General features: G+C 39.7%; 1 protein-coding gene across 1 annotated transcript; it reads right to left on the reverse strand.

Moving 5' to 3' along the window:
- Positions 1-40,432: 40,432 nt before the first annotated feature.
- LOC128608525 (ribosomal RNA processing protein 1 homolog B) lies at positions 40,433-59,961 on the reverse strand. The gene is made up of 16 exons (XM_053626297.1): positions 59,799-59,961; positions 59,497-59,579; positions 54,444-54,501; positions 53,952-54,037; positions 51,994-52,055; positions 51,713-51,842; positions 51,188-51,252; positions 50,678-50,892; positions 49,889-49,989; positions 49,674-49,771; positions 49,532-49,551; positions 49,051-49,197; positions 43,817-45,567; positions 43,544-43,702; positions 41,780-41,846; positions 40,433-40,978 (listed from the first exon to the last, which is right to left on the reverse strand). The coding sequence occupies exons 1-16, from the start codon at positions 59,926-59,928 to the stop codon at positions 40,803-40,805; spliced, it is 3,348 nt and encodes a 1,115-aa protein (XP_053482272.1). The 5' UTR covers positions 59,929-59,961; the 3' UTR covers positions 40,433-40,802.
- Between the last annotated feature and the right edge of the window lie 987 nt (positions 59,962-60,948).

The raw sequence follows: 60,948 nt of genomic DNA on the forward strand, positions 1-60,948 counted from the left end.
TGGGTCTTATGAATGTTTTCATTTTCATGAGCCGGGTCACATCATTGCAAATTGCCCAGTACTAAAGCGAAAGCAAGCGAGGCAACAAACTGAGGTTAAAAAGGTTAATGCAGCCATAGCTTCACAGAACGTTTCTGAAGGTCCTTGTGAAATTGAGCCATAATTTCAACCTTTCGTATCTTCAGGATATGTGTCCTTGGGTCCTAACGAGGTGAAGAAGCTTGTACGTGTGCTGAGAGACACTGGGGCTGCTCACTCGTTTGTGCTAGAAAAGGTGTTACCCTTCTCTGACGCTTCGTATGCAGGCAGTGACGTGTTAATCCAAGGCATTGATCTGGCTGTGATTCGTGCACCCCTGCACATGGTATGTTTGGAAACCGAGGGTTTCTCAGGTATGGTGAAAGTGGCTGTTCGTCCAGCTTTGCCCGTTAGTGGTGTTTCGTTCATTCTAGGAAATGATACAGCTGGAAATAAAATCTTTCCCTTACCTGAAGTAGTTTCAGAACCTGAGTATGTTAGTATTCAGCCTGGTGACCAACAATCTTCTGTGTTCCCTGTTTGTGTGTTACCACGGGTCCAACAAAAGAACTTGGATGAATGTGAATTTGGAAAAGGAGTTGTCTCCTATCTGGGTAAACGGGTAGTTCAAGGGGTGGCTACACCATGAACTGCCAAAATTGAGGCGATCTGCATGTTCCCTGATCGCTGATACTGTCACAAGCTTGATGTCATTGAGGGGTTGTTTTGTTGTTTTTTTTTGGTTGTTTTTGTTGTTGTGAATCCTTTCAGGTTCACACTTAGGTGTTACAACCCACTATCTTGGGGGGGTGGGGGGGGGGGTTTGTGCTGTGACATTCTGTGTGCAGGTCTGAACTCCCTTCCAGACTTTCCAGCCTGCCTTGCTCCTGCCCCTTAATGACCTCACTGATTGGCAGCCATTAAGGAGGAAGATGGAGTGAGAGTGTGTGGGATGTTGGAGGTGTTTGGTGTGTTAGGAGATTGCTTTATTTGTGTGCTTGCCCTTGTGGCTAATTCTGTATTTTGACTGCTGTTCTGGTTTTGACTTTTGCTTGGTTTTGACTCTGAGTTTGGTTATCCCTAAATCTGTCTTTTATTGTCTTCGTGTGTGTGTATGTTCAATTGGTTCACTGGCTGTAGGGGTGTGGCTGCCATTTATTTTGGGAGAGGGTTCCTTTTGTCTCTGTTTCTTTGCTTAGGTAGTTAGCTGAGAATATTTGTATTTTCTTTTCTTTCCTTTTAGGTAAGCTAGCTACCTAATCATAGTTCTTTTGTTTATTATTTTGGCCTTGGCCCACCCTGAAGATACACCTGTTCTGGTTAGTTGGTATAGTTATATGTATATATTGTGTGATATAATACACCACAACCTTTTTGAACCACCTTGTTTTGTTGTTATTCCTGGTTCCCTCACTTACAATTTAAAGATCAATCAACTTAAATCCTGAGCTGGTTACTCTGTGCGGCCCAACCTAGACTGGGCTGTAACACTACATTTTCAACAATTCATCATACAGCGGTTGCCAACAATCATAAATATACACAATATTTTTGATTTTTTTTAGAAATCAACTGTACAGCATTTTGCAACAACATTTTTACAAAATATGACACTCCCAAGTTTGAAGGGCCGCTTATCACACCTGAAAATGGGTGTTGTAATCTGAAATCAAAACCATCTGTGTCTTGCACACCCCTATGTCCAAAAAGATTGTCAGAAGCCATATGGGAGTGTTGTAAAATGAGGGAGCAGCACGCGTTTGTTGTACGACACCTTAAACTTTTTAACGACTGACCTATTGTGTAGTGTGAAATGTTTATGTACAATGGTGTCTGTGTATGCCAGTATATGATGACTATTATCTGCCCCACGACGTAGTGGTCAACAAGTCTAATCTAATGGCTTTTGAATTTACAGCGTTGAGTGTGATGCCTTTGGCTTTCATGCAAACCTTACCCTTCGCAGTGCGGTAACCGTATGTTTTTGGCCCGCCTGAACAAAATTCGATAATATGATCACCTTCTCCAACCTCATCAGTTAAATTACCGAGATAGGGCCCCAGCGGAGGTTCCCAGTCTCCCTCTCTAGATGTAAAGATCACACTCTGTCACTGTACAATAACCGGTCAGTCAATTTTGTCCATCAACTCCTACAGCTCTACACGTGCATGAGCTGTTGTAAAATCCCCAGAAAGATGTTGATGTCGTGAGTCTGACCCCCTTTCCCATCCGCATAACACCACTGAATTAGCGCCACGCTGTCTGACATGAAGGAAAAGTGTTTAACGTCGTAACCGTTGCCGAATATATGTTGTGTAAACTGTTCCGGGTCCGAAGTTAATTCTGTACATGGCAAGTTTTCACGCATCGAGAAACGACCCCAAAGTGAGTTCAACAGAAGTTTGTTAATAGAAAGCCATGCTGACTTATTTTATCAACATCCATCTTAATCCCCTTTTTCTCAAAATAATCTGAGATGTAGGATTCCTTGTCTGTGTCTGTCAAAACATGTGTGGGGAACCCCCTGGCCTCTTGTTTGTATTGTAAAAATGTTTTAACATAGTCCCAAAACAAAGTTTCTGACCATTGTGGAAAATGCCAGACCTCGTCCGCTTTCATTACAACATAACCCTCTTCCACACCTTTCAACAGCTCGATGCTGACCCAACAAACTGAAATAGCTTTCCTCATCAGTATGGCCATACGGGTCTGTCTGATTTTGCTGTTCGGTGCATGTACGACAGAGTGGAAATATAAGCTTACCACCTATACTACTATAGGGAAGGATGGGGTGACGCAGTTTACGTGGTGGCAGTACTGTTGCCTTGACAAACCCATAATAATTTTCAAGAGGTTCAAAATCCTTAAATTATTTGTGGATGTCCTATGGGGTAGCATTTTTTGGCCTGGCAAAAGGGGTACAACCTTGTAAAGTCGACATATCGTATTTTTTCACTATTGTCAGCATTATGATACAATTTGTACGCATTAGTACAACCACCAAATAGTGCGTTGTGCGGTTTCAATCTTTCAGGATGTGTGTAAGTGGACATAAATGCCATTACAGCGACATCGGTCTGTTTAGCATTATTCCAATCACACTCCCACATCACCTCAACATTGAGACAATATGCTTTTTCCAATATTTTGACCTTGTCAAATTGTCTTCTGAGCAAACCGTAGGGCACTTTTGATAACGGATGTAAATGGCTGGGGTTATAACGACACTCATGTCCGTGAAACATGCATCCGTTGAATTCGAAAGCATATTTGACACCATCCTTTTTCATAATAACCATCGAGATGGTATTTTCCAATCACCATCTCGCCGTGGTTTGAGTGCTGAATGTTTATTACTCGTGGTGTTTTTGACATATTCAAGCCATTCAATGGAAACGGTTGAGTATGTCTTGTTCTGATTTGTGTATGCGTTGTTATGGGTCAGAGCTAGGGTGTCTTTTGGTAGGTAGTTGGTTTTATACACGGCCATGCAGCACGTGGTTAAAGTGGTGTATCTGAATGGGTCGAGTTTGCTACACTGTATGAATTTGTGACTGTACTTCATGCATGCCTCACGGAGCAAAACGACATAGTTCTTGCCATACAGGGCGAGCTCTCTTTTTTTTTTTTTTTTTTTTTTTTTTTTTTTTTAAAAATCAAACACCTTACCCGATACCATAACATACCACTCATCAAACAGAGCCCTCTCTTTGTCAGACATTGTCTCATAACCGTAGAAATGCTTGTCCGGGTATGGGCCTAGGTAGCCTTCGTTTTCTATTCTATTGAACAGGTGTGGAAAATGACCTTTCTCAGCACAGGTTAGATGAATGAGTAGCTATCCATGAAACGTTGCTTGAATGTCTTGTCATACATTAAAATGATCCGACAGCCTTACATAGTAATTTGGAGTGTTAGCCCTGCTTTTGCAATATATTCCAAAAGTATAAAGTTGTCAAACCCAGAAGAATTGTGTGCAACCCATGTGAAATTCTGATAATGAGGCTGTCTAAACTTTTTAACAAGTCGATCTATACAGTCTGTACCAGCGGCTGTGAACTCTTCCCCGTTAAACGTAATCGCGCATATGAAATTTGCAACATGTTTACTGTCTGTGTGTTGTGTCTCAATCATAATATATGTATTTGTCGCTAGGTGGTTCCAATTTTATCAGTTGTATAAAACATTGGTGTACGCTGTCATTAACCAATTCAGCGTTACAATAGATACAGTGCTCTCCAGGGCACATGTGTGTTTTTTTTTTTTTTTGGGAGTGGTTCAATTGACGTGATATCGCCTATTACATTTCTGACAGTATTTAGTGACATCACGCTGAGCGTACTGTTGTCCTGTTTGCATTTGTTTATGCGCTTTATAACAGTAGGCTGATCTGCAGTACCGCAAACAATCGTGACATTGCCTCGTTTTGCCAGCGTATTTATGACAATCAGGCACATTACAAACATCGCAACTGTATTTGCACCTATGGTCTCTACGGCTTGTAAAACCATGGTAACAGTAGTTGCACACGTATGGTGTACCAATGAATGCTTTTAGGTTCTTAATCAGGAAATAATGTTCGTTGTGTAGATACAAGAACACGGTCTTATTATGAGGCTCGTCATTGGCTGTAAAGTGTTCCAACAGACCAGAGCATGTTCTGTGGAACACAACTATTTTAATGTGTAATATTCGTTCAAACCGTGTGATGTCATTAAACCCTATCTTTTGCTGTACCGAATACCCTATAGTTTTCTGTAGAGACTCGGCTATCGGCTCTAGATCAGTACATTTCGTTTGTGGATGTAGAAAATGGTCCAGACAGATCGCAAAACACAGATTGTTAGATATGTTGGGGCAAAACAGATTGATTCTGTTTCTGGCGATTACTTCGTTATGAGCTAAATCGCGTATCTTTCGATAAGCACCACAGTGTTTATCACGAGCTATGGACACATTTCGATCCAGACAGTCATCAGCCCGCACGTCAGAATTGCTCTGCATAATGTTCTCAAACTGATTTGCGAATATGTGCAAATTTGTAATTATCAGGTGACAAGACAGCGTTAACATCAGAGGGTAGACTAGGGCCTTTCAAGGTAATGTTGATTAAACCCCCATCACCGGCCAGTAGTCTGGAAAAGGACACTACTTCAGACATATCATGCAGAAATAGTGTATGCAGCCAAGTCTGGACACCATATCTCCAAACCATTAAATCTGAGTCTCAGTACCACCGTATAACCACCAACATCCCCACCCTCTCTTACAATAGACTCGATAACGGATTCAGATAACCCAAAATTTGGCCTCGAAGGACTAAACGATCGACGATTGTCTGTCTGAACCCTTCCCCACCTGCTGTGAATTTGAATTGAGGACTGACGAATTTGGCATTGATTCTGTTTGAACCTCAGCCATCGATCTAACAGTGTTTTAATAATCCGACCAACGTATCAGTGGTAGACTCAGATCTATCCAGATCCTCCATTGTTGGAATTAAATACTGTAATGTCTGTGTTACCATGCTGTTCAAAGGAACACAAACCGTCGTCGTCGCATTTTCTAAATTTAATTACTGCTCCCTGATTACAAGGGTTTTCACCACACCGCTTTGACATTTTTACAGATTTTTAAATTGAACCAAAACTAGTAAAAAAAACAAAAAAAAACCCACACAGTAAAACAGATATGAACCAGCAAATAAACACACACACAGATGTATTAAAAATGTATTGTACAACTCACCCGAGCTTCTTGTTTTTAACTAATTACACAAGCTGTTTTAACAACTCCATTGTCAAATAATGGTCGTGGCCAACACGGCGAATCTCCCCAGCAAGGAGCCTCTGGGTTGCTATAATGTGTTTATGCGTGATGGTGTGCCTTTGTAATGTATCTGCCACAGATTGATTATAAAAATGTTGTTTCTTTTCAATGTTGTTCTGCAACGCCAGCAAAACTCTTTTCACCCGAGCAATAGGATCCTCGATGGCCTTGAAGCGGTTCGTATCAGTTCAAACAAGTCTCTGTTGTCTATAATAGCCAGCGACTCGCAACCATAAGCTTCTTGATTTGAAGGTAGATCCTTAGAATCGTCCTCTCCTGCAGTCAGACAATTGCTGGCACGCGTTTCTCCAGGAGCCGGGGAAAATGCACAAGCTTTCCATGATTCTAACAACTCGTGATTCTAGCTCAAACCAGAGTCTATAGCGTGCGGTTCAGCGACAGGCCGTTCAGTCACAACTGACGCTGGGGGGGGAGTCAACATGACTTAGGATATCAGTATGAATTAGGATGAAACACTTTTTTATATATATATAATATATATATAATATAAAAAATATATATAAAAATATATATAAAAAATATATATATATAAAAATATATATATAAAATATATATATATATATATATATATATATATATATATATATATATATATATAAATATATATAAATACATATATAAAAATAAATATATATATATAAATACATATATATAAATACATATATATAAATACATATATATATAAAAATAAATATATATATATAAATACAAATACATATATATAAAAATATATATATAAAAATATATATATAAAAATATATATATAAAAATATATATATAAAAATATATATATATAAAATTATATATAATATATAAAAATATATATATAAAAATATATATTTATATATATTATATATAAATATATATATATATTATATATAAATATATATATATAAAAATATAAATATATATAAATATATATATAAATATATATATAAATATATATATAAATATATATATAAAAAATATATATATACATATATAAAAATTTATATATATAAAATTTATATATAAAATATATATATATATATATATATATAAAAATATATATATATATATATATATATATATATATATATATATATATATATATATATATATATATATATATATATATATATATAATGTATGATATTTTTATATTTTTAATATAAGTACATACCGTCTATCGATCCTGGGGGGGATCTTGATCGTTTGCGTTTAGGAGTTGTAGACGTCACGATGCCTGCACTATGGACCTGAGCGACTGTTTCCCGCTTGGCCTTTCCAGAGTTTGTTGGCATATGACGTTCAGTGGAACCCGCAACACTATTTTTGAAATCTGGAGCGCCAATCTTGTTTACAAGATTTGACGATCCATGTATAGTAAACAAACGAACACAAAAACATAAGAAAACAGCATAAAACACATTTAAACATAACCAGCCAAATATCTAATTATTACATCGCTTACCCAACACAGGGTTATCCAACCTGACTCGCGGGGCCATACCGTGTATGTTCGGACCTTTGTGTAAAATAAAAAGTATCATTCTACACGTACACAGGAACGAATACTTATAAATAATGACAAATGTACCTACCACTTGCCTTGTTCGGAAATTTGATTACGTCTACGATGTCCGGAATAGACACAATGTCAGCATCACCTGTAGCATTAGATACCTGTTTATCCATTACAGTAAATCCCATAAATTCATTTATAAATAAAACATTCATCATAATAATAATAATAATAATAATAACAACACACTGTTACGATAGACAGCCATCTCCTCTTTAAAGTATTAATAATAAATAAATATAAAACTTTAGCGGTGAGGTAAAATGAAGCCGCCGGTTCGTCTAAAATTACACAGCGCAGTTACACAGCCGATACTTAGAGACTTCTGCGTAACTGAACCTTATAAATACCTTTAAACATAAAGCACACGTATTGTAGGATGTCATAAAGCCATTAACACCCCCCCAGACACTAACTCATTATCATAAACAAGTTGATAGGATTACACCATGACCCCCCTGGTCTCCCCCACAAAACTCTTGGTCGGGAAAAACACAATGGGCCACACATTATTTTATGCCTACAAACCGTCATTCAGGAAAAACACAAAGATCATAAATTAGCACACTACTTCGATTGACATTTTGGCAGAAAGCACTGTCTGCCTATGAAACGTGTATGGGTGTGTGGAGGGGGGAGAGAGAGAGAGAGAGAGAGAGAGAGGTGTGTCTGAAACACATATGTATGGGTGGGGTTTAGAGAGAGAGAGAGTGAGTTGTGATTCGGTTTTCATATCATTACTGCTTTAACCCAGCGAACGGAAGACATCTCGGGAAAAACTTGTCTCCTAGTTTAAAACATTACGGCAATTCTTTTAGCCAGCACTTTAACATTTTTACCTCATAAGGATCTTTGTTTAGAAGTCATGTAATACGCGCGATTCTTTTTAAACAGCTCTTTTAACCATTTTTACATCCTAAAGGTTTGATGTGGGGTTTTTTTTTTGGGGGGGGGGGGGGGGGGAAGTCAAGTAATACGGATTTCTTTTTAAACAACTCTTTTAATCTTCTTAGTTCCTAAAGGTTTGTTTTAAAAGGTATATAATACACATGATTCTTTTAAACAGATTCTTTTTTAAAAAAACGCTTTACCTGTAACAGATCGGGACTGGAGGCGGATGCAGGTGCAGATCAAAGTCTTTATTAGACACGTAACTCACAATCAAAGAAAACGCGGTCTTCACCGGAAAACGAGAAACTGGAATCATGGCATAAAATAAGATCATTCAAGGCATGGAAACAAACGATACAAACAATACTACCTATACAAACTATAATACTGAGTGAAGGGCTCAGTAACCAAGGCATTTAAATAGAAAACCTAATCACCCCAAAACATGGACACCTGGGGCAAATTAAAGTCACTTCACAAAATGCTGAGCAGGAAGCGAGCAAACCAAAATAATGTCACGTGACTCGTCAGGAGCCGAGCCACTGTGCCCTCTATTGGTCGTAGCGTAACAGAACCCCCCTCCAACGGGGGACCTGGGTCCCTGTGCGAGCTGTCTCTCGCTGCCACGGAAAACGAGGCAGCCTCCCTCGGGCAGCAGGTGGCCGGAGCAACACCCCCACCGGGGTTGAAAGTTGGGGCACTGCCCCCTGCGGCACTGGAACTAGAACGTCCCCAGCGGGACTGGAGGGCTGGGCGGCGTCCCTGGAGGGCTGGGCGGCGTCGCCGGCGGGGCTGGAGGGCTGGGCGGCCTCCCCGGCGGGGCTGGAGGGCTGGGCGGCTTCCTCGGGCTGTGCAGGGCACCGGCCGGCCTCCTCGGCTGTGCAGGGCAGCGGGACGGCCTCCTCGGGTGGGCTGGACAGCGGGACGGCCTCCTCGGCTGTGCAGGGCAACGGGACGGCCTCCTCGGCTGGGCTGGACAGCGGGACGGCTTCCTCGGCTCTGCAGGGCAGCGGGACGACCTCCTCGGCTGGGCTGGACAGCAGGATAACTTTCTCGGCTGTCGGGAGCTCCACAGCTGAGACCTCCCCGTAGGCCTCAGGCTGGAGCTCTGCTGTCTTCGTTGCCCCCCCCCCAAAAAATTTCTGGGACAGCCTTCACCTCTGGACTGCGCGGCGTGGTGAAATTCCCCTGCAGTGGGAAGCCCCAGATGTTCCGGCCGCTTTGCTGGCTGCGTTGCACTGCGTGGTTCTCCGGTGGTGGGGATGGGGTCAAGGGCGCGGGGGGCGACGTGGCGCATAGCTCAGCTTGCAGCCGTCTCTGCTCTGCTACCATGCGCTTGAGCCGAGCAAGTTCCTCGCTGAGCTGTTGGTTGAGCTCCCGGAACGATGCGGATGGTGGCATGGCGCATGGACCGGCTCGCTGCAGCAGCTTTTGTTGCGTGATCTGGTGAGTAATCCGCACCAGTGCCTCGTCCATTAGTCTGTTCCTCACCCAGAACACTCGGTTCAACTCCGTGCTCATTTTGTTGATCTGCTGCTTCCGTTTGGTGGGCTCGGTATTCTGTAACGGATCGGGACTGGAGGCGGATGCAGGTGCAGATCAAAGTCTTTATTAGACACGTAACTCACAATCAAAGAAAACTCGGTCTTCACCGGAAAACGAGAAACTGGAATCGTGGCATATAACAATATCATTCAAGGCATGGAAACAAACGATACTAACTATACAAACTATAATACTCAGCGACGTGCTCACTAACCAAGGCATTTAAATAGAAAACCTAATCACCCCAAAACATGGACACCTGGGGCAAATTAAAGCTGAGCAGGAAGCGAGCGAACCAAAATGTCACGTGACTTGTCAGGAGCCGAGCCACTGTGCCCTCTGCTGGCCGTAGCGTAACATTACCTCTTAAACTTTTTATTCAAAGGCAAACGGGGCTCCCTAAAAACGTAATCAACATTTTGTTTTCACTTATTTCACAAAACAAATATTCTACTCATATGTACACATTCAAACATCATGCTTTTCTAACAATTTGTTTACACAAAATGAAATAACCCCACACAGTACCACAAACACATCCCCAATATTAAACATTGATATGTTTTTCAGACGTATTTCACCATCCCCCCCCCCCCCCAAAAAAAAAAAACAGACCATTAACATAAACACCTTTGTTGGGAGGGGGGCTATTCCCCCACACACCCCTCTACACCACAGCCTCAGACACACAGGAGCCGCTTGACCCCCCTGATACACTCGATAGGGTTACCCCCACCCTTGGTCATAAATTATGTGTACCTAGAGAAACTACGGCCTGAGAAGGACAGGGGCCATAAATCAGGACACACTACTTTGACAGTTTGACAGAAAGTGTATGATATAACTACTGATATGGGCTATAAACTGTATTAAAACCTGTTATGCCCCTACTTTTTCACGAAGTAGAACTGAAAACTTTGCATCTCCTCCATTTGACTATTTATTGTTGTTATAATGGTAATTGACTTTTTTTCTTTCTCTCTTTTTTTTAAAAAAAAATTTAAGTGCCACTTTGCTCTTTTATACTGCATGGGCAAAAACAAAACAATCAACCAACAAATAAAGCAATAAATGAAAACATCTGGTGGAGAAAGGAGATGGGCTCAAGCCACCATTCCCTGAGCCAGATTACTACAGTAGTTTCACAATCACTTCGAGATGTAGACAAATTTTCTGCCATTCACTCAATATGGAAGCGGTCTTTGAATTGTCTCTAGGGCTGAGCTTACATCATTGAGTTCCATTCCGCCCTGTCACGTGGCTCTGGTTCTTGTGATGTCATTATGCTTCTACTAGAATCTGCTGGCCTACATAAATGAGTCGTAGTAGCTAGAATCAGAAAGCAATGCTAGTTTTCTGGCTAGGATTAAGTGTTGTATGTGCTGTTTTTTAACCTGGTGATGTCGTGATGAAATGCATTATTTTTCTCTGATTTGATAAACAGTCTCATGACTTAAGAAGTTAGTATTTTGAATGTTTGGTAGATGTAGGCTTTGATTAGAGAGAGATATGGGCTATAATCTGTATTAAAACCTGATATGCCCCTATTTTTTCACAAAGTAGAACTGAAAACTTTACAATATACATCTCCTCCATTTTACTGTTGTTGTTGTTGTTGTTGTTATAATGGTAATTGACTGGCTTTTTCTTTCTCTCTCTTTTTTTTTTAAGTGCCATATGCCACTTTGCTCTTTTATACTGCATGGGCAAAAACAAAACAATCAACAAACAAAGAAATAAATGGAAACATCTGGTGGAGAAAGGAGATGGGCTCAAGCTACCATTCCCTGAGCCAGATTACTACTGTAGTTTCACAATCGCTTCTAGATGTAGACAAATTTTCTGCCATTCACTCAATATGGAAGCTGCCTTTGAAATGCCTCTAGGTCTGGGCTTACATCATTGAGTTCTATTCCTAGGGTTACTATAATGGGAGTGTTAGGGTTTGGCTAGGGTTACTATGATGCCAGTGTTCAGGTTAGGCTAGGGTTACTTTTATGCTTGTGTTAGGGTTGGGCTAGGTTTACTATTATGCAAACATTAGGGATGGGCTAGGGTTACTATAATGCCAGTGTTAGCATTTGCCTATGGTTACTATTATGCAAGTGTTAAGGTTAGGCTAGGGTTACTATTATTCTCGGTTTAGGGTTGGGCTAGGGTTACTATTATGCTAGAGTTAGTGTTTGGCTAGGGTTACTATAATGCAAGTGATATGGTTGGGCTAGGGTTACTCTTGTGCTACTGTTAGGGTTGGGCTAGAGTTACTATGCGGTTTGGTTCCCGCCTACCCGAGATACTAGGTACTATTTTTAGGTATGTCTATCCAGTAAATATACTTAAAAGTACTTTTCTGTCGTTAGTAGGCTGGTCCCAAACTAACACAGTAGAGCATTCAAGTAGAGTAGAGCTGATCAAAGAGATTCCTTCTTACCTTATCAGGGGTTTTGTCGAAGTGCCGCTGGACTCAGATGGGCCCACAGGTGGACGTTGATCTGAGTTGATGCTTTGAATTGTAGTTCTTAAAATAAATACTGATATAAAGAATATGAATTTTCAGAAGTCTTTGAGTTTTCACGAATCGCCTGTTTCCAGGCTTCGGTTTATTAACTCGGAATAAGGAATAACAAATGAATGACCGCTTCTGGACACGAGGATCACCAGTTGTATTCCAATAGTTCTTACAATTAATCGCACTCAAACGATTACAGTAGTAGTATAATGATGATTTATGTGTCGGTGATTTGTTTGATGCTGTGGGAAACGTGGGAACCAGGGTTGGATTAATGCACACACTCGCATACCGTTAATAAAAATTCCTTTAATTTTCTTGACAAACAAATGATGAATGAAAACTTGTTGATATTAAACCTTACTATTGAATTTAACATAAAATTACTTGTTATGAATTGGCATGCAGGAGCGTGGTCAAAAAAGGTGTGCTTCCCAGCTCTCCATTTCCGTCCGCCCATGTCAGAAGGTTAACCCACGTCATATACACCTCCCATACCAAGTGACCCACGACCCAGGAGCAAACACACCACCAAACCTCACAAAACTCAACACAATCCCAAACAAACAGATCAAAACAACCCCAAATTCCAACTCCACAATAAAATGGCAAAATGGCTGTAACACTATACATTAACTATAATACCACAAAAGACTGTTATACATCTCTAGAAAAAGAATGCATGTCTTCACGTCGAGATTCAGCAATTGAATGCTCTTTCTCTGATGCTTTTATACTCTGTGCTCTAAGTTTTGTGGACATGCTGCATTCAGCTAAGACCACAGTATTTGTCCTTGCAGTTTAACTGCTCATGTTAGACTGCTCGCACTGAGAACCACTAACTAGCTTCCTCCTCATTAACAGAAGCGAATGCCCTTTTTTTGGACATGTTCAGTTAACTTTACTTTCCCCATGAGGCTTTCTTTTCTCCTAAGTTCTTACCCTGGTTCTATACACATTCTTCCATGGCCCCAGCTAGATCACACAGATGTCTAGTGACTTTTGTTTGTGTTTCTTGTTCAATCGGCTCATTCTTCTTAGGTCCTCTGCAAGCTTTCTCTACCTCTAGCTTGCAAACCACTACTTCATAATCCGATCTCAATCTTACAACATCTTTTCTCATTCTAAACAGTTGAAATTTAATGTCTTTACACTCTTGCAGGCACATTCTTGCTTCAGTCAATTCTCTGTAGAAGCAAGATCCTGCCAGATCCTGCTGAGCTTTCTTACTCATCCACATTCTGAGAAATTGGAGTGGGTCTGGTTTCTGCTGGGTTCGTTACCCATATGGCTGTGCACATGTTAGTGAAGTCAGCCATTATCTTTGGCTCTGAGTCTTGGCTCATAGTCAGAGTTTCTTCTTCTCTGTCCCTGTTGCTTTGGTTTGTGGTTCGGGTTCTGGCTTAAACAGTTTTGCACATACTTACAGATTTATTCAATGGTCTTAATACTCTCTTCCTGACCTGGTTAGCTTTGGAGGTGTGTATGATTGTTCAGGTATAGATTCCATATCATATTCTGAGTAGTTTACTACAACTATTATGCAAGTGTTAGGGTTTAGCTAGGGTTACTATTATGTTACTGTCAGAGTTGGGTAGGGTTACTACCTCTATGCTAGAGTTAGGGTTGGGCTAGGGCTACTATTATGTTAGTGTAAGGGTTGGGCTACGGCTACTGATATGCTAGGGTTAGGGTTGGGCTAGGGTTACTACTGTGCTAGAGTTAGGCTTTGCTAGGGTTACTATGATACGAGAGTTAGGGGTTGGCTAGGGTTACTATAATGCGAGTGGTAGGGTTTGGCTAGGGTTACTATTATGCAAGTGTTGGGGTTGGTCAAGGGTTACTATTGTGCTAGAGTTAGGGTTTGGCTAGTTACTATAATGTGAGTGTTAGGATTTAGCTAGTGTTACAATTATGGGAATGTTAGGGATTGGGCTAGGGTTACTATTATTCTAGTGTTAGGGTTGGGCTAGGGCTACTATAATACGAGTGTTAGGGTTGGGCTAGGTTTACTATTGTGCTTAAATTAGGGTTGGGCTAGGGTTACTATTGGGTTAGAGTTAAGGTTTGGCTAGGGTTACTACAATGTGACTGTTAGGATATGGCTAGGGTTACAATTATGCAACTGTTAGGGTTGGGCTAGCGTTACTATTATGCTAGTATTAGGGTTGGGCTAGGGCTACTATAATGTGAGTGTTATGATTTGGCTAGGGTTACTATAATGGTAGGGTTACCATTGAGCTAGGGTTACTATAATGCGATTGTAAGGATTTGGCTAGAGTTACTGTTATGTGAGTGTTAGGGTTGGGCTAGGGTTACTATAATGCAAGTGGTAGGGTTTGGCAAGGATTACTATAATGTGAATGTTACGGTTTGGCTAGGGCTATTATTATGCTAGTGTTATGCTAGTGTCTGGACAGTGGGCAAGCCATAAGGAAGATAGACGTTCCCGTCCTCCACGAGCCTCCCAGCTATGGGTAAATAGTAAAGACTGGACTCAGCAATCTGCGCAGAAGAACCACTTAACCGGCCACGGGGCAGAAAGGCGATTCCCAGAAAAGCATCGTGGAGCTTGGCAAGTCACAAAGGTCGTCAAGGTCATCCACTGCACTGAACTCCGACTCCAGCCGTCTTGACCTTGTCTTGCTGTTGGACCCAGTTGGTTTTGGGCGAGAGAGTGAGGTTGACGAAATGCGCAACTCTTCCTCACTTTAAACCAAGTCACCGCGCAAGTCATTTTGTCATCTACCATCCATCCCAACCCCCAAGTGCTGTGGCGACAGACAAGTGATGAAGTGATGTGGGTACACTGGCAGCCGTAGCCGCAACCCTGCACACAGGCGGCCCAGGCCATATGGTCGTTCGTCACGAAAGGGAGCAGCAGTGAAGTCCGGCAGCCCCCTGAGCGACTGAGCAGCCCTATTTAGGATGGCACTGCTCACCTCCAGGCATGAGGAAGGGACTAGAAAAAGTGCCCTAAACATTGCCTGCTCCAAAACTTCCCTAACCAGTTTAACGCGGCTGGTGGGGGCCCTAATCAAGCGGTCGAAACACAAAGAAGAATATGAGGATTGTTCCTCTCACCTTTGGTGTATGGAATGTACAGGCATGACACGGACAGACCCCGGAGGAGAACCACTCTGGTAGCAAATGAACTATTCAGATATAACATCGACGTTGCGGTCCTGAGCGAGACCAAGCTCGCAGGCGAAGGTGAACTTTGTGAAAGGGGCTCTGGATACACCTTTTTCTGGAGTGGTCGAGGCAACGACGAGTGCAGTGAAGCTGGTGTTGGTTTTGCAGTAAAATCAGCACTGATTGGCAAGTTGGCAGGTCTTCCTAAGGGAGTCAACGACAGGCTCATGACCATGAAACTCCCCCTTCTGTCTGGAAGAAAGCACCTTACAATCATCAGCTGCTATGCTCCAACCATGACCAACCCAGATGAAGTGAAGGCCAAGTTCTACGAGGACCTCCACTCTGTCATCGCTGATGTTCCTAGAACAGACAAGCTTGCCATTCTAGGCGACTTTAATGCGAGAGTCAGCAATGCCTGGGATGGAGTGCTAGGAAAGCACGGAGTGGGTCACTGCAACAGCAATGGTCTCCTTTTGCTTCAGACTTGCGCCGAACGTGAACTGCTGATTACCAACACAGTATTCCGCCTCCCAACCCATAATCGGACGTCATGGATGCACCCTCGCTCAAAGCGTTGGCACCTCATCGGCTATGTCATCGTCAGGAAGAGGGATAGGCAGGATGTACACGTGACCAAGTCCCTGTGTGGAGCCGAATGCTGGACAGACCACCGTCTCATCACCAAGCTCAACATCCACATCCAGCCAAAGGGACGCCCGCATGGGGAAAAGGCCCCTAAACGTTTAAACATTACAAAGCTGAAGTGCGTTAGAACCAAGCAGTCTTTTTTGGATGCTCTGGACGATCGTCTGGAATCCACCTTTCTGGACAGCCAGAACGTGGAAGCTGACTGGGCGGCACTCAGAGCTACGACACCAATACTGAAATTCTGGGTCTTTCAACCAGAAAGCACAAAGATTGGTTTGATGAGAACAGTGAAGACATTAAACAGTTGCTGAACGAGAAACTCCGTCTCCATCAAACCTACCTCAACAACCCTACGACCACCTCCAAGAAAGGGTTAGAGTTACAGCAGAGACTCTACCAGATACAACACACATGGCTGAGCAACAAAGCTGATGAGATCCAAGGCTATGCAGACAGACATGACATGAGTTTCTATGACGCTTTGAAAGAAGTGTACAGACCCACGTCATTAGGCTCATGTCCTCTCTTCAGTGCAGATGGGAATACATTGATCACTGACGAGAAGAAGATTCTTAAACGTTGGGCCGAACACTTTGATAATGTCCTGAACTGACCTTCAGCCATCAATGATGAAGCCATCAGATGTCTCCCCCAAATACTCATCAATGAAGCACTGGATGATTTTCCAACCTTGCTTGAGAGCCAGAAAGCGATACGTCTCCTCTCCAGTGGCCAAGCTTCTGGCTCAGACTCCATCCCAGCAGAGGTCTACAAGGAAGGAGGCACAGCTTTAACACAGAGGCTTCATCAGCTTTTCCTACTGATGTGGCAACAAGAGACAATCCTCCTGGACTTCAAAGATGCCTCCATCATTCATTTCTACAAGAGCAAAGGAAACCACCAGTCTTGCGACAAGCACCGTGGCATATCCTTACTATCCATTGCAGTCAAGATTCTTGCCCGGGTTCTGCTGAACCGCCTGAACGCTCACCTCGACCAAGGGCTTCTACCAGAGAGCCAGTGTGGATTCTGGAAAGAGCGTGGTACCATCGACATGGTGTTTGCAGCACGGCAGCTACAAAAGAAATGTATGGAACAGAATGCCGACCTCTTCTCTCCCTACGTCGACCTGACCAAGGCTTTTGACACTGTCAGCAGAGAAGGTTTTTGGAAAATCATGGCCAAGTACGGATGCCCAAGAAGTTCATAGCCATGGTGCAGCAGTTCCATGACGGCATGCAGGCAAGAGTCCAAGACAACGGAGAAGCGTCTCAGCCATTCCCAGTTTCCAACAGCGTCAATCAGGGTTGTGTCCTGGTGCCGACCCTGTTCAGCCTCATGTTCTCCGCAATGCTGACTGACTCCTTTAGGGACGGTGACGTTGGGATAGGCATCAAGTACCGCACAGATGGTAATCTGTTCAACCTTAGGATGCTCCAAGCGAAAACCAAGGTTTTGAGAGACATCATCAGGGACTTCCTCTTTGCTGATGACTGTGTCCTTAACACTAGCACAGAAATGGACATGCAACGCAGCGTTAACAGGTTCTCCAGTGCCTGCACAAACTTCGGTCTCACCATCAGCACCAAGAAGACTGAGGTCATGTATCAGCCAGCCCCAGGGAAGCCCTATACAGAGCCCAACATCACTGTCAATGATCAGAGACTGAAAACAGTGACCAAGTTCACTTCCCTCGGCAGCACATTGTCAGAAAATGCCACAGTAGGTGACGAAGTTAACGTCCGCATTGTGAAAGCCAGCTCAGCTTTCGGGAGACTGTATGCCAAGGTTTGGAACCGAAGAGGCATCACCATCCAGACAAAGCTGAAAGTGTACAGGGCAGTTGTGCTCCCCACACTGCTGTATGCGTGACAATCGTGGACAGTGTACCAACGTCATGCCAGGAAACTGAACCATTTTCACACCACCAGTCTCAGGAAAATCCTTGGCATCAAGTGGCAGAACAAAGTCCCAGACACTCTGGTTCTCAACCAAGCAGGCCTCCCTAGCATCTTCACCATCTTGATGATGACCCAGCTACGCTGGCAGGACATGTGATACGCATGACAGACCAGCGTCTACCAAAGAGACTCTTCTATGGCGAGCTCCAGAAAGGTCAGCGTTGCCAAGGAGGCCAAAAGAAACGCTTCGAAGATACCCTCAAAGCCTCACTGAAAGCGTTTAACATCAATCCTGCCTCCTGGGAACAGACTGCATTGGATTGTGACGCCTGGCACTCCTCCACCCACAAGGGCTTTTTGCTGTGTGAGACAAATCGGACAGCTGCAGCCGAACGAAAGAGGCAAGCCGGAAAAACCCGTGTCAGCAACCCTCCCGGAGACGTCCACCCTGTCCCACCTGCCATAGGACTTTCTGTGCAAAGATTGGCCTGATCAGCCATCTACGCACGCATCATCTCTGATGACAAAATGGTCTTCTTTGCTACGACGGACAACCGAGAGAGAGTGTTAGGGTTTGGCTAGGCTTACTATTATGCTAGTGTTAGGGTTGGTCTAGGGTTACTATTGTGCTAGAGTTAGGGTTTGGCTAGGGTTACTATAATGGAAGTGGTAGGGTTTGGCTAGGGTTACTCTTATGCAAGGGTTATGCTAGGGTTACTGTTATGCTAATGTTAGGGTTGGTCTATGTTTACTATTATGCTAGGGTTAGGGGTGGGCTAGGGTTACAATTGTGCTAGAGTTAGGGTTTGGCTAGGGTTGTTATTATTATGCGAGTATTAGGTTTGGTCTAGGGTTACTATTCTGCTAGTGTTAGGGTTGGGCTAGGGCTACGATAATGCGAGTGTTAGGGTTGAGCTAGGGTTACTATTGTGCAGGACAAACGGGGACTGAAGCGTATTTGAAATGTCCCAAACCAAGACATGTCACATTAAAGTGTAAAAAAGCTGAAAAACGAACAAGACTACCTAAAGGGTTAATAGGTACAAAATGTACTGCACAAGTCAGTATAGCAGGTAAACCATGTAGTTGCTTATTAGACACTGGTTCACAGGTCACTACATTTTCCCCGTCTTTTTATGAGCAACACTTATCAGAACAGCCTATTCATTCCCTTGACGATTTACTAGAAGTCGAAGGTGCAAACGGTCAATCTGTGCCTTACGAGGGCTACGTTGAAATCAATGTTACCTTCCCAGAAGAGTTTTTTGAGAACGATATTGAAGTGACAACTTTGGCACTGGTTGTGCCAGATGTTAAGGTACACACAGAATCCCTAGTTTTAATAGGAACAAATACTCGTGATGTGCTCTATGAGCAGTACTCAAAGTCAGTCCTTTAACCTTCAGCCTTCTCCCTTTGGTTACAGGGCAGTTTTAAAAACCTTAGAACTAAGACAAAAACAAACCACTGATGGTCATCTTGGGTTGGTGAGATCTCAAAGCAAAGAACATGTGGTTATTCCTGCAGGGCAATCAGTAGTGTTAGAACGGTCAGTTACCTCACATGGGCTTCATTCAGATAAATGGGTTGTAGTGTAGCATCCAGCTATGTCATACTTACCTGGGGTGATAGTAGTTAAAAGCTGTCTGTTTACCTTACCAACACATCAGCCCTGCCATCTACCAGTTGTGCTTACAAATGAGATTGAGGATAATGTGACAATACCACTCAAATGTGTAATTGCTGAATTACATGCTGTACAGAGCGTACATTCAAAAGAACAAAGTGTATCAAGTTCTGGTTCAACAATAAGTGAACACTTACCTGATCGAGAGTCAAAACCTGTTTTCAACTGTAGTGATTCTCCACTACCCAAAGTGTGGAAAGAACGCATCACAGAAAAGCTTGAGAGCATGCCAGAGGTCTTTGCTCAACATGAATTAGATTTGGACACTCTCAAAAAGTGAAACATCACATCAACCTGAGCGATGAAACCCCGTTTAAACACCGAGCTTGACCGATACATCCCAAAGACCTAGATGCTGTTCGAAAACATCTCCAATAGCTCCTGGGAAGTGGAGTAATCAGAGAGTCAAAATCTTCTTTTTCTTCACCCATAGTGGTTGTAAGAAAGAAAAATGGCGATGTCCGGCTATGCATCGACTACCGGAAATTGAATCTCCAGACAGTGAAAGATGCATATGCCTTACCAAATCTTGAGGAGACATTTTCAGCTTTAAGTGGCTCAAAATGGTATTCTGTGCTAGATCTTAAATCTGGTTATTATCAGATTGAAGTCGAAGACAAGCCTAAAACTGCGTTCACATGTTCCTTGGGGTTTTGGGAATTTAACCGTATGCCACAAGGAGCGACAATTTCCCCAAGCACATTCCAGAGATTAATGGAGAAGTGTATGGGGGATGTTAATCTCAAGGAAGTACTCGTCTTCCTGGATGACTTGATAATATTTTCTGACACATTAGAACACGAGAGCCGCTTGCTACATGTTCTCGATTGTCTCAAGCAGTACGGATTGAAACTTTTGCCTGAAAAGTGCAAGTTCTTCCAGAAATCTGTCCGCTACTTGGGACATATAGTGTCAGAGGATGGTGTAGCAACAGATCCCGAAAAGATTTAAAAACCTGGCCAAGTCCAAATAATCTCAGAGTTAAGATCATTCCTAGGACTTTCCGGCTATTACCTGAGATTCGTTAAAGGTTATTCCCAGATTGTTAAACCACTCAACGATCTGACTGCAGGATACCCACCACTTCGCAAAGGTGCCAAAGTGAAAGAGAAAAGCAAGTGCTACTTCCACCCAAAAGAGCCCTTTAACAACCGCTGGACACTCACCTGCCAACAAGCATTTAACTCAATCATTGACAAGCTAACCACTGCTCCTGTCCTGGGCTTTGCTAATCCTAAACTACCATATATTCTGCATACAGACGCTAGTACCACAGGGTTAGGTGCTGCTGTATACCAAGAGCAGGGGGGACAGATGCGTGTCATTGCATTTGCTAGCAGGGGGTTGTCACACAGTGAGTCCAGATGTCCGGCCCATAAGCTTGAATTTTTAGCACTTAAATGGAGTGTGACAGAAAAGTTTAACAATTACCTGTATGGCAGTCAGTCTGTTGTAACAGATAGAAATCCTTTGACCTACCTCCTCACAACAGCTAAACTTGATGCCACTAGTTATAGGTGGTTGGCTGCTCTTTCTACTTTCTCATTTAAGTTACAGTACAGAGCAGGAAGACAAAATCTAGATGCGGATGGTCTCTCAAGACTCAAGGTGTGTCCACTCCTGCAAGAGGAAAGGAGGATCAGGAAGCTCACATCTCACTGTGGGAGGAGGCTTTTCATCATCTGCTAAATGACGTTTCTCAAATCGGTCAATGCGCTCATGCACTTTCTTGGATATGTGGTCGTTTATCAGCTCTGAAACAGCTCTGAAACAGAGCTGATAAACGACCACATATCCAAGAAAGCGCATGAGCGCATTGACCGATTTGAGCAACGTCATTTAGTAGATGATGAAAAGCCTCCTCCCACAGTGAGATGTGAGCTTCCCGATCCTCCTTTCCTCTTGCAGGAGTGGACACACCTAGAGTTGAAGAATGGAGTCCTCTACAGGAGGCGACAGGACAAAGAAAACTTCACTTATCAATTAGTCCTGCCAGAAGAGCTTCGAGCTGTTGTTTTAAAAAGTTTACATGACGATCTAGGTCACATGGGTAAAGAAAGAACCCTTGATCTAGTAAGGTCCAGATTTTACTGGCCAAAGATGGCAGCTGAAGTTGAACGAAAAGTAAAGACATGCAACCGTTGTGTTCGTCAAAAAGCTTTACCTGAAAAAGCCGCACCATTCGTAAATATCCAAGTCACCAGACCCTTGCAGCTGGTCTGCATGGACTTCCTCTCTATAGAGCCTTATAGAAGCAACACCAAAGACATTTTAGTGATAACTGATCATTTCACAAAATATGCTGTTGCTGTCGCCACACCGAACCCGAAAGCAAGAACTGTCGCAAAGTGTTTGTGGGAGAATTTCTTTGTACATTATGGTATTCCTGAAAGGCTTCATAGTGACCAAGGGCCAGATTTTGAATCTCGCACAATAAAAGAACTCTGACGTCTCAGGCATTCAGAAGATATGAACTACACCATACCACCCAAGGGGAAACCCTGTAGAACGTTTCAATAGAACCTTGCTTAATATGCTCGGTATTTTGGAGGAACAAGACAAAACGCACTCGAAAGACTTTAAGCCCATTGTGCATGCTTACAAGGACATGAGGTCACAGGATTCACACCATATGAGCTAATGTTCGGGCATCAACCTAGGTTGCCTGTCGACTTAGCATTCGGCTTACCCGTGAGGGACAATCCATCCAAGCCACATTCCCAGTATGTACATGACTTAAAATCTCACCTGGAGGTATTACATAGCTTCACGCAATGCACTTAAGATTGCACAAAAGAACAAGACAAGTTTCGACAAACGTTACCAATTCCATGCTGGACACTGGCGATCGTGTACTGGTAAGGAATGTTCGCCTGCGTGGGAAGCATAAGTTAGCAGACAAGTGGGACAAATGGGAGCCTATGACCTATGTAGTTGTGAAGAAAGCAGGTGATCTGCAAGTGTACACTGTTAGACCAGAAACGAAAGACAGTCCTCTGCGTACGTTACATAGAGAATCTCTTACTACCTTGTGGATTCCTACCTGTTCCAGAAGTCAAAAAACCAGTCTAGACGAAGACGATTCCAAAACGTAGGACACGAGTCCACATGATTTTGATGAAAATCCTGAAGAAATAGACTATCTAGATGTTGATATCCAAGATCACTGGTTTGAAAAGCCACCACTTCGGGAAACAAAAGTTTCTACAGTTTATGACACGATTAATCCAAAGGAAATGCTGGATACTATACCTTTTGGTTGCGCCTGTCAAAGGTCCAGATGACAGTTTGTGTGTGGATGCTCCAGACAATTTAACTGCACCAGTGCATCTCAAGGAAATTCAAGTGGAGGCTGTGGAAATTGAAAATGTCCCAGTAGATGAAAATTCTGATGTTTGAGTACCAGCAACTGAAAGGAGGACCACAATGATGACAATCCTGTCAGACAGTCTACTTGACGGAGAGATAAGCCTGATAGACTTGCCCACTCTCAGTTTGGAAACCCTCTGGTATCAGTTGTTCAAGCCCTATTCCAAGGCCTAAACACAGCCATTGTCAATTCATTGGTTGGGGTTGAAAATTTAGACAGTTTACCAACGTTATCATATAGTGAACCAAAGGTTGTTACCTGTCAACCATAAACAACATGTAATGGGATGTATACAAATAAATATTTTAAAACCGAATTTAAAACAATATAGATTCTGTTCTGGATAAAAATGACATGAAATAAACACGAGGGAGACCTAGTATGAGTAATATGTAATTTTATTGAAAATTCACAGGACTGGTTGGATTCACACTTTAAGATCTTTAAGAGTAACACACTATGGTTTATTAGTCATAGAGAAATATAAGAGCTGAGGAGGGCAGGCTGAGAAACACACACACTCTCGTACAGTCAAGGGCAGGCGTGCAGACATAACACACACACAGGCCCCAACGCGCACACAACATTATGAGATAACAACATGAGACTAAGGTCTCTCTAAAATTGTTTTCTCTCTCTCCCACTTTCAATCCTAATGGCAGTCAGAAAGTCCTCTTTCAAAACATCATGGTAAATTTGATAAGCCTTTTTTTTAAACATCATGGTAATGTAGATGAGCTCTTTTTAACCCTATTGGTATTGAAATCATAGTCTTTCTAAAATATATTGGTTATCTACTGTGTAAATACAGTATAAATACTGGAGCTTGAGCTCCAGGTGTCAGATCACTTCTGAGAATTCTCATTGGTGTGGATGTCGTGAGGTGGAAATAAAATCTGGACCCTTGCTTCTTCTCACTCACGGCTGGTGTCTTTTTTTCTATCTCCAACTGGGTTCACAGATGTGAGTATTTGCTTCTATGTTGAATTTTAAGTGTCTTTGGGTAATAGGCTAAATTTGGGCCAGCATTTGGAACCCCAGATGGGACTGGGTTAAGATCTATATTATGTCTGTAGTCTCTCCCGTGGGACTTCACTCTCTAAGCAACAGGTAGGCCGTGTAGGGGAAAAGGGGTATTGCAGACACCTGTTATTTCAAAGTTCTGTTTTAGTGATCTGTTGTTACGAGTGGGGAGCCCCGGGGTGGGAAGAAAGACTAAAGTTGGTCTCCAAAAGAACCTTGAGTGAGTGAGAAGAGGTAAGAGAAGTGTGAACTGATTGTAATTGTATAAGGGCTATGTATAAGTTTCATAAGACTGCTTAATGAAATTGTATGTGTTGTGTGAGTGAAAGTCCTGCAATACCGCTGGTATTCCAGGGCTGGATAGGAAGCAGGTGGAGTTGAGGCCTCAAACCACAGATACCGGCCACTAGAGGTGGCGGCTGAATTGGTGGGGGACCCCTAATACTGCTGGATTGAGTCCAGGTCTGGATAGAGAGGGGTATAAATCCTGGGCCCAGGTCCTGGTCACACAACTTAGGGAACGGACCCAGCGTGCTCGGTGTATGAATGTGTAATAACAAATGTGTGTGCTTATAATATGAGTGTGGTGTGAGAGCGTGCATGCATGTGCGATAAGCTCTGAAACTTAGTTTTGGAGACAGGGAAAAATGTATTCATTAGTGCACTGAACATGAGCTCCATACATAAGGAGATATGTGTGTTTGATAAGCTTTGAAAATTAGTTTCGGAGAAAGTTGCATTTAATTTATATGACTGTAAGCTTCATACATACGGAGCCGGTGTGAAGGTGCTTTATACTCCGAAACCTCAATTGTGTGTATGTAATAAAATAAATATGTGTAATAGTGAGTGAATATAATATGTGTATGTGAGCTTGCAGGCGTTGTTGATAAAAAGGAGTGTGTGTGTGTTCCTGTTTGTTCTTATCTGTGCAGGCAGGCCTGCTGTCTGTGTGGAAGAAAGGGGGAAAAAAAAGGAAAAAAACAACACTCTGTGTGTGCTCTTCAGATTGAGCTTCAGATTCATTTTTGCTTTTTTTGAATGTTTTGAATCTGGTACAGACTTTCTGTGAGTCGGGTGTGACTGTGTGTATTATAATTAATTTGGTATCAATAACTGCTGTATGAGTGTTTTAAAAATTGGGGAGCATTCAAGAACATTGTAAATATCTTAGACATCTGCCAGACTGCCCATTCTGTAAATAAGAACTTCTAGACCTGTAATATATAACATATTCCCCGATTGTGTGATCCAGGGAAGAAGGAAGACTGAAGGTGGGGGGGGGGAGTGTGCATTTTCAGGCCATTGTTGAGAAATGAGTGAGTCAGTCCATTTGGACCTTTCATTTATATTCCATAAATTATGAATGTGTTTAGTTAAAGGCCCCAAAATGATGATAATATAACTATTTGCGAAAGCTGCCGCAAGGCCTACGCAGATGATAGCCCCAACTCAGTCCGGGGAGAGCCAGAGATTTTTATATATATATATATATATATATATATATATATATATATATATAATATGCTTAAACATATTTCTGTAAAAATTAAAATCAATCAGTATTTTTTGATGTTATCAGTCCGGAGAGAACTTTACTGGCAGTTTATGTGTTGTGCCACGTTGTTTCTTCTGCACAGGCATATCGACATCTTTGCCTGACTAATGATAAAATTGATCAGCTGACATTTGAACCTGTCCCTTGTGAGTGATGTACTTAACAAATTAATAAAAACCTGAAAAATAAAACAGACCCGAGGTTACAGTCTCTGCCTAACTCTGAGGCCAAATCACAAGGACCGAAGTGAGACATGTGCAATGTGGTCCGTATCAGGCTAAGTCACACCTCCCCCCGTTGAGATAATGTTGAGCCTAAACATTTGGTTTTAGGGAGCACTGTACATTCACAGCAATATTAAATGTAAGTAAGTCAAATGAACTGACTCCCTAACAAGAGCTGGAATAACCATAACTAATTTGTGTATCTGTGATTCCTATACGGGTATGTGTCTATACATTGTTAAGCAGTGTAAGTGTGAGTTCTTCTGGCGTGTGGTATTCATGTTGCATAATCCTCAATAATTTCTGCATATTTTCTCTTTAAATGCTGGTTATGTCCAGTGATGAATAATTAGTAAGATCAGATGGCAGTAGTAGTCCGCACATTTTAAACTCTCTGTAAGGTGTTGTACGCCTGTTACAGATGTGATATCTGAGTCCGTAACATTAGAATAAGGTGGTGATTACTTAATGTGGAATTCAGGTTTTGCAGGGAGTACGAGTATCTGGATTAGGCAGCCTTGCATAATGGTTCCTTTTGCTGACACGTTGTGCTGATGTGAGTTTGTGAGTTAGTTTAATTACAGTCTCTTTGCAACAGTGTAGTTTGAAGTGATTTGTTTCTTTTCTGAACTGTAGATTGGTGAATAGAATAAAGTAGTTGTGTAAATTAATATTTTTATATATATATATATATATATATATATATATATATATATATATATATATATATATATATATATATAATATATAATTATATATTAAAAAAATATAATATAATCTTAATTATACGGTGTGCTATGGATATGTCATACAAAGTATACGAGTTGCAATATTTAAATAATGCAGAGCAGTGGTCACAAACTCGAGGAATGGAGCATATACTGCACAATCTGTGAAGTGAATTGATAAATCTTTATATGGTAGCTGTGACTGAGCTGTGAACTGGATGCAGGTGTGTGTGATCTGGGAATTGCAGTCCATGGCAGCCATGTTTGTGGACCGCAGTGCAGGATGGGAAATGTGGTTTGTGACATGAGTAGATTTAACACTACCTTAATATGGTCAAATACAGTTTAAATGAAATGGATACATTTATAGAAGGAATCTTATGCCTTTTCACAAATGGGCGCTCAGCCAAGGAAACAAATTGGTGGTAAATTGAAACAAAGCTCATGGATGATAAATTTTATTTTAGACTAAGTTAAATACATATTCACATTACTCCTAATTAGATATATTTAAATAAAGTGAACAAAATTTAAATATCATGTATGAGGGTCTGAGTGATATTTTGAGTGTGGTACAGTTATAAGTTAATAAGGGACAAAGGGGTGCATGCATGTCTACCATTTAAACTAAACACTATTGTTGTACACATAAAACCAAATTCACTAGGTTGTTTTGAATAAAAATTAGTGGGATAAAAGTGACTAGAGAACTGTAAATACATGTCTAGATCTCAACCTCATTTACTCTATTTTAGTTCTGTATTATTGGGATTATCACTCGTTAGCACAGATGGGATATTAACATGTTAGGTTAGTGTACATCACAAATAGTCCTAGACTAAAGGATTTTGTTTTTCATGCACCAGAAGAATATTAAGAAAGGAAATCAGGAAGGGATAAGAATGAATGAATGCCAATTGGGTTTGTATTTTTTAAAGTCAACAGACTAGAACTCTTTTACAGATTAACTAAACATGAAAGTGGAAGACCCCTTTATGAGAGGTGTTATTCCTTTGATTAGAGAAGTTGAGATTACTTTAATAATTTTTAAATGATTTGATAGACCAACATTAATCTCTGCAGCAATATTTCATGATCCATTGTGTCGAAAGCCTTTGATAAATCGACAAACAGGGAAGTGCAGAAGGTACCGTGACATTGTTTTAGGACTTTCAAAACAGCTGTTGTGATATGTTTATATGACCTTAGACTTTTTTGCAAACTGATAACATGTCAACGGTTCACTGAAAAGGCTTTCTAAAAGGGACATGGGACAGGAGGCTTTGGGATTGGACTGTAATGATCTTATATAGTGGGATTTCCCTGGTTTAATGAAAAAACAAAAAAGCGGATTTCCAAACTTCTGGTATAACCCCGTTGTCTAATGAAAGATTAAAAAGATAAGTTAAAAGAGATGAAATAATATCAGCTGCTAAGTTTAGAAATACAGACTCCACACAATCAGGGCCTTGTGATTGATTTATATCGAACAATATGTGTGTGCTCTGTAAACATCAGAAGTCTCCTCATTTTGAATGTTTAATGGCTTTCTGCATTATTAAAATCAGTATACAGTGAATCACTTGAAAAGTATTCACCATTTGTAATAGGCCTAGATCAGGGGCATAAATTGAACATTTAATGATGGGTTTTGCAGTTGTGTTCCCAGTTGTCTGTCTCCAGTTTCCAAAGTGGACAGTGATGATGGCACCCCTCATCCTGAACTTGCTAACAAACCTAGCACATTATGGGCTGCATAAGGCTGAAGCACGGCAAGTAACATGTACACTGTAATAAGCTAAAGTGAAGTATAGTCATCCTGTGTCCTGTAAACAATACCTTCAATACTCAGAAAAGGATGAAGGAACATGCCCACTTAGTCTAGCATTATTACAGCAAACTGTGATAACAACTGCAATAATTTCTGCAATACAACCCACCCAGTAACCAATGTAACCAAGGCTGGAAGAGGATGGCATTTTACACAAAAGTTGCACAGTCAACTAACTAGTCATCCCAGTAGCTCCATTATTTATAGTATGGTGTGTGTGTGTATGTATGTGTATATATATATATATATATATATATATATATATATATATATATATATATATATATATATATATATATATATATATATATATATATATACACACACACACACACACACACACACACACACACACACACACACACAAAAGATGTCCCTAATGTAACCCATCCCATTCCACATGATATTATTATTGATCAGCACTTTTTCCAAGTGACTGCATGTGAGAGCTCAAGGCCATTACTTCCCTTAACATTCCTAGATCAGTAGTACACCTGGGAGCGTCTCCTTCGGGGGCTGTGGGCTCCCCTGCGGTGTACTCCTCTGTGGCCATAGACTCCCTTGCACGCTCCCAAGGCCGACAGGACATGATTGGGGTCATCCTCCGCCCCATAAAGCACAACAACTGTTCCTGGACGTTATCAAGTATGGTCTGCAGTGGATCACTGATTGCTCTCTACATGACAAAATCCTGAGATCTGGGTGTTCTTTGGACAAGCCTGACATTGAATGGACTTATGCTCTGCACCTGTACTATGGCTGGCAAACTTCAACAATGTGTCTTACATGTGACTGAAAGGGGGGACGCCACTGGGGGGGTCCCGGCTCAGGAGCATTGCAGGGCTGTAGTTTATGTATCGAAAACATTGGATTTGGTGGCACAAGGATTGCCAGCACGGTGCGTGCTGCGGCTGGAGATGCTCTCTTAGTGCAGATCACTGGGAAAACTGCTCTCTCACACATCGATCTTACACTCATCACACCAGGTCATTTCTATTTTGAAAGAATAGGATATGGGGATATGGGGTTAGTCTATGTGCCACCCAAAATTGAAACTCTTAAACCCATTAGTGTGCCTAACACACCAACTGTAGTGTTGTATTGCCTAATTAATTCTGTGGAGCCAGTCACTGAGAACACTCACGATTGCCTAGCCGAGATTCATATTTCCTCGAGCTTAAAAGTTTCGAGTCTGAAATTTCACAAACATTATGAGCACCCTGATCTGCCCAATTGGCTGAATTAAAAGCTATCACTGCAGAGTGCAACCTGGTTAAGGGTAGAATTGCTAATATATAAATATATAGATAAATACTGACATTTATGCCCATGGATTGTGTCATCGTTTTGGAGTTGTGCGAATGCAGTGAGGTTTTAGAATAAGTTGGAACGCCACTTTAATATACCGAGCAAATAGTTAATTGAATTCTAATTGTACCTTCTGCACTTTGCACTGTATGTATTACAGATGCCCATAGTTTTAACCAGTGTGCGAGGGGGAAGGTAGAGGAATGATCTTACTTACTTAGGAATGATCTACTTACAGGCAACGGTGGAGGATAATCTGAGTGTGATATTTGTGCTCAAAAAATTTTTTTTTCCTTGACCAGGGATAGGTCCTAGATCTGGCATACCATCTCAAGTTTAACGTAATTTGTGCTGATACTAAACATATTTCAGTAGATGCTCTACCTCTTGCACTAATGACCTATCGCATGCAGACTAACAGCAATATGTATCTAACACCGCATGAAATGCTTACGGTTCGACCCATGTCTGTGTCTGTTCCTTATGAAGGACTGCCACTGGAGTAATTGCAGATGGATCAAAAACATATGACACAACTAACCATTATGTATGAAGCTATCTATTCACAGGAAAAGAGCTGGGTGCATTGTTAAGGGTGAGGCGTTACCGCCTCAATGGGGGGAGGTGTTCACCCGGAGGTGGGAAACCAAGAGCAGCGAGAGAATGGCTGAAGCTGACTACAAGGCAGCAGCTGACTACAAGAACATGCGACCCCCGATCCCCCGGAGGATGCTCGATCCTCCAATGACGGTGGTGGGGAACACGTGAAGGTCCGGTACGAAGCTGCTGTCAACGGGGGGTCTGCCCTCAAGAGACATTATCGTAGAACTCTCAAGTCAATGGCAGACCAGGATGAGAAGATGTGATGATCCATACCCTGGGTGTAAGTGCTAGCCTAACCTCTCCCCAAAGGGTGGCTCTCTACAGTACGTAAAGTGCTTGAGCTGAAGACAACCAGCATACAGGGAGCTACTGCCAACAGAGACCGTCAAGTTGTATTGTTATAAAATGTTTGTGATATGACCCGTGACATGTGATGTGCAACAAAGTGTGACGCACTCAGGCACGAGAAAAGTATAATGGTGCTGTCAAAGCACATAGTGCTGGCAGGGTGGGAATTTTTCCTCATAGGAGGTTTTTTCACCCACTCCTGAATTCGAAGGTTTGGGGTTTTATTTATTTTAATTTTTTTTGGGGGGGGAGCAAGACTCTGCAGGTCCCGACAAATACAAAACTGTGGGCTGACAGGCCCAGTTGAGAAAGATAGGGACGTGTAGATCCAATCCTGATCAGTGTAGTGTAGAAGTGGTTACTGTAAGGGACCCATTTGATTACGAGGATGAGCGCAGGAATTATGGCTTCGTTAGAGTAATCCTCCGACAGCTAGCGGGGGACGGCCATGGGGTGCGGCAGAACCAGTTTCTCCACAGATACCCGCTCAATTAAGGTAGTTTATGAGGCTTTATAGCCTCATATGGGGGAATGTTGTGGATAAAAATGACATGAAATAAACACGAGGGAGACCTAGTATGAGTAATGTGAATTTTCAATAAAATTACATAGGACTGCTTGGATTCACACTTTAAGATCTTTAAGAGTAACACACTATGGTTTATTAGTCACAGAGAAATATAAGAGCTGAGGAGGGCAGGCGGAGAAACACACACACACTCTCGTACAGTCAAGGGCAGGCGTGCAGACATAACACACACGAAGGCCCCAACGCACACACATAACATTATGAGATAACAACATGAGACTAAGGTCTCTCTAAAAAATTTTTCTCTCTCCCACTTTCAATCCTAATGGTAGTCAGAAAGTCCTCTTTCAAAACATCATGGTAAATTTGATAAGCCTTTTTTTTAAAAAATCATGGTAATGTAGATGAGCTCTTTTGAACCCTATTGGTATTGAAATCATAGTCTTTCTAAAATATATTGGTTATCTACTGTATAAATACTGGAGCTTGAGCTCCAGGTGTCAGATCACTTCTGAGAATTCTCATTGGTGTGGATCTCGTGAGGTGGAAATAAAATCTGGACCCTTGCTTCTTCTCACTCGTGGCTGGTGTCTTTTTTTTCTATCTCCAACTGGGTTCACAGATGTGAGTATTTGCTTCTGTGTTGAATTTTAAGTGTCTTTGGGTAATAGGCTAAATTTGGGCCAGCATTTATTAAAAAATAAATCAGAATGTAAACCACTATACTTTCAAATACGTTATTTGAACCAGTTGAAATGTTTCATGTAGATAATTTCGACCAATTAACACCATTCTACAGGTCCCGCCTTGATTGACAGGTGACAGCGGGAGGGTTTTTTTTTACTGCGCAGACGGCGTACACAGCCAAAGTGAGGAGAGAAAAGGAGACAGAAAAAAATAGAAAAAGCCTCAATTATAATTATATATTATAATGAACTGTTTGAAAGAGTGAAACCAAAAGTCGAAACAATACTACTGCCAGTTGGAGTGCTGAGGAACTTCAGTTTGTAGTTTTATCCAACGTGAAACCTGGTGAGTGAAGCTTAGAGTTAATTAGGTGCCGAGTGCTATGCTAAGCTAATACAGCTATGACGCAGCATGTTGCATTTCTTGGTTATTTTCTTCTCTTTCATTTAGCCATGTAAATGTCAATTCGAATTTTAAAAAAAATTTCCAAAAGTGTTTTGAGTCACATTACTTCTGAGTTATTAAATTGTTAAATTGCATTGTATAAATGTGAGTTATATTCAGTTATGTCAAGTGTTAGTTGTTAACGTGTTTCACTGCACGTAGCTTTTGCTCCATTTTGTTTGAGTTGTATAAAAAGGATACTGGCTGTAATTTATAATTTAAAAACACTGTGGTGTGTAATATGTATATGTTTTGAACATAGATTTCATTTTGTTTTACTCTGACACTGTTTATACAGGTCAGGTTTTTTTGATTCCATGGGAAGAAGTTTACAACAATTTTTCAACAGTCTGATGGCGAGCCACCCAACCAGAACCACTGTGTCTTGGAGGACGGTATTTTTATTTTAAATTATTTTGGTTTTTCTGCAAAGGACTACAAATGAAAATACTCTAGAGGAGTGCCTTCATTCAGAGTAAAAGAAATTGCGGAGACATTGAAAGACATTTTAAGTCTGGATGTGATTTTATTTTATTTAAGTTTTGTTATATTCTCTGTATATATATATAATATATTTTATCTTAGGCTTAATTTAGAGGGTGCACACTAGGGTATTATATATGTATTGTACATGTTTAATTTCTCTCACTCTAAATTGTATATAAATCATTCTATATTTACCTTATCAGTTGTGCTGTCACTGTTATTGTTTCAATCCACTACCTCCTACATACCCTTTAGTCTTCTGAAATCTGGTCTACACATTATATACATAGTACATATTTAATATATGCTACATTAGGGTTATTATTATTGGTCTAGGGTTACTGTTGTGCTAGAGTTAGGGTTTGGTTAGGGTTACTATAATGGAAGTGTTAGGGATTGGCTAGGGTTACGATAATGCGATTGTTAGGATATAGCTAGGGTTACAATTATGCAAGTGTTAGGGTTGGGCTAGCATTAGGTAAAACGTATTTGTTTACTCAAGCCTACCCTGACTAGATTCTGTTCTACTGCTTCGCAGTCATAATAATCTTTTTTCTCCCTCTCTCCTTTCGCCGAGCCCCACACGAATTTATGGAGATACTAGAGATCCAGATACTTTCTGCCTCTGGATGGAGCTCAAATCTTCTCTAATTCCAGACTGCTGGGACTACGGCTGCTCCTAAGGCCATACAGACTTCATATAAATCCATAATGAACTTTTTCACACTATCTATTGTTACCCAGATGAGGATGGGTTCCCTTCTGAGTCGGGTTCCTCTCAAGGTTTCTTCCTCTTAAAACATCTTAGGGAGTTTTTCCTTGCCACCATCGCCACTTGCTCAGTTGGGATAAATTCACACCTTTAATATCTGTATACCATGTTGATATTTCTGTAAAGCTGCTTTGAGACAATGTCTATTGTAAAAAGTGCTATACAAATAAAATTGAATTGAAAAATTGAATTGAATTGAATTAGGGTTGGTCTAGGGCTACTATAATGTGAGTTTTATGATTTGGCTAGGGTTACTATAATGGTAGGGTTAGGGTTGGTCTAGGGTTACTATTGTACTAGAGTTAGGGTTTGGTTAGGGTTACTATTATGCTAGTGTTAGGTTTGGTCTAGGGTTACTCTTATGCTAGAGTTATGTTAGGGTTACTGTTAGGGTTGGTCTATGTTTACTATTATGGTAGGGTTAGGGGTGGGCTAGGGTTACTATTGTGCTAGAGATAGGGTTTGGCAAGGATTACTATAATGCGAGTGTTAGGGTTTGGCTAGGGTTACTATAATGCGATGGTTAGGGTTTGGCTAGGGTTACTATTTTGCTAGTGATAGGGTTGGTCCAGGCTTATGCTATCCTAACTCTAGCATAGCGTTAGGATTGGGCTAGGGGTTTTCTCGTGCTAAAGTTAGGATTTGTCTAAGGGTACAGTAATGAGAATTTTAGGGTTTGGCTACGTTACTATAATGCGAGTGTTATTGTTGGGCTAGGGTTACTATTATGCTAATGTTAGGGTTTAGCTAGTGTTACTATTATGCTCGTGTTAGGGTTAAACAAGGGGTACTATTATACTAGTGTAAGGGTTGGACTAGGGGTATTATTGTGCTAGAGTTAGGGTTTGTCTTGGGTTACTATAATGCTAGTTTTAGGGTTTGGCTAGGGTAACTGTAATGCGAGTGTTAGGGTTTTGCTAGGGTTACCATTATGCTAGGGTTGGGGTTGGGCTAGGATTACTATTATGCTAGTATAAGGTTTGGATAGGGTTACTGTAATGCTAGTGTTATAGTTGGGCTATGATTACTATTATGCTATTGTTGTGGTTGGGCTAGGTTTACTATTATGCTAGAGTTAGGGTTTGTTTTGGGTTACTATAATGCTAGTGTTAGGGTTGGACCAGGGTTACTATTAGGCTAGAGTTAGGGTTTGGCTAGGGTTACTATTATGCTAGGGTTAGGGTTGGGCTAGGATTACTATTATGCTAATGTTAGGGATGGGCTAAGGTCTCAATTATGCTAGTGTTAGGGTTTGGCTAGGGTTACTTTTATGCGAGTGTTAGGCTTGGGTTAGGTTTACTATAATGCGAGTGTTAGGGTTTGGCTAGGGTTATGGTTAGGCGTGGGCTAGGGTTACTATTATGCTAGTGTTATGGTTGGGCTAGGTTTATTATTATGTTGGGATTAGGGGTAGGCTAGGGTTATTATTGTGCTAGAGTTAGTGTTTGGCCAGGATTACTATAATGAGTGTTAGGGTTTGGCAAGGGTTACTGTAGTGTGAGTGTTAGGGTTTAGCTAGGGTTACTATTATGCTCGTGTTTGGGTTGGTCTAGGGCTACGATAATGCGAGAGTTAGGGTTTGGCTAGGGTTACTATTATGCTAGGGTTAGGGTTGGGCTAGGATTACTATTATGCTAATGTTAGGGATGGGCTAGGGTTTCAATTATGCTAGTGTTTGGGTTTGGCTAGGGTTACTATAATGCGATGGTTGGGTTTTGGCTAGGGTTACTATTATGTGAGTGTTAGGTTTGGGCTAGGGCTACTATAATACGTGTGTTAGGGTTTGGCTAGGGTTAGTATTATTCTAGGGTTAGGATTGTGCTAGTATTACTATTATGCTAGTGTTAGGGTTTGGCTAGGGTTACTATTATGTGAGTCTTAGGGTTTGGGCTAGGGTTACTATTATGTGAGTGTTAGGGTTGGTCCATTCTGAGGTCCATCCTGTTCCTGAGATAGATCTACTGGTGTCTCGTGACCAGTTAGGGGCTACTCAGAAATTAGACACTAGTGTTAGGGTTGGAATAGGGTTACTGTTAAGCTAGTGTTAGGGTTGGGCTAGGGTTACTATTATGCTAGTGTTAGGCTTGGGATAGGGTTACTTTTGCCAGTGTTAGGGTTGGTCTAGGGTTACTATTATGCTAGACTTTGCCAGACTAGCCAGGTTGGGCTAGTGTTAGAGATAAGGAATCTCAGATTATGTCCTTCAGTGCTCCGTCAGCCTTACAGCCTTTTTATTTCTCTTAACTCTTAGTTCTGTGCTGCTATGAACTAGAAAGTGTGTTTGACCGTAGAGTGTTCAGGTGCCTGGAGAGTCTAAATGAACACACACATTGACACATGCTGTTCACAGAGACTTCCAGTTTATTTCGTCTAGAACAGGAGTATTTATACACATAGCTAAGCATAAGCAGCAGTGCGTGGGCGGGTTTCTACTTGTACAGGTGCTAGACAGATTCATACACAGCACACAAAAATAAGTCTTTTCAAGGTATAGAAAATACATGTGTCAGCTATAATAAAGGATGGCAGTTGATCAGCTTATTCAGAGGTAATAAAGTGAATACATTCATCATATGTATTTGATAGCACAGAGACACACAAACAGTAACTATACCCCAGTGTTCCCTGTATCTAAGGTGTCTTAATAGCAGTTCATAATATCAGAGAGTACATGATATAAGAGAATTTCTTTCACCTAGGATTACTATAATGTGATGGTTAGGGTTTGGCTTGGGTTAGTATAAAGCTAGTTTTAGTTTTTGGATGGAGTTACAATAATGCTTGTGGTAAGGGTGGGCTAGGTTTTCAGTTGTGCTAGTGTTAGGGGTAGAATAGGGTTACTATTATGCTAGTGTAGGGGTTGGCTAGGGTTACTATTATCCTATTGATTGGATTGGGTTTGGGTAGGGTTACTATAATGCGAGTGTTATGGTTTGGCTGGGGTTACAATAATGTTTATGACTCACTATGAGATGTTTCACTTGTTTATGACCTAATTTGATATATTTCACATGTTTATGACTTCATATGATACTATGACATGTTTCATGTTTATGACTTAATTTGAGATGTTTCACATATTTTTATGATTCAATATGATTCTATGACATGTTTATGACTAATATGATATGTTTCACATGTTTATGACTTAATATAATACCATAATATGTTTCACATGTTTATGACTCAATATGAGTGTTACGATATGAGAGTGGGACTGGAAGTAAGTGCAGGATCAAATTCTTTGACAACTACAGTCAGCGTACAAGAAAATGGGAACCAAGGTCTGAACAAGAACTCAAACTGAGGCATGAAACTTAGAACAAGACTTGGAACCGCTACCACTTATCACAATTACCCACTTAAACCAATACTCATCTGTCGCTTAACTATGGCCTTAAAAAAGAAACTAGACATGGAAATCATTTAACTAGAACTGTGGTATGATACAAGAAACTAGACATGGCAATCATTTAACTAAGACTATGGCATGAAACAAGAAACCAGCGCATAACATGGAAACATTACCACGTGGCACCACTACCCCAATCGGCATATAATACAGCGCGAAGTGCACAGCAACGCAAGGGGTTTAAATAACAACTGTGATTACCTTGAATGCTGACAGCTGGTACCAATCATTACACTCCCTCGAAAATGAACCAATGACTGAATAGGGTGGAAAGCAAACAGAAACAAACGCACATGTTCTTTGTAAACAAAGTCTCTATGTAAAGTGCGTGCATGTACTCGCTCTGATTCGTGCACGCGCGCGCTCTCCGGCTCTCTGTGCATGTCGTCACCGCAGCGCCATCTGCCAGCGAGATCGTGACAGAGCGATGTTTCACTTGTTTATGACTTAATTTGATACTATGACATGTTTCACATTTAATATGATATGTTTAACATGTTTTTGACTTAATTTGAGATGTTTCACATCTTTACTACTTAATATGAGATGTTTGTGATTTAATATGATTCAATGACATGTTCATGAGTGAATATGATGTCTTTCAGATGTTTATGACTTAATATGATACCATGATATGTTTCACGTTTATGACTCAATATGAGATGTTTCACATATTTACGACTTAATATGATGTTTCACATGTTTATGACACAATATGTTTCACATGTTCATGACCAAATATGAGATTTTTGACTTGTTTATGACTTAATATGACACTATATGTTTCACATGTTCATGACTTAATTTGAGATGTTTCACTTGTTTAAGACTTATTATATGTTTCACATGTTTATGACTTAATATGAGATGTTTCACGTTTATTTATGACTTAATTTGAGATGTTTCACTTGTTTATATTTAAAATGATTCAATGACATGTTTATGACTTAATATGTTTAACATGTTTATGATTTAAAATGAGATGTTTCACGTTCATAATTTAATATGATTCAATCACATGTTTAAGACTTAATGATATGTTTCACTTGTTTATGACTCAATATGAGACGTTTCACATGTTTATGACTTAATTTGATACTATGACATGTTTCACATTTAACATGATATGTTTAACATGTTTTTGAAATAATTTGAGATGTTTCACGTGTTTATGATTTAATGATTCTATATGTTTCACATGTTCATGACTTAATTTGAGATGTTTCACTTGTTTAAGACTTAATGTTTCACATAATTATGACTTAATATGATTTACTGATGTTTATGACTTAATATGAGATGTTTCACATGTTTATGACCAAATATGAGATTTTTCCCATATTTACAACTTAATATGATACTATGACATGTTTAAACATATCATATTTATTCATAAACTTGTCATAGTATAATATTAAGTCATAAACAAGTGAAACATATATTACATCATAAACATTACATTATAAACAAGTGAAACAACTCATATTAACGCATATAATAAACGTCATAGAATCATATTAAGTCATAGACGTGAAACATATTAAGTCATAAACATGTGAATTGAATATATTAACTTGCATGACGTACTCTACTATGACATTTTTCACGTTTATGACATGATACTACAATACGTTTCACATTTTTCTGACGTAAAATTTTACGAAACATGATTGTTTACAATGTATTATAATTCATAATATGATAAAGTATGAAAAGTTGAAAAAAAAAGTGAAAATGAATGTGTAGAAAGTTAGTTTTCATCAAATGTGCCCTGCACTGGGTGTCCTCACTGGGCATACACACTGACGCGTGTCACAACGAGTTTCAAGCAACTTAGTTTTTCTAACAAACATATGTTAGCTTGAGTGACTTGCTATGATATTTTTCCCATGTTTATGACATAATATGATACTACAATACGTGTCACATGTTTCTGATGTAAAATGTTACGAAAAATGATTTTACATCATAGAAATGTTTACATTATAATTCATAACATGATAAGGTATGAAAAGTTGGAAAACAAAAGTGAAAATTGATGTATAGAAAGTTAGTTTTCATCAAATAATGTTTGAAATAATTCGATACTATAATACATCAGTACAATCCCCCTCCACATCCACACACTCTTCTACATCAGTACAATCCCCCTTCACTTCTACATCAGTACAATCCACACCCCCATTCCCACACTCTTCTACATCAATACAGATCCCCCCATCGTACTCTTCTACATCAGTACTATCCCCCGTCCCCATCCACACTCTCTTCTACATCAGTACAATCTCCCATACCCATCCACACACACTACATAAAATCTATCTACATCATTTGCTGTTTTTTTTTAAACATACAAATGAATATTGAATTAATACAAAATGCACAGAGGTTTGTGGTAGGAGTGTTACAATTTGAATGAAATGTATCATATTAATTCCTGCTTTTGGTCAATATGACAATTTTATGTATTTATATAATGGTGGACTATTTGAAAAATACGAAATGTATAATTTGAATGAAATTCATTATACTTAGTATTGCCTCTGGTTCGCTACTGGAATTAAACAAAAAATAAAATTGGAAAAAACATTTTGTGCCTCATGACACCTGTCATTGTCACCTGACCTTTCTCCAGGCCATAAATTCACACATCCCTTTCCCATGAACAGTTGTGCAGTTTAACATAACTGCACATTTCACTGATACAACTTACAGAAATATACCTTTTGTACTTAAAATATGAATTAAACATTTATCAGCATTCAATACACAGAAACATACAGCTGACACCTACATTTCAGAAAAAAGCATGTCAGTCATGAAATGGGAATAAAGGTAAAAGTGGCAAAGTGCTGTCTAATTCACACAAAAGTATATTGAATATGGTTTTTAAATGTTTATTTGAATAAATTTAATTCAACTAATGTTAAATTTCTCATATTTTCAGTGTCAGATTAACATGTTTATAAATATATATCAAATTCAAGTGCAAAACATAATTGTATTGTGTGTGTTATGTATAAACAGGTGAAAGTAGTACTGCAGTAAGATCCTATACATGTATTCCACATATTATACAGTTCACCAGCTTTACAAAATCAGGCTGTGACTGAACTGTAACTGGTGGCAGCATGGGGATAGTTCTACTGTTTTGAGCTTAGAGCATTTGCTCTTTTTTACATGACTAAGGGACAGAAGAACACCGAAGTTCATCCTGAGCAGCCATTATTTGAGTCTCAATATGGAGGGTTTAGCCTGCAGAAGGAGGAGGCTACAGTAATGATAACATCCAATGGAACACAATCTCAGCCTTTAATCATTAGCATGTGTTTCAAAGAGACAGATGGCAGAAGTGATCTTTAACAAATAAGAATATTTTATTAAAGCCACAACAAAACAAAAGGTACGAAACCTGGTTCAGCTGAAAACTTCTCACAAACAGACTTCTCAAAATTACATTTGCACTAAATGTCAAAACAGGGTTGAAAATGTTTTACTTTTATGTTCATGCTTCATCTGTGTCCTTTTACAACTGATTTGCTTTCGGTATAAAAAGTCAGCAACAAGTATCTCAGAAGTTAAAAATGTTATTGAATGTTTTATATTTTCATTGCATGTCATAGATTTCAGTAAGTTTAAATTTGTGAGCTCTTTCAGAATGGGGTATAATTAAAGCAATATATCCCAATTAAAACATATAAGAAGAAACTTTTACACAAGCTGTGGTTTTAGAAGAAATCTGCTGCCGTTGCTCTTTTCTTGGCTGCAGTTTTTTTCACACTAATGACTGGAGACAGAGAAGGAGACTTCAGCACCCCTGACACAGGCATCTTTTTAGGATCAAAGGCCACACGGGACGATCCGACAGGACTCACCAACAAACTCCTATCCATCTTCCTGAATTCTGTAAGTCAAAAAAAGAAAAAAATGCATTAAAACATGATCCTAAAAATTCTAACAGATGCTTAACTTCTAATCACACACAGTAACTGCTGATCTTCGTCTTGATAATCTGCATGTTGCCATTTACAGTCTCTTATTCCGACACTAAATGGATTAAAGTTTCAGTCTAATCCAGCCAGAAGCTCCAGTGCTCCATTCACAGCTCAATTTAAACAAATGTGTAGTTTCACTGTGTTTTCTACATGGTTCCTTTTTTTTAACTGCATATTTGAATAGTTATTAATGTTCATTTACATTGAAATCTCTACATGTAAAAAAAAAAAAAAAAAACCCCAAAAACAATCAATGTTTAGTTTGGTAAAATTACTGTATGAAGATTTCCAAGCTTAAGAGGTACATTTCAGATTTCAAATTAGTCTGAACCAGAAATTCACAACTTGCAGAACCCTACAGATCTTTCATTACTGAGAACAGCCTTTTGAGATGGGAATATTAGTATATAACTACTGTATAACTGATGATTCAAGGACTTGATCTAGTATGTTTTTAGGTTGTGATGAAGGACAAATGTGTGTCTTGCATCAAGACTAGTTGAGAACCACTGTTCTACTGTATAACATATGCCTTTTTGAGGGACTTTGAGGGAGCTTTGTCATCTACAACATTTCTAATAACCTGTAAGCTTTATCTTTATACACTATACTGTTATACTTCTTATCATTGTGGTTTATCTTAGAATAACATTTTCATGTTATTTTCAAAATTATTCAAAATGGCACCAGCAACTCCACAAAGAACTTACCAGTGGTTTTATTGTTCTTGAGCCCAAAGGTCACTTTCTTAGTTTCTGATTTTGGAGTTTGGAATTTCTGGTAAAAAAATTATATACAAATACAGAAAATTGGTCAGTTTGGATACTTGTAATAAGTACTTGTGTGTGTATGTATGTATGTACGTACGTACGTGTATATACATACATACATACACACACACACACACACACACACACATATATACACACACACACACACACACACACACACACACACACACACACACAATCTCACAAAAGTGAGTACACCCCTCACATTTTTGTAAATATTTGATTATATCTTTTCATGTGACAACACTGAAGAAATGACACTTTGCTACAATGTAAAGTAGTGAGTGTACAGCTTGTGTAACAGTGTAAATTTGCTGTCCTCTCAAAATAACAACACACAGCCATTAATGTCTAAACTGCTGGCAACAAAAGTGAGTACACCCCTAAGTGAAAATGTCCAAATTGGCCACAACTAGCCATTTTCCCCTCCCCGGTGTCATGTGACCATACAGCGGTTTAACAGGTTAGGTTCCACTCAGAACATGCCTCACCATGGTTGACCAAAGAGATTGAGTGTACGTGCTCAGCGTCATATCCAGAGGTTGTCTTTGGGAAACAGACGTATGAGTGCTGCCAGCATTGCTGCAGAAGTTGAAGGGGTGGGGGGTCAGCCTGTCAGTGCTCAGACCATATGCCGCACACTGCATCAAATTGGTCTGCATGGCTGTCGTCCCAGAAGGAAGCCTCTTCTAAAGATGATGCACAAGAAAGCCCACAAACTGTTTGCTGAAGACAAGCAGACTAAGGACATGGATTACTGGAACCATGTCCTGTGGTCTGAACTTATTTGTTTCAGATGGTGTCAAGTGTGTGTGGTGGCAACCGGGTGAGGAGTACAAAGACAAGTGTGTCTTGCCTACAGTCAAGCATGGTGGTGGGAGTGTCATGGCCTGGGGCTGCATGGGTGCTGCCGGCACTGGGGAGCTACAGTTCATTGAGGGAACCATGAATGCCAACATGTACTGTGACATACTGAAGCAGAGCATGATCAGTATGCAGTATTCCAGCATGATAACGACCCCAAACACACCTCCAAGACGACCACTGCCTTGCTAAAGAAGCTGAGGGTGAAGGTGATGGACTGGCCAAGCATGTCTCCAGGCCTAAACCCTATTGAGCATCTGTGGGGCATCCTCAAACGGAAGGTGGAGTAGCACAAGGTCTCTAACACCCACCAGCTCCGTGATGTTGTCATGGAGGAGTGGAAGAGGACTCCAGTGGCAACCTGTGAAGCTCTGGTGAATTCCATGCCCAAGAGGGTTAAGGCAGTGCTGGAAAATAATGGTGGCCACACAAAATATTGACACTTTGGGCCCAATTTGGACATTTTCACTTAGGGGTGTACTCACTTTTGTTACCAGCGGTTTAGACATTAATGGCTGTGGGTTGAGTTATTTTGAGGGGACAGCAAATTTACACTGTTACACAAGCTGTACACTCACTACTTTACATTGTAGCAAAGTGTCATTTCTTCAGTGTTGTCACATGAAAAGGTATAATCAAATATTTACAAAAATGTGAGAGGTGTACTCACTTTTGTGAGATACTGTATATATACAGTGAAGCCCTCCAGGCCTACAGTTGACCCTCCCCCTTAATAATTTCTCCTTGCTGCATTTTTAACATTCTATACATAATCTCATTTTCTTCTTATAGTTTCACGTGGAGTAAAAAACTGCGTACCTTGATGCTGGTCAGAGGTGTGCTGCCTTTTGGTTTGGTTTTACAGAACAGTGGAGTCGGGGGGTATATTTGACCCCGAAAGGATATAAAGTCAGATTTTGGTGAGGCTTTTTCCATCTTCAGCTTCTTGGGGGTAACTGATGTGGAAACCTCAATGCCCTATTGCCAATAAACAATGAAAATGACTAATCACAAAATTGCATGTGAACGTCTGATGGTAAGTGTATAATACCAAACTGGTGCATAATACCATAATAAGAGATACAAACTTACACTGATTTTAACTTTCTTTCCACCCATCTGTTCCTCCGCATATCCGTTACTCTGAGACGTTTCTGCCTCCTCTGTTTGTAGCTTCCTCTTCTTTTTCCCCTTTTTCATTGGGGTGAGGGACTTAATTTGAGGTGTGCAGATGTCGTCTGATGGCACAGTATCCGTTACAGTCTTCTTCAGAATGGGGTCTTCTTTTGCCTCTTCTGCAGGCTGACTTTCCTGTCTCTTCTGGATTTTCTGTGGTGTGGTGTGTGTCTGTGTGGTAGAAGCAGTTTCTACCGCAGGTTGTTTTTTAGCTTCAAACGTACACTCTTCCTCATTTGAAGAAATCTGTTTCTTGTTCTTGCCTTTCTTCACTGATTTGGATTGAAAACATTCAGAGGTATCACCTTTATTTTCATTAGTAGTAATGTGTGCACTGTATGAGGTAACCTCAGCTTCTTTGACATCTAGAGCTACCTGAAGTTTGCTCCCAGTTTCTTCTTTTGACTTCATCTTCTTGCTTTTCTTTGTCCTCACCATGAGAGTGTCTGATGGCTGAGCTTCAGCACTTGTCACTTCAGCAGCAGGTGTTGCTATACCTGTTGCCACAACCTCTGTACAGCTGTCTTGTGATGTGGAGTTTACTTCTTTCCCTACTCCCTGTGAACTGGACATGAGATTCTTGCTCTTCCCCTTTTTTTTCTTGGTGGTACTTGCCTTCAGTCCACACTGTGTTATGCTGTCTTCCTCTGATGTAGGACAGGGATGTCTGCTAATCTCATCATCATTGTTGTGTTCATCAGGGTCATCCAATATAGCTGGAGATTTAACTGCTACTTCACCTTCCTTTAAGCTGGCCTTCAGATTCTTTCTTTTCACCTTCTTGATTTGGGTGGTACTTGTCCCCAGTTGTCTTTGTGTTGCGTTGTCCTTGACCCCTTTCTGATGTGTGGACAGCTTTCTGATCTCATCACCAGCGTTGTGTTCTTTAGGCACCAGCCTTATGTTCTTTAGAGACTGGACTGCTACTTCTTCCCCAACTTCCTGTAAGCTTGAGCACAGGTTCTTGCTTGTTGTCCTCTTCTTTCTCACCATGGTACTGGCCTCTAACTGACCAGAGTCACCACCCTGGGATATTGTTTTGTCAACTTCTGTTTCTGTAGTCACCAAATGGCTGTGAAGAGAACTCTCCTTTGATGGTTTTTCCACAATCTGTCCATTGGTTTCTGTGTCCATTTTCTCTTCTCCCATGTTCAACTTTTTTTTCTTGTTTTTCTTCTTATTTTTCTCCTGCATAAGAGAAACACCACATTCAGCCTGGTCAGCTTCCACAGGACTTTCTACAAGTGATGCCATCTCAGGCTTATGATTTGTGCTAGTTTGAGTGCTCCCAACACCTGACATTGCTTTGAAACTTTTCTGCTTCATCACACTGTCACTCTGGTGTTCTCCATCAGATTCCTCTAAAACAAGCTGAAATTCATGTGCTTCTTCCCCCACATTCTGTGAGTTTGTCTTCAGCTTTTTACTTTTCATCTTCTTCTTGACAGTGATACTGGCCTCCAATTGGCTTTGTGAGTCTGATTCATTATGCCGAAACACTGTTTCACCATCAGCTTCTATTTCTGAAGTCTTCTGTTGGCTGTCAAGCTCATGATGTTGGGAATTATCTTTCAGAACCACTCTTTCCTTTTCCATATCTTGCTCTCTTGGAGTTCCATCAGCCTCCAGTGGTACAGGTGATGTGTCCGTGGCTTTTTTTTTTATTGCTGTAAGAAATGGCAAATTGTTAATGGTCTGCACTTATATAGCACATTGTTTAAGTTAGTGGTTCTACACTGTGTCTCATTCACACACACACACACACACACACACACACACACACACACACCAATGACAGCAGAGCTGCCATGCAAGGTGCTAGCCTGCCATTGGGAGCAACTGGGGGTTCAGTGTCCAAGTACACTTTGGTATGTGGAGTCATGTGGGCCAGGAATCGAACCGCCAACCCTACGATTAGTGGACAACCTGCTCTACCACCTGCCACCCTGTGACGAAATTAATTATACAGTGAATGTGTAGTAAATTTTATGGAGTTTATTGTGTCTACATACAGTATTAGAATGATTATAATGAATTTGGATATTTTTAAAATCCTGTTATTGAAAAGTGATTTACTGATACAATAAGACAAATGCGACAAATAAACAATGTAGAAACCTGTCAATGAGGATAAAACTTTAGTGAAACTAAAGACAAAAAACAATTTGTTATGTTTAGTCAGGGGTTTTGTTTTATTAATCTTAACTTAATTCAATAAAATCTGGCTACATTATACCATTTATGAGTCCATTTAAATGTATGTATACATTCAATATAATGTATAAATCAACTCTCATATCGTACCGTTAAAATTATATAGGCAGATTTTACACTGCCTTTGACTGCACTATGGCAGAACCATTGCTCCTCAGTATTGTTTCCGCATGACAAGACTTGAGGCCGACGCAGAGAGGGGGAACATAGCTAGCACCTTGTGTCTCTTTGGTGCTATGCTTCAGGTGAACACCAATCAGTTGGGTAGGAGGTGTCTGATTGTATACACAGAAATGCTTTGATGAGACGTTGAGACATATATTCTACGGGTTTAATCTAATTAAACCTGTTTAAATTTGATTACTGTTTAAATCAGAGTAATATTGTTGAAAGTAGAGATGCACTGATACTAAATTTCTCAGCAGATACCGATAACCGATTATTCAGAGTGATATCGGCCGATAACCTCTGCCTTTAATGCCTTCTTTTAAATTAATAATAATTAATTCCACAATTCTGAAAGAAATGCAAATAAAAACTTTATTCTCTCCATTTCAACAAGTTGGCTCACATTGGCTAATGTTCATGAGTCCACCATCAGGAGAACACTGAACAACAAATGGTGAGCATGGCAGGGTTGCAAGGAGAAAGTCACTGATCTCCAAAAAGAACATTACTGCCCCTCTGCAGTTTGCTAAAGAGCACGTGGACAAGCCAGAAGGCGACTGGAAAATAATTCAGTAGAAATGTTGTAGAAGGACCTGAAGCAAGCAGTTCATAGATATAACTATGTATATACTATATATACTGTATACTAGTTATACTATGTGGTGAAAACTCACAACGTTAATTATGTAATTAAGGTGTTTACACGTCTGTAATACACGTCGATAATGCGACTAAAACAGGAATACTCCACGTCTTAATTCGATTTGTGTTTACTTTGAGTATGACCTTAATCGGATTAAGGTAATTAAAAACTGCTGTTTACATGGTAGTTTCTTAATCAGAGTATTGTCTTAATCGGGTTAATAGTGGATTATTGCTGTCCATGTAAACGCAGTCAGTCAGTGCGTTTACATGGACAGCAATATTCTAATTATTGACCTTATTCTGAATAAGACAATATTGTGATTAAGGTGTTTACATGAGTTGCTTTTAGAATATTCCTTTCACGTTCCCGTTTTACGTTATAGAACACAGATCGATTAACGGCACACGTCGTTACTTCACCACCCCACGTCGTCTGACGGTCCCTCCAGAATTTCACGTATCGACATACAGTTCATCTTCGTTATGGTTCCATATACAGTTCTGGGTTTCATTTTTAATTTTACGAAAGCTTCAAGTGCAGTTAATTATTTGTCATGCTATACGTGCTAACAGACGACTGCTTGAACCATGGACTGTGTCCGAAACCGCCGAGATACATGTATTTCACCTACTATATAGTAAGTAAGTACACGGTTTCGGACGCAGCCTTGCTCTCTTGTTTGCCGTTAAACTGTTGAGCACTGCCGTGTGTGTATGTGTCTTCTCACAAAATGCGGTGAAAACTCCCACATGACGTTAATAGTGTGATTAAGGTGTGTACATGTCTATAATGCAACTAAAATAGCAATACTCCACACGTGTTAATAGGATTTGTCTTTACCTCGAGTATGACTTTAGTCGGATAACCTTAATCAATAATCTCTGTTTACATGGTAGTTTCTTAATCAGAGTATTGTCTTAATGGGGTTAATATTGGATTATTTTGTCCATGTAAACATACTGAATGTTTGGGAAGTTGGTATGGGTCAAAGTAACATGAACATGAACAGCAGGACCCAAGGTTTCCAAGCAAAACATTGCCCAGAGCATCACAGTGCCTCCACCGGCTTGCCTTCTTCCCATAGTGCATCCTGGTGCCACACACACACACACACACACACACACACACACACACACACACACACACACACACACAGCCATTCACATGATGTAAAAGAAAATGTGATTCATCAGACCAGGCCACCTTCCATTGCTGCATGATCCAGTTCTGATGCTCATGTGACCATTGTAGGTGCTTTCGGTAGTGTACAGGGGGTCAGCATGGGCACTCAGACTGGTCTGCAGCTACGCAGCCCCATACACAGCAAGCTGTGATGCACTGTGTGTTCTGACAACTTTCTATAAGAACCAGCATGAACTTTTTCAACAGTTTGTGCTACAGTAGCTCTTCTGTTGGATCGGACCAGACGGGCTAGCCTTCACTCCCCACGCGCATCAATGAGACTCGGGCGCCATGAACCTGTCCCTGGTTCAGCGGTTGTCGCTCCTTGGACCACTTTTGGTGGGTACTAACCACTGCATACAGGGTCTGCCATTTTGGAGATACTCTGACCCAGTCGTCCGGCCAATTTGGTCCTTGTGAAAATCGCTCAGTTCCTTACGTTTTTCCTGTTTTCAACACGTCAACTTCGAGAATTGACTGTTCACTTGCTGCCTAATATATCCACCCCTTGACCAGTGTCACTGTGTGTTTAAGTGCGTGTGATGGCAAAGACATGGTCGAGTGCCGTTTGTGAATGGAGGGTGTGGTCCAGGACAAGGAGTGAATGATTCCGTGAATGAGGTGAAACAGACATAAGGCTGAGATTTAATTTGTAAACAGCATAAATCCTGGTTGTCAAACTATCCACAATGCAGAAATTTAGACAATAAAACAAAACTCGCTGAATTACTCAGTGATGATTTCCTATTGATGATCAACTGGACAGTGATCAGTCAAGTCATGAGGCTACTGTTCATTAAATGCTATGATTGACATTTACCCCAAATAAAATTGAATGCAAATAAAATAAACAGCAGGATGGTTTCCCAGGCCACCACAAATTTAATATCGCAGTCATTCACCTGAGAAGAGCTCAAAGATACTCAAAGTCATAACCAACCTTTGCTCTTCTTCGCCAAAGTTTCATCCCCAGTTGTGGGCTTCTCGTTTTTCCTCTTCTTCTTTTTGCTCTTCTTCTTATTAAATTTCTCATCATCTGATGTGTCACTCAGGTCACCGTCATCATCCTCTGTTTGAGGGAAAATACCTGTACACAGTAATGAGAAAAAAAAAGTTATACATACTCTTCACTAGCCTTATAACATGAAAGAATACTTTTTAAATTGATATTTACTCCACAAGGATCCGATATGATTGTCTGTGGTTTCCGACTTCATATTTTATGGAGGTAATAGTTTCATTACAAATGAATTGCTGCTTTGTTGTGATAAAACAAAACAAAAAAACTAGAGTCCTATGAATTGCACTGATGTTATCTAACGTCAGTAAAAAAAAAAAAAAATAAAAAAAATAAAAAAATACCCATTCCATACTGCACTTCTAAACAAATATGACAGATCTTAGATATAAAGTTCACTCACCTTCACTTAAATCACGAAAACTTCATTTGCAAGCATGTAAAAAGAAAGAGGAAAAAAACAGCCAGTAAATAACTGCACTAGAGAAAAAAAAAACATTTCTACTGTAGATTGTTACACAGCAACTATTAAATTCAGCCCTTACGTCTTCACCAAGTTGTACATCTTTGTGCGGTTGATGTTTCGTGTATTGAAGTGGCTGCCCAACTCAAAAAGATGATCAGCTATTGCACCGTAGTCAAACTGCAGGATGGGTGGGGGAGAAAAAAATATTAATTTTAAAATAAAATTAATTAATTTCCTGTTTTTATATTGCTGCTTGATGCAGGACAAAGGTCTTTTTGTCTCACATGCACTCACCTGTAGAACAGGACCGGCACAGTCATCCACTTCAGAGCCCATGCTGTTCAAATCCAGATCATCTTTACTTCCTTTGCTGTTTTCCACTTCCTCAGAGATGCCTGGAAAACAAAGACAAACAAAGTAGCATTAAGATGTTAACTGTTCTGATAACAATACAAAAACGTGGATGAAAAAATCTAAACCTGAAATAATGTGACAGAGCAGCACACTAAAATGAGAAACTACTTCTAGTGCACAGGCCATCAGGAGAGGTTATGGATCTACCAGAGTCACTAAATGAACTTGTAAATGTCTCTAGGCCAAGCTAAATAATCCTTTGAGTATAAGATTAAATCAATCTGTTACATTTTTTAAAGATAATTCTTAAACATTGCTATAGCACACATGTGCCACTTAAGTCTGTTCTTCCAGATTTTATGTTTTCTTATGTTCACATATTGTCAGCTACTGTGTCCTGTTTCCTGCACTATGCTGCAGTGTTCATGTTCGCTTAGTAAAAGGAACATTTAGAAAAATATAAGTCACACTTGGTTGGAAAACAAAAACCAAGTGGCAGATTATCTTCCAAATGAATTTGTCGTCAAGTTCTGCATATTATCTTATTTTTCTGATAAAACATTCTGGGTCCAAATCATGGTTTAAAGCCCACACTTTATGTACACCAATCTAAAAAGAACAATAATACAATAAACCCATGTGTGATAATTGAGCAGCTACTATTATTCTGAACTATAGAATCATCCTGAGTGAGAGTAGTTTAATCCAATGAATAAACCCTTGACCTACCTTTGACCTTCACTTTAGGCTTCTTGCATGCTTTGTTCTTCAGCTCTTCTTCCTCTCCTATGTCTTCCTCCTCCTCCTCCCCAGAAGCCTGACCAGAGTCTGAATCGTCTCCTCCTCCCTGCTGAAGCTCCCTCATCAGGTCTTCAATTGCATAAGGTGCGTGATCCACAATAGTCCTGAAGATGTTCTTGGAGATGGAGCTCAACAGAAAGCAACTGCAACACAGAAGGCATTGACCATGCTGGAGTATGATTTGTGAATAAACAATGACATTTTATATACAGAGTTTATCTTTGGAGTTGGGTTTAAAAAGAGCAAAATGAGGTGTACTGTTTGAGTCGTACCCGCTTTAAGATGGACATGAACTCATTTCTGCTTAATGTGAGCTTGTTCAGAAATCAAGGCATTATTTTCTGAGGTCAGGATTAAAATGTGCATTTTGGTTTCATGATATTTCTAGAGTTTGATATTGGTAAGTAATGAAATGCACAGAGCATTCGAGTAACTCACTCTTTGGTCTTGGCCATGGTTTTGCAAAAGGGGTTGATGAAAGTCTGGTTCTGTTCTGCTGTCAGCTGCAGAAGAGGAACAGATAAACAATGTCAAACATTAAAACATTTTAAATGTCACTGTCTGAGGTTCTGATAAATTGCAGTAGCCACACATAAGCAGTCCCTTCACAAACATCATGAAAATATTATTTAATATAATTTTCTGGTAGTTCATGTACATTTCATTTAAAGTGCAATTAAAACAGATTATAATGTGCATTGACAATTTTCAAAATGCAAACTAAACATTACCATGTATCCTATTTACCTACAGGGCATCTGGCTTTTCAAATAACCAAAGTGTACACAATTGAAATATATAGCTGCTGCTGATGTGAGCATCAAGTGACCCAAGTGTCTGAAGCTTGAGTTGGAATCAATTTAAAGATTGAGTTCATAGACAATAGGTTTCCAAACATAATATATAAAATTATAACGTCAATTAAAAATTAAAATGCAAAAAACACCCCTCAGCAGGTCTTACCTCAGCGGAGCCGACTTGAGCCAACTCAGCCATGTAGAGATCCAGAATGTGCAGAATCAGTCCTTTCGGTACATGATCGGTGTTCTGCAAAATCTGATCTGTGAAGACCTGTAAAAACTGGTTTACTGCACTAGAGAGAGAGAGAGGGAGCAACAGAGAGCAAGTGAGACAAAAAGAGAGAGACAGAATGAAAAAAATGTTAATGCTGAAAGAAACTCAGATTCTTAAAGTACAAACTCCAAAAATGTCCAATCAATGCACACAAAAGTAATAAGTTGTACCTGGACTCCCATTCCCTCCTCTTGAGAACCTCAAAAGCTTGTCTGAACATGAAGCGAACCAGCTTTCAGAAAAAGGGGAGACACAGAATTTACACAACATTAATTTCAGATAATGATTAAAAAATGTAAATAATCTACACTCTCAGAAAAAACCTAGCAACCTGGTCACTGGAGTGGTTCCTGGTCAGTGATAGGACATGCATATGTTTGTGTCTGAGTGCATTATTTCCTTTTAAAATAATTTAATAAATTCATGTCATGCATCACTTTATTCTATAAAACCTATTTAATTTGAATACATTTTCAGTACGTCTAAATAATATATTATTTTATGTTTTGGTATCTCAAACCCCCATAATGTCAGGCGGCGCAACTGGAAGCACAAATGGACAGACTAAGAAAACTATTAAAAATGTTTTAATGATAATTCAAAATAAAATACTGTGGTATGATTTTATGTTTGAAACAATCCAAAGAGACAAATTTCAGAGATACCAATAGTTTGAAGCTGTTGAGATAATGGAAAAAACTTTTCTCCAGCAATTTGTATGTTCTCAAATGTCAGGGTGGTACAACCGTAAACACAGGACTTTTATTATGAAGCGAAGAGGTAATAACAGTCATGATACATCATCCAGAGGACCCCATGTGATCTTTGTGGTGAGTGAAAAGCCACCGCAATGAATGCCACTATATGAAATAAATAATATTATTTAAAGATCTTCTATTATTGTTCTAACAGATTTTATTTTTATATCAAGTATACCATACAATATTTTGACAGACATTACACTGTTAAATCACAATCCATTTTTGTTATAATATAGTGGTGCATTCCAGTTGCTATGCAGTTAACGTTTTAAATCTTTTGATAAATGCAAGCACGAATCTCATTTTTGTTCACGTGCCCAGAGTGGGGCGTTAAACTGACTGTTTTTTGCGTTGCGAAAATCGGAGCTTAAAGGACTAACGTTCTAGCTGCACTGGTCACACTTGGGCACTCTCAAAGCCTGCAAATCTATATTCTTAGTATACAATATTTTTACTATTCAAACTGTAACTTAAAAAAAGTGGTGGGCTTGTCATCTTTTCAATTGTTACAAAGTGACTTAAAAGTGTAAACATTCCATCAAAGCAAAAGATTCAAAAAATCTTTTCCCAGAACAGTCTTACACGTGCACCCGCCAGCTGTTGTAGGGATAAATCCATACATTTAAAAACTATATCCTGAATTTATATATTTCTGTAAAGCTGCTTTGGGACAATGTCCACTGTTAAAGTTGAATTTATTAACTATCTGCCTCACTGTTTTTTCTACTGCCCGACATCCCCACAGCAGTGGAAGGCAACATGTTAATCTGAGCAACTAGTTAATGCAATACCTAATATACATTTTTAAAAAATATTGAATCTGTAAAATAATGTTAATAATAGTGCATACAGTAGAACAGTTACCACTAGACATTCTTTTTGCCTAAAATCTTCCTGTTCTACTTTCATAGCCTAGATAAGCAGTGTTAATAAAATTCTGCTTAATTACTAAGTTAAGAAATGAATGGCATCAGCTTCTCAAAACAATGCTGATGTGCCACCTCTGCTTTAGGGAGAAATTAATATAGACGAACATTTTAATGAAAGAAGTTTACATTAAATGTAACTCAGAATTTTATTACAAAACACAGCAGTGGACACCACTGAAGACTACATGTTAAATAGAAATATTAATAAAGTCATTCAAAGTCATTAAAGCCATTCAGGGTGGATTTCTCCTTTAAAATGTAACTGCTGTAGCCATTCCCTCATGTAAGTTGCTTATCAGGGCAATTTATCTACCTGGATCTTTAAAAAAAAAAAAGAAAAAAGAAAAAAAAAAAAAAAACATTACAGTTGAACACAATGATCCTGCTGTGCATAACTAAAACTTGGTCTGGATGTAAGTTTATCATTTTAGTACTGACCTGGTAAAATTTGTCCATGCGAAGTCTGTCGATGCCGTTCCATTCTCTCTTTACAGTCTGGAGAAATGTTGCAAAATACAGCAGCTCTACATATGGAGAAACAGTTCAATGCTAACATTAATGCCTGTACCTTTATTAGGCTAATACATCATTCACATTTCTTAATATGACTTCGATCAGAATACACTTTAGGATTAGATTTTTTTCCCTATAAATAAATATAAACCAGTTGTGTGCTTGTGTGAATATTCTGTTCACTCCTTTATTTCAGTTATTTCACTCCACTCATTTATTTCAGTTTATCTAATTGCAATGCCATTTATTTCTTAAACACACACAGGCTTGTACAATCCTAAAGACAATGTTAAACATAAATTATAAACATTTTAATAACATCAAATCATATACACCATAATGTCACATTGTTCATCTCAATGTGTCAAGTCAGTTAAATTACATGTAAAAAATACAAAAGGTGAGAAAAGTACTTACGGTTGTCAGTGGTTTGGAAACTATGAATCAGGCCAGAGATTCTGTGTGAAAGTTCCTCCTGAGACCAAAGACAAGTATTATCACTTTAATATGATATAGTATGAATCAGACATGACATTCAAAGGGTAAGGACACACACAAAAATGTAAATATCTGTAAACTCATAATATGCTTTGCAATATTGTTTATATACTCCCTTGAGTTATCCAGCATTTCTTACTTTCTGTTTTCTTTTCTTTTTTTGTGTGTGCCTGAGTTTTGCGACATCTAAGCAAGCTTGCATAATTTTTTGTTTTTTTAATACAATAAAAAATAAAATAAAAAATAAAAGTAACTAATAGCCTGAGTCCCTATATATACACACGTATACATATACATACATACATACATACATTATATATATATATATATATATGAGAAGTTGCAAACAATGCACAGGCTTGCATGTTTCAGCATCACAGTTTGATTAAATAGACATGTTTCAGACTAGGGATGTCACGAGAACTGATACTACGGTAACAACATTCTTAAAACGTGACGGTACTTGTTTTTCTGCAGTAGCATTGGTACTATTAGTAATGAAGGTACCGGGGTTGCAATTCTTCTGGAACTGAAGGGGGCAGCAAATACGCTCAAGTGTTTTAGTCGGTCCAAAAGTGGTGAAGAAGAAGAAGAAAGCCAACAAGCACACGGGAAAAACTACAGAAGATGGCGACAAGTTTAGCTCCGCCCCGACTCGTTGAGAGGAAAGGTGGTAAGAGTCAAATGTGGAAATACTTTGCATTTTAGGCGGATGACAACAAACCTATAATTGATGCTGTGAAGCTGGTGTGCAAACAATGCTACCGTTCATTTCAAACAAAGCGAGGAAACACCTGGAATTTGGCAAAGCACCTGAAAGACGGTCCTATATTATGCTTGTTTGAGGCAGCTGGCATTGTGGCCATGAAACCAGCTAACGTTAAACTCCATGTAATGTTAGCTATAGCCAGTTATTTGTTAACGATGCTAACACATTACAATGTTATAAATTACCTTCTAATGGGCCACCATGAATCGCCATTCAGTCTGTGTCCTGTCAGCTAAATGTAGCCTAATGTCACTAATAATTATTCAAATGTTCATGCTTCTAATAAATCTTTTTGGCCTACCACCTTATCAGTGAATTTAAACTAATGCTTGCATTCAGAATATAAGGTGTGTGTGTGCGCTTAGGAGTGCAGCTTAGCACTTGTAGCTTCCACTGTTTTATTAGTCATTGTCAGACAGTGTTTGATCACTAAAATATCCGTCTCTCTGCCAGAGGATGTCCTCCAGGAGTTTTTAATTTTATTTTTACACAACGTGGTATTGACTTTGGTATCGAGTATCATGTACTTCTGGTGGTATCTGTACCGACTACTAGATTTTTGGTATTGTGACATCCCTATTTCAGACAGTGCTGCTCTGGATGTCGAGGGAGTGCAAAGACTGAATGTAAATCGATGACTTTCATCGATTTTTTTTTTTTTTTTTTTTACATTATAAGTCAATGAGAAAAATAGTGTATAAAGACAAATGGACAGAAGTAGCATGTGTTCCCCCCAACCCCTTCCCAAGTTCAAAACTAAATGTTTCATGTGATCCGAGTCCGTGGCATGTAACAAAACAACCATTACTCTACCCACAAAAATCAGTTGTTTAGGATAGGGGTGGACAAAATGATGATTTTAGATCTTGAACAGATAAAATATCTACATGATCTATCTTTATACAGAGATCACATGTACTATGAAAATAAACACTAAACTGGTATTGCTAAAATGCTCAGACAAGTTGCTTTACAACTCAGACATTCTTAACACTTGCTTTATGCTCTTCCTGACAACACACAAACAATCCAACAATAGCCAAAAGTAATCAGTTCCTTAACTTTATGCTTCCTCCTCATTTTGCTTGGAAACCTAACAGCATAGCTAAGAACAGAGGAGTCGATTTCAAAAATGTATCATTCACAGGCTCTAAAAGCATTGAGAAAAAATTCTGAAGTCCATCTTTCTTTTTGACGCATACAAAAAAAGGCATTCAATCTAGGCGTGCACGGTATTCATCTTCCACTATACAGAACATCAAAATCATCCCGAAATACACAACTAATTCATGCAAATAACTGTAGTTCAGCTTTTACTCACTTCCCACCAACGTGCAAGTGAGAAAAAATGGCTTTGTGCCACTTGTGCTTGGGGGGCGTGAGCATTTTAAGAGGCAGAGCATGTCTATAGCCAAAAAAATTCAACATCAGTTGTACGTAACTGGATTTTACACAACGCACATGGCGCAAATGATAGTTGTTGCAAAACATGCAAAGCAAGACTGGCATATAGAGGAAACATGATGAATTTGTTTAACCACCAAGAAAGCACCTCAAAGAGTGTACTAAAATCCACATTACACAGGGACCACATGCGAGTCCAACACCTCAGCCATAAACAGCACTGAAGTTAACAACTAGTTTTGGAAAAAGCCACTCCTTAGGTGAAAACAATTAAGTGCTTGAAAAAGATCAGGAGACGAGACAAGATTAGATCCCTATACAAGCGTCATGAGATCATATTTACACAAATAAAATATAATATTTTAATACATTTATTTGGTAATGACAACAAATTGAACCACTGCAATATCAAGACATTGTTTATAAAAAAAAAAAAAAAAAAGTAGATCAGGATTTATAAGGTGTAATTTCTCCCTATTATTTATTAATGTTATTTTCATTTTTTTTCAGAGTTATAATGTATCTCATGGCCACGTTATTAATATGGATAGATTATTTGATGGTAGATTGTTAAATTAAAAAATATATACATTTTTCCTGGTCAAGGATGGTTGCATCAAAATAGTCATAAAACAAGGTTTGTTTGTTTTTTATTTGACTTTTAAAAAGAGATGATCCTCATTATATCTGACTGAGCTGTCATTCCTCACCTGGACACAGAATACAGAGAGAAGTGCAATAAAGAACAAGTAGAACTAGTCAATGTACACGAACAGCGTCACCCCAACGACAAATCCAGTGCTTCTCATTACTAATTTGTACACATTAAATTCCCTAAAAATATATTTCAAACAGAAAGGAAGCTATTGAAGAAAAACTATATCTGACATTTGACCTTATTGTGACCTTGTCCCTGTTGGATCAATTCTGAAATTTTATCAGTCCAGCTACTGGCTACAGTGGTAACTCCATACAAATCCTACAAACTTCAAACTCTCATTGTTGAGATATCACAGTAATAAGACTCTCAGACAAGGCACAGTAGTGGAATATTGTGCAGTGGCCAAATCAAATAGTTGAGAATTAAATGGTAAATGTGATCATTATTCAGTCATCTTAGCTGCTTAGGGAAATATTTTGGAAAGATTTAGTGTTCGTCCCTCCCAAGGCAACCTGAAGTTTGTTACAGCAGTTCATTATAATTCTTTTTCCTATCATTTCATTAAACTAGCCATGGATATGGCTAGTTTTTCCAAATAACAACCATAACCAGCACAACATCTTTCACTAATCTCATTGTTATACTACGGTTTTCTTGTGTCTGAAGACATTTTGCTTGTGCACAACACCTCCAGGTGCACAACACCTCCAGGTGCACCTCCACATTTTCACTTAGGGGTGTACTCACTTTTGTTGCCAGAGGTTTAGACATTAATGGCTGTGTGTTGAGTTATTTTGAGGGGACAGCAAATTTACACTGTTACACAAGCTGTACACTCACTACTTTACATTGTAGCAAAGTGTCATTTCTTCAGTGTTGTCACATGAAAAGATATAATCAAATATTTACAAAAATGTGAGGGGTGTACTCACTTTTGTGAGATACTGTATGTTTTTCTGGAACGTTAATCCAGAAAAATTTCCCTAAACATTGATTCCGTATAAAAATACATTGTGCTGACCTGAAAGCAAAATCTATCTTCAACTCACCAAACTATTAAACATATTTAATGACTGAGTAGCAGAGAGAAATACCGTATTTCATTTTCTATGTTCATGCATCTGTTAAATATGAACCAAAAATTTAGTTAAATAGTGAAAGAGTTTCACTATTTAGGAGCTGTTGGTTTTAACAACCAGCTGGTGGCAAAGCAGGGGTGTTCCTGCCTCACACAGTCACTGATTCACTCCTGAGCTCAGTTTACTCTGTGTGGTGTTTCATATGCTCTTACAATGTCCACATGGGTTTCCTCCAGGTTTTCAGAGTTCCTCCCAAAAACATGCTGGTAGGTGGACCGGCTAACAGACACCTTTACCAGTTGGTAAGTTATTTTTCAGCTTCCTTGCTACATGAATAAATTTATCAGTACATCAAGTTACCTTGGTACTGTGTTATTTTCTTAAAATATATAAGACGCATCATTACTGACCTTTCTACCAGCTGTTAAAGATGGTCTAGCAGTTCAGCTTAGCTTGTGTTCTTATCTGCATTATTATGCAGATAAGACTAGATTGTCAAAAGTAAGTGGACACCTGACAATGACCCAAAACGCACTGCCATCACAACAAAGGACTTCATCAGTAGAAAAAAAGTGTAAGGTTTTAGACTTTTGCACGCATAAAAATTGGATGGTCTGCCACCAAAGGTGACATGTTGTTTACATAAATAAATATGAGGAAATTAAAGCTGAAATTCTGATCTATCATCTCATGCGCATCACAAATGTCTTTCAGTGTATAACAAAAACAGTAGAATTGGCTTCAATACTTTCTGAGGGAACTGTATGAGTGTGATGGTCAAACTTTTGGACATATGGTGTATGACGTCCCATTCCTTAATAAATAAAACAACAATAATAATAATAATAATGATTGTAGACTCGTCTGATTGAGCTCATTAGTTAATGAGCAGGTTTAGCAGGTGTGTCTGATCGGAAAGCAGTAAACTGTGCAAGCCTGCTCTGGAGTCTCACACAGCCCTCTGCAGCACAGCTAAATGTTTATCATCACGGTCTAAACTCACCTCCACTTTCACCTGAAGAGGAAAGATAGCACCAGAGGGATGGGAAACAGATTTACCTGCAGAAGAGGCTTGTCCTGCATCCACAGGCAGTAGAAAAGCCCCTTCCATATCTTCAGCAAGTCTTCACTCGTAAAACCACCTTAAATAGTAAAAGGGAAGCGATAAGAATAACTTTTCACGAAATAAACAGACCGGGCTGAATTAGATTCTCCACCTGGCCACAATTTCACCTTCACGCGCGTTAAACAAACTGAAGCTGAATTACTGTTTGATCAGTTAGCATGAAGCTACAAGCACCACGTTCCCCACATGTTGCTAACTGCTGAATAAACACTCACTCACTCCACCTCTAATTTACCTTCGATCTTTTGAGATCGGAGATTAATGTACTTCCTGAGCGCCTTTAAAGCTTTAGTCCTAATAGATTTGTCGTTTGATGCTAGTCTTTGAGCGAGAATGATCTCAGGCTCCTGTGGTCCTGGTGCCATGGTTGATACTTTTCACGTGCAATACATCTGCGTCGCCCTCATTTTTCCCACCCGTTTTCCTGCAAATCTCCCCTCCTTCACTAGGATTGGTCAGAAATTTCACATACCGTGAGCGGATTGGTTCGAGCACTGAGACGGACTGAAGCATTGGCCAACCCTGAATGCAGAAGGCGGGATTTGTCATATTATGGGTGAGAACAGTAACTTTTCAAAGAAAACCACTTCATTTCTTCGTCGCAGGTTGATGACGCACCATGACAGTACGCCGCAGTTACTGCGCTTGTGACAGCAGATGGCGGTGCAGTCCGTAGTCCATACACGCCGCATTGGCCCTTTGCTGCGAAATACCAACTTTGTCCGCCATGTTGATCTGGGCAAGACTGCCCTATAAACAAATACAAGTAAACGGGGAAGGTTTGGTTTTCCTAGATAAAAAGCACAATAACGATTTCAATGGTTTACGATCTACGTGGAATACAAAAAAGTTACATCTCCAGTTACATAGAATCTCGATAGTTAAGAGTTGGAAAATGATTCACTGTCATAAGGAATTGTGAAAACTCACGCTTTTAAAGCACATATTTGGCTTATTTTTCTTGGTTAATAAATGCTAAGACGTCACTAATGTAATTTAATTTAATGTTAATGAAATGTGCATAAAGTTTTTTTTCATTGTGGAAATTGATTTTTTTTTCTGTCTTCAACCCCATCTTTTAGCTTTTCTTGTGCTCTAGGTCAGAATCCTGTTAACAAAGCTTGCTCATTTTTAAATACTGAAGAAAAAAAAAATCTAAATTGTACTAATAATTGACCATCATTGTACCAAAATGGAACAAAATTGGCAAATGCAAATCAAATAGTGAGACAGTGGCAGTAAGTCTGCTTTCTATATTTTATTAGCAATAAAAGGATAAAGATATACTCCAAATCAGACAATTACAAAGATAATAATAAGATAATCCTTTATGGAGCTGGTAAAACATTACAGTGGTAAAAACATTTATGTGGTGATAATGATGA

This window comes from Ictalurus furcatus, chromosome 6 (genome assembly GCF_023375685.1).
Source record: "Ictalurus furcatus strain D&B chromosome 6, Billie_1.0, whole genome shotgun sequence".
In the NCBI taxonomy this organism is placed as follows: Eukaryota; Metazoa; Chordata; class Actinopteri; order Siluriformes; family Ictaluridae; genus Ictalurus; species Ictalurus furcatus.

Excerpts from the sequence above, each read along its gene's own strand:
- LOC128608525 (XM_053626297.1), bottom strand. The coding sequence starts at position 59,928 with ATGGCACCAGGACCACAGGAGCCTGAGATCATTCTCGCTCAAAGACTA. Across the intron at positions 51,843-51,993 it reads AGGAGGGAATGGGAGTCCAG|TGCAGTAAACCAGTTTTTAC; the intron begins GTACAACTTATT and ends CTCTCTCTCTAG. Across the intron at positions 51,253-51,712 it reads CTCAAGTCGGCTCCGCTGAG|CTGACAGCAGAACAGAACCA; the intron begins GTAAGACCTGCT and ends CCTCTTCTGCAG.